The sequence below is a fragment of the Ambystoma mexicanum genome, chromosome 4p (assembly GCF_040938575.1).
Source record: "Ambystoma mexicanum isolate Mex_15411 chromosome 4p, UKY_AmexF1_1, whole genome shotgun sequence".
In the NCBI taxonomy this organism is placed as follows: domain Eukaryota; kingdom Metazoa; phylum Chordata; class Amphibia; order Caudata; family Ambystomatidae; genus Ambystoma; species Ambystoma mexicanum.
In genome coordinates, this window is record NC_090927.1 from 461,835,584 (window position 1) to 461,907,672 (window position 72,089).

A 72,089-nucleotide genomic window follows, 5' to 3' on the forward strand; every position below is an offset into this window, starting at 1 on the left:
AACTCTCCACATTTGTTTTTCCGGACCCCCCTCTCCCAACACCATCTCCCAACAGCCTTCCTCTCCATTTCTCCTTGGACCTCCTTCTGATGTCTCCTTTCAAACTCCTTCCTCTGCACAAAATCCCTTGAAAAGTCTTCTTGGTGTTAATTTCCAACCTACCTTCTCTCTCAATCAGATCTCCTCCAACCCAGTCCTATGTTTCATTTCAACCATCTTTCCTGCTTCAATAGCTCCTGCAACCCCTTTCTGGGCTTTCCATCCAAACTCCTCTAACTCTTCAATACCCTCTCCAACTCAACCGTCTCTTTGTGTTTCCTTCTAACCTCTTTTATCTCTTAAATATCTCCACAGACCTCATCCTGCTGTTCCTTTCAATGTCCTCTGCATCAATGTATTCTTCAATTTCTGTCCTGTTGTTCAATGTCTCCTCAAACCTTCTTCCGGTATTCCTTTCCAACTTTTTCTTACTACCCGCTCTCTCTGCCAACCTCCTCCTCGTGTTTCCGTACAATCCCATCTTTCTCACAAATGTCTCTTCCAGCCTCTTTCCTCTTTCTACATTCCGCCTCCTCCTGCTTTTCTTATTTCCAAATTTCCAATCTTCTCTACCTCCATCTTTCTTGGCTTGACCACTTTCCACAAGTCTAACTCTCTTCTACCCTTATGGGCTCCCTTTTTTCCTCTCCTACTACCCCTTGCCACTACCTCAGCTGCTTCTTTCATTCTTCTCTGTGCCACCACTTTCACCACTCGATATCCAACTCGGTTCACCCACCTCACTCCCAGAATGCTTGTGGCTTTTATTGGGTCCTAGCCCTTCCCCCAGGTCTTCCTATGTGGGAGGGATTGTATCTGTGCTTGATAACAAATGCAGCATGCACATTGGTACAGCAGAGATCATACATTTGTTGATCTGTTTGTAATCAGGAGACACCTTGCTATGCAGCCACATAGAGCCAACCTTATTTCGCCTTGTCTGCCAAATTGCTTTTTATACTTGTGCACCTGAGAATGCCGTAGTGGTAACCGCTCTACGCAGGATGCAGGATGCAGGTGGCCCAGCCCTGCTCACATTCTGAGGTGCAGGAAGACTGGCAGCTAGTTTTGCTGGCTCGGGCCACCTAATTTAAATAGGAACAGTTGGGTAAACAACAAACCTCTGCTTCACTGCATAGGCATGGGTACCCTTAAAGGGGAAGGCAGCGGTGGGCATATCTCCTTTGACAATCCCTTTCCACAGCCCTGAGTAGTGGTAGGGTGGTATTGAGGGTCCTTTGTCTAGCTTATCAGGGTCCAGCATCATGGCATGCGTGGCAGCACCCAGCCTCCGTGACCCTATTCACCACCCCAGGCACTGCCAGGGGACCTTGTTAGATATGTCCACTCTTTCATGGTGAATCGGGCCAGTGGGAATCCCAAACTCTCTGGCCCACTCTCATTCACCTAAGGATTCTGCTGTCCATCAATAAATCTGCTGGTCCTTGTCCTCGTCCATCTTGATAACCTGAAGATGTTTTGTTTATTCCCCTTCATTCATTTTACTTTTCACTCAAAGACAAGGAGAAAAGCGCTTTGCTTTTACTGTTGGATCTACCGGCTGCTTTTGACTTGATCGACCACAAATTGCTATGCAATAACCTCGCCAAAGCAGCCCATTTCTCCCAGGACGCAATAGCATAGATCCAATCATTTCTAAACAATTGGACCATGAGAGTCTTCTCCCCTTCGGCGGCAGCCGACCCGATACCAATAACATGTGGAGTACCCCAAGGTTCCTGCGTGTCACAGAGCATGTATAACATTTTCACGAAGCCCCTGTTTGACGATCTTGATGATCTGGGTGTCACCTAGACAAGTTATGCAGATGACATCCAGATCCTCCTACCCCTCACTGGAAACTATGACACCGATGTAGTGCTAGTGAATAAAATGTATCTAATCATTCAGGCATGGATTGCCACCCACGGCCTCTGCCTGAATGATGATAAAACAGAACTCCCGATTCTAGGTTCCACAGCCAACTTCAACAAACTTAGCAACGAATATGCCTCCTTTAATATCGACGGGAACAACATTAAAGTGGCTAAAGAGGTAAAAACGCTCAGTTTTTACCTAGACTCAGTGCTTAACTTACGCGAACAAGTCAATGCCACAGCCTCGGCAACGGCATATACTTGTAAGCTGATACGGGCCTGCAAACCCTTTCTCTCGAAAGGAGAGCTGTCTTATCCTAGCCAGAGTCCTTATCCTGTCAAAATTGGATTATTGTAACAGACTCAATTTAGGCACAAGCAAGTACATTCTCAATAAATAAATAACACATTGATGACTGCTCTGAACATATCAAGAAGAGAACATATCTCTGAGTCAAGGAGACAGAATAAATGGCTATCCATCAAGGACAAGATTCAACTTAAAACGATGTCTCTAACCCATAAATGTCTCAATCATGCTGCCCCACTATACCTAACTGAGAAATTTGTTTTACAATCTTCATCCCGCGTCACCCGGTCAGCAAGCTCTTCCTGCCTGGTGGTTCCTAGGTACAAATTTAAAAAAAAAACAGGGGTGGGGTAGTTTCCCAGTGATAGCAGCTCAGCTCTGGAACACACTCCCACTCTCCCTCAAAACAAACCAGTCCTTCCCCAACTTTAGTAGAAACTCTATAACTTGGTTGTCTGAGAAGGACCAATGTTCACTATAGGTCAGCACCTCGTCTAGAGACAAGTGCCGTACTATGCTCTTCCTGTTCCTCTCAGGTTGTACTCATTGCCTGTCCTATTGTTTGACTGTTTATGTCGGTCTTGTACTCATTTCCTGTTAATGCCTGTCTTTCTGTGCTGTACACTTTATATGTACTGCCGGTAACTTGTGTTCATGTTAAGCTGTAACTTTCTGCTGCAATACGCCCAGATACCCCCGGGTTCGGTGTGCTATATAAATCAATAAAACAAACAAACAAATAAACCGAAGCAACTCCTCGAATCGTGCTAGTTCTGTACACATGATAGCATATTCCATTAAGCTTGCCATGATAGCCACTTTGACTTGGAGTGGTTATCTGCTGCTGTGAAAAATCATTTGAGCTTCAGGATACATTTCTTGGCTCCAAGTAACCAAATAATCAAGAAGACATTGTCTTGCATAAACAAAGTCTGATCAGTTTGTCAGCTTCCAGAATCGAGTTGTTTTTTCACCTACTGCCATTCCATTCCATCACACCTTCCCAGAGCAAGCACATCTTGGCCCATTGTTTTTTTTCTGGGGCCTCCCAAACAAAGTTTCATACACCAAGTGTTACCTTCCAGCTCCGGGTCTACGAAACACTAAAGCTCATTTCCATTGGTTCATAAAATGGTGCTGGTTCGACAGGTTCTGACTGTTTACCAGTTCCCTACAAGCATAATATGGCATGGATGTCTGCTCTTTAATGGAAGGGGAGGTATTCTTAACCTCAGGTGTTTCAGGGGTTCAAATCATGGACCTACGGCCTGGTCTGGACCTTTGGGGTGGGACACAATTGACTACCTCTCACTTTGGAGCAGGAGGATTGCCATTTTGGGGCTGACAGGTCTCCACCGTTGGGTTTGTTGATAGCATCTGCCCATCTGGATTCTCATTTCTAAGGTCGGCTGATCAAGCTTTTCTAGTTAGAGGGTAGGTAGTCCATAAATGCTTCCCTAAGTAGCTTCTTCTGTTGAAATCCAACAAGCTACTTTCCCAGCAGTTGTAAATTCCATTTGCCTGGGGCTCTCCTAGGGAGAAAGGTACATGTCTTGACTTTTGTTGATGATATTCCTGGTCATAACCCCAATGATTCCAAAATTCCATTCTTTAGGCAGTAAGTTTGCTATCTGGATTCAAGAATTCAAAGGCCACATACGAATTTCTGTTCAAGGGGGATGCTATGAATTGTGTCCAACACTTTTGATTCCCATTTTCTGGTCTTAGCAATGCACTCAAAATTACAGAAGAAAGCCTCACAGTCATTACTGAGCCTGTTGCTCTGCGGCAGCGTACTCACGGAAGGAAGGTTGAGGAGGGTTGGCCAACTGGATTCTAAAGTCAAACCAATCAATACCACAAGGAGTGTGATGCAGAATTTAGCAAAGTGAGAGAGAGAAAGACCTGTAATGGACTAGTATACAAGTGGCATGAAATGCTGATTATGTAAGTGGCTAGGATGGAATTCTGATTACTGATTCCCTCAAAGTGATTTGTTTTCATTGTGATAACCCCCCACATTTCTACTGTTACCATCTCATACTGAATTCCATAAACCTTTCCGGCTCCCTCCACTTCCTATCAAATCATCACACACTAGTTTATGGCTTCTTCAAAGGTACCGCCTTACATGCAGGGAAGGGCAGCTGCACAAGGTTACTGTGGTGTCATAGAAGAGTTACACACAGCTGTGGAATTGTCACAACCTGGTGTGGAAGCCTCTGGGAAATCTAACATTATGCCTTTATCTAAGACACGCCAAGCATTGAGCTGATTTCTGACTATTCACCAGGCACCATACTGGGCGAGCTGGAAATAGTCCAGCAGAAGAGTAAAAGGAAGGAATTTTTAGAACATTCAAGAAGCTCTGAGACCATGCGGCCTGTGCAACAACACGATAAGCAAATGCAAAAAGGCCATCCTGACAAATAAAGAATGCTACCCTTTGGGAAGCACACACAGCACCATCAATTCCTCTCAGGGTCTCTTTCACATGATTGGAGACTGGATCCTCTCCCACCTATTCTCTTATATATACACTTGTCTTTGTAAGCTCTCATTATCGGGAGTATGAGCATGAACAACTACAGCTCAACCTAGGGCAGCACCCGTGGGTTGCCAGTTAGGTGTCCACCTCTTCCTTCAAAGCCACACCTGGATGAATGGCAAAAGAGTCTGCCTCAAAACCTCCCTCCATCCCAGCACCTCAACAATAGTTCCAAACTCACAGGGTTGACTTTAGAGCAGAACTGTTACCCATACCCACCACCTTAACACAATCAATACATAGGCTGTCTACCATCTCTGAATCCTAAGGCAAATACCCCATCTCTTGCCAGCGACACATAATGTTCCCCTTGTCCTTGTAGAAGTAATGTGGAGAGTTGGCTACTGCAATGACATCATTTGGGACAACTACTCAGGGGCGTTGCTAGGGGCGGGCTAAGGGGGCTATGGCCCCTGATCTTTTGGTTGTAGCCCCGGATAGAATCTCAGGAGCTACAGCCAAAAGACTAGCTAGCCCCCAGTCCCAACAGTTCCGACATCAACATAGCCCCGGGTCTTTTCCAGACCTAGCAACTCCCCTGCCACTACTCAAAACAACACACTGCCAACGGCATGCCCAACAGCAAATTCCCTGGCTCCAGTACGGACTCAAGCATTCCGATCACATCTTCCCATTGTTGACAATATTGGACCTGCTATTTCCCTGCTCTACAAAGCTCTCTACGGCTCGGGCACCCGCCCATTCACCCAGTGCCCCCTCACTACCAGCTGACTAATCGCTGAAAGGTCGATGTGCCAGAACCTTCTGATAGTTCTAAGGCTTCCCAGCCTGCAACTCTGCCCTACCCCCTCAAACTATAATGAGGCCTAATAAAGTATGAAACCCTCAACTACCTCTGAGCTCCTCCGTTCTCTGTACGCACTCTCGATGGGTCTCCTGGAAGCATGAGCACGATTTAAGTAGAAAGTAATTCAACAAATAAATAGTTGTGTCTACAATTAAAATCTTTCTTTGAGGAACTTTAAATGGTCATGCTTTTCTTTTTTACGAATTGCTACAGATGTTCAGCCTCGGGTGGATTTTTAAATTTTTTTGCAGGAATACCACCAGAGGTATTTACCATTACTGGAGGTGGTATTCCTGAAAATCCACTCAATTACAACTTTTTCCCTACCCAGTGGAAACGGCAGGGATATTGCTGGAATACTCTTTACACGTCCACTGTGACCATGTACTGGTCACTCTTGTATTCAGAACAATTTGTTTGAACTGGATAGGAGTCAATTATGTAATTGACAACAGTCAGAAATATACACCTTTTCTATCTGACCATATTAGGCTCCAGCTCTGTGGGTTGCTTCTCTAATTTTATTACAAGTTCAAGTAATTGGTTCTTGTTTACCATGTATATGCAACACATCAGTTGTTTTGAACTATATGTATTTGTGTGTTAATCATCTCAGAGTGCACTTAACGTAATTTGTGTATTTCTCTGTCTATATGCTTTATAAATGATTGTTAAAGATGTTGCTTGTCAGAAGTGATATACAAACACAGTTAATAAATAGCGGCCACTAAGTCAACCGCTTTTCTGTCTGAACACATTTGAAATGACCCCTACACGTGTCCCAGGCATGTGCGATTCACTACATATGGCACCACCATGTCAATTGAGTTGTATATTCAGGGCCGAGACAGGGCTCTTTCCTTCTCTTTCTTGAGGCTAATTTGGTAAAAGCCTCCCATCCCAACACACATAGGTTACGTAATCTGATTAGTAACGGCTTAAAATGTTCTCAACGTGTATTTGTGTATTCCTCTCCAAGCTTTGTCAATCTTGTTCTCCGACATAATTCTGCTGGTGTGAATGTTGAAGTGCAACATACATGTACACCGGTTATTACTGCACAGCACAGTCAACACATATGCAAAGCATCTTCATATACTTCAATACCCTGTCAGATGAGCACTTCCACTGCAGGGTGCCTCATAATAAAGCCTTTTGGTACATCCCATTCTGGCCCGTTGAGTGGTTGACCATCACCATAGTCATCACTGTCAGGTCGTGTGACGACATTGTGGGGCAGAGTTGCGACGCATGTAGCAGACAATGATGAAGCGAATCCACTAGTGCCCCAGCAGTCCTCTGTAGACATGGGAACCTGGCATGTCAGCATTCCTAGGGACCTCTCAATGACGGCCCATGTGCAGCACTGTAAAACCCTTCCATAGTCCTCTGGGGTTATAGTATGGAGTCATCAGACATGGCAGGAGTGGGTTATTTGCATATGCATGGGGCCATTTCTATGTCTTAGCATGTGGATAGTTAAAATCCTCTCAGAATGTTTAGTTTGAATATGCAATAGTTTGTAGCTCTTGTTATTTAGGGCGCATTATATAGCCGATGATTCTCACATCAGCCCTAGATAGGCTTGCTGTTAATCCCTCTGTTCACCTCTATCCTGTAGCAGGGGTGCCCAGTACGGGGGCTTCTGGGGCCGAAGCCCCCCCCACCCCCCAGGCCGGAGAGAAGTGATGCAGCATTGATGGCCCTTTCCATCGATACTGCATCACTTCTCTCCAGCCGGGTATAATCGCGAAAATGTCCGATTAAGCCCTCCCCTCTAGGAGTCATATTGGTGTTTGGTCCTGGAGGGGAGGGTTTAGGGCAGCGGTATTCAAACTGTGGGGCGCGCCCCTCTGGTGGGCCGCAGCCTCATGCTCGGGGGGGCGCGCATCCAAAGTTTGAAAATAAACAAATAAAAGAGTATAAATTACCAAAGGATCGGGCTGTTGCTTCATCAACAAGCAGCAGCCCGATCCACGGCCCCTGCCACACATGTTTAGTGCGACAGGGGCCGGGCCTTTGCGAGGCCTCAGGCTCCATTAACAGCCTATTTATGAAGAAAAAAGAAGGTGTGCGCTTTTTATTTTCTTCATGAATTGGCTCCTAATGGAGCCTGAGGCCCCACAAAGGTCCGGCCTCTGTCATACTATGCGTTGTGGCAGGGCCGGCCTCTGGGGTCCCAGCGCCCTGGGCGAATTGGTGCCCCCCCCCTTCCCCTGCGCCCCTGGTCAAAAGGGGGCGGGGCCAAGAAGTCCACTTTTATTTTAAAAACCTCGCTCTAGCGAGGAGGTAATTATTTGAATAGGGCGCATCAGCACCCTGTTGTTATTAGATGAGCTCTGCCACCGCAGGGTCATTTAATAATAATGAGGCACCTGACACGCCTTCTGACACTATGCAGCTCGGGGAAGCCCTTGAAGGACTGCCCGAGCTGGCGTAGTGGGGGGCTAATGGCGCCTTTTGTTGTTGAAGGCGCTGCAGCGGAGGGGCGCATTTGGTGACAATCGGATGCTGAGCACCCGATTGTCATTGAATACGCCCGCCTCCCGCGCCTTCTCCCTCTACGCCAGCTCGGGGGAGCCCTTGAAAGACTTCCCCAAGCTGGCGTGGTGGGTGCTAGTGGCACCCTGGGGGGTGTGGCGCTCCGGGCGGTCGCCCGGCTCGCCCCCCCCTAAGGCCGGGCCTGGTTGTGGCAGCAGTGCTGTGGAACTGCCCAAGTGTTAAGCACTTGGTATACACATGCAGTTGCACTTAAATGTTCATTAAAAAAGTATGCCCTCAAGAGTATGCTATCACAGAGAAACGGGGGCCCCCAAAGCCAGATCGACTACCCACTCCCATGTGTGCTACTGAACAGGTAGAGGTAAGTCGAGAGCCAACCAATCTCTTTCTCCTATCTGTCCTACTGTACCATACAAATAAGGGGGATCGCTCTCCTGCAGCCTTTCTCCCAGTCATCGATTCTTGATGATTTACTGGTGCAGCCACAAAAAAAAGATTTTTTGGGGGTTCATTTTGTTTACAAAAGTAGCGCATTGCTAAAACCCCCTGGCTGCCAGTTCGTTGTCCGTGGAGCGTCCCAGGCTCCCTACCCCCTGAGAGCCACTAACCTTGGGTGCTGTTTTATAACAAATGAAAGACACAGACAGAACAATAACTGTGAGTCAACTGAGAGATGAATGCACTCATGCTCCATTCAGAGAGAGGCTTTGAAAATATAGCTCTGACAAATCAGAGAATCAGGGGGGCAAAGAAGCACTGCACATCTCCGCTCCCTCTTCATGGGTTTACGGTTGCCACCTGAAAGGTGCCAGCAGCTAAGCTGCCAACCTGTCCCAACTCCATGCCTCGTGTCCTATTCCCTGGTCAACCAAACCCTGTGAACTCATAGGCTGCATACGACCCACAGAAGTCTTTTTACCGCCCGTCCTGAATGTCTGTTTCTTGCACTAGTGCTATTAACGCGTGCAGCTCCAAGGTATAATATTAACAACCAGTGTTTGTGGGTAAAGGGCCGGCATAAAGTCTCTATGTTTAAGACCCCTGGCTTTAAGGAACAGGAAGTAAAATAATCCATGAAAGTAACAGGAGTATGACGTTCCTGGATCTACATGAGTAGAATAAAAGTAAAGATCAACAGCCTGGGGGCATCAAGTTTATGTAGGATGGAATGGTGGTGGTCTGAGTCACCTGAGGAGACAGGGGTATTTTACAAGTCAATAAAAGACAACATGGAGAGGGGTGATGTCTCTGTGTGGCCTGTAAATCTGCCGAGATACCACCAAACTGTACTACCATTACTGCCACTTGGTCTGGCGGTATTACTGCTGTATTACAAGTGGTGGTAGGCAGTGTTAGTCCCCATTAATTGGAGTCCATAGGACTCCATGGTGGATTTCAGCAGTATTACTGCTGGTAGTAATACCCCCAAATTGTTCTATTTTGGGCGGTATGGTGGAGGAAATACCTGCAGCTTCTTGCTGGAGGATTTTCCTCCACCTTTGCCCTCAAACTCATAGTTGGGTGGTGCGATAATGTGGCTCTATACGGTATTACCAGTCAGAACTCATTTACCTCAGCAATGTATTCAGTTCTCTGTTTTTTGTCCTGACGCTTACAATGTGCGATTTGCATTACAAACTGTGTGCCCCAGACTGCTTCCACTCTAAGCGGGGGAGAAGTTAAGACTGTGGGGACTGAGACGGCAGGACTTTTCAACCTTTTGACACGAGGGGCCTTCACTGAGTCTTTGGGGGGCATCACCTCCCACGGGATATGGTACAGTATAATCACCTCATTGCTTTCTAACACGGGTTCCTCTACATCAGCCTCTAGACATAGAAGGGTTTATAGCTGTTAAGTGGGAATTCAGTGGTTAAGATCTGTGCTGGCCTGCCATCTTGTGATAAACAGCAGCTATTAATCTTAAATGTGTCGCCATCGCAAGTCTCACTTCTCCCACAGCATCAGCAGAGCCCGCTTGCCAGTGTCTGATAATCCCAAAATTCTCTTTAATTTCATGCGCAGCTGCATTTTATTTTTACAAGCTTATTTTACTCACTGAATGCTGATCAAGTGTTTTAAGTCTGGACTTTATAACTGGGTGCTTGTAATTGCAGCACAAGCACTCTTTGCAATCTAAACTAGAGGTGTGTTTACAATGTTTATTGTTCCAAAATACATGTCCTAGTGTGCTGTTTTGGGTCAGGTGGCCCCCTTTAAGCTGTACACAATGATACATTGTCTGGTTGACATACTATGTGATTTGTGTATTTTATAAAGGAAACTAAGACCACTAGAACCAGGGTAGGTGTCAGGCATGCACACATGCACTAATGGCTTTAACTGGACAGGTAGCTGGGCAGTTAAAGGCACATCTGCAACAAATCGGATACTTTCCTGGGTATTTGATGGCAATGCGTTATTACCTGGGCTTTTGATGGTAATCCATGGTAGTGGCACAAGTACCTGGGCAGTTTTTCAGTCCTTATTGATGGAGCATGTAGCTAGGTATTTGATGGCAGAGAGGTAAATACCTGGGCAGTTGATCACAATCCTTAGCAATGGAGTAAATACCTGGGCAGCTGATGGTAATCCTTGATTAGGGTGAAAGCCATGGCAGTTGATGGCAATGGGGCAAGTTCCTGGGTATTTTTTGGCAACCATTGTCCATGGCCCAGGTTCCTGGTCAGTTGCTGTTTCTTCTTTGGAATGTTGCAAACATCTAGGTAGTTTACTTGACAATTGTGCAAGCACCTGATTAGTAGCTGGGATTGGAGGATGGTCCTGGCAGTTGATGACCATTTCTGCGATGCAAAGCCGGAACATGGAGGGGGATATCGGAGTACATGGCTGATGCCCTCCTCTCCAGTGGCCGTCCTTCCGCCATGATGGCACTTTCCAGGACCCTCGGTTGGGCAGCCTGTGCTAGCAAAGGATCTAACCTGTTGGCTTTGCTAACGCTATTTTTAAAGCCGTCACTGTTAATTCCAGTAATCACAGTCCTGTGTTTTGATCACAATGGGCAACATCTGGGAAGGGCCACATGGCTATGGCCCACTTCGTTTTGTGTCGTTACAAAGAGTTGTGTTCTTGATAGGGCGGGCTGTCATTTGAGCAATTTGGAATATTTCGGTGAATGACGTTTTTTATTTTGCACTCTTTAATTCTCTCTGCATCCGTCTACAGTAACCTCAAACAAGCATTGCAATGCCAACCGTTTGGGCTTTTGTGGAGGCAGGGGAAAGGCCCTTGCCAGGCACAGCCATAGTGGTATTAACTGGCCATTGATTGTAGCAGGTGCAAAATGGTGCAAGTACCAGGTCCTCTAATAGCAGTCCCTGCTAAAAGCTGCGCGTTTCTTGGAAGGTAAGACGTTATTAAGCATAAGTGGGGTGTACTTTTTTTTTACTGACTCCTTCATTTTTTGAATAAGGGTATTTCAAATGAATTTCTGGTAAACTACAATGTTAAAAGCAGTTAACACTCTTCCCCCCCCCCCCCAAGTCTGAAACCACACTTGATTGCATTATACTTCAGCCAGGATTGCATTATACTTCAGCAACACATCTGATGTGTCCACTGAAAGGTTTAAGATTAAGATACATCCCTAACTCTAACTGGTTACTGAGACGTAACATCTTAGCAAATGTCACTTGTGGCTGGCCAATCTACGCAGCACTATTGTAAGTTTGAATTGTTAATGTTTTACTGAACTATGGCACCACACACATCTTGCTTGGTAGTTTTTAATCGGGAAACGTCTTTACTTCTCGTTTCCCTTGAATTGGGAACTTTTCTTTGGTGGTGACACTCCACCTTGCAGCTGTGTACCTTCTGTTTAGCAAGCATTTCATTCTCCCATCCTAGTTGTGTTGCTGGACGATTATAGAGCGGTGGAGTAGGGGCAGTGATGTCTTACTGGAATGCAACTCGAAGGCTTGAATCTCCTTCTTTCTTGACTTTAGTATATGCAGTGCATGCTAGCCAATGTTTCCACTGTTCTGTGCTGCGCGCGACAACACCCCCCCTCTCCCCGCGCACCAAGTTGGCGACTACATGAAAATTTGCGGTCATATAACTGCCAGTGATGTCACTTCCTGTATTTGCCCCCCCCCCCCCCGGAAATTCATAAGTCGGCTCCCCTGTCCTGTAGATAACTCCTTTTCCCCTTATTACTCCAAGGCGTTTGCTTACCTAATAGCCATGTTATTTGTCCCCTGTCCGTGGCCATGCAAGCTGGTAAGGTGCTATTGCGTAGGACCATTGCGTCATGTGTCGATCCTGGGAAGCATGCACAACAGTGTGTGAGGGCCTCGGCACAGGTTATGTGCAGTATCCGTTTTTGCTGCAGCTTCCTGTTACGGAAGGGAGTAGTTTCTTACCTGTAACTCCATTTCTCCAGCGTTGGTATCTTTCATGGATTCACATGCTTAGAATATTCCCCGTCGTCAGACTGGGAACCCTCGGTACACATATATATAGTCATTTCCAATAGGAAAACTTTTGCCCTATCCCCGTCTGCGTCCTCTATGGGGCCGCCCACGTACGCCCCGTTGGACGTGATGGTATATAAGCCCCGCCCCCGCGGGTCCCTTCAGATTTCGACCCCTCCAAGATAACGGGGGGAAAACTTGCTTACATACCAATCTTCCACATTGCAGTCCGGGGAGGCCGGAGGGCGCATGTGAATCCATGAAAGATACCAACGCTGGAGAAATGGAGTTACAGGTAAGAAACTACTCCCTTCTCCAGCATTGGATCTTTCATGGATTCACATGCTTAGAATAGATTGTAAAGCAGTAACATCAAGAAGGAGGTGAGAGTGCAATGTAACTTACATTCGTAGAGACACCCCCAAACACTACCGTTTACACCATGTATGTAAGCAACAACTTATTATACTGATACGAAACGGATTTCCGCCATACAATGCTATGTCATATGACTCAGTATGCACCCCTTGCGCACATATCTACCCAACCACTTATGTTTAGGTCAATAAACTATGCACATTCATGTATACACTCTGAAAAACCAGCTGAGGCCAAATAATAATAGGCAGCATTCTTCTTGAAACTTTGGCTTACCTCATTGAAAAAGGTGACGAAGCACTGCCCTTCCCATTTGTACCTCATCCGCGTGCTGCTTTTCCAGGCAGTAGTGGCGCGTAAACGTGTGCGGAACAGACCATGCCGCCGCCTGGCAGATGTCCGTCAGCGGAATTCCTGCCCATAGAGCCACGGAGGAAGATGTCGATCTCGTGGAATGGGCTCTGGGACGATGTAGTAGAGGTCTCCCGGCCTTGGAATGACACAGGGTAATCGCCGAGGAGACCCAGCGAGCCAGACCTTGTTTGGAGATAGCCTTACCCCTAGCCGAGGGGCCGTAGGCGACGAATAGCTGTCTGGTGGCTCTGATATCTTGCGTTTTTTGCAGGTAAAATTTTAGCGCCCTTTTGACGTCCAGAGTGTGAAGAGCCTTCTCCGCCGTCGACGAAGGAGATGCAAAGAAAGTAGGGAGTACCAGGGTCGAGTGCTTATGATAGACCGACGGTACTTTTGGGATGAATGAAGGGTTAGTTGATAAAATAACTTTGTCCTTAAAGAACCTCAGATATGGAGGGTCTATGACCAGTGCCTGTAGTTCCGACATTCTTCTAGCCGAAGTGATGGCAACTAGGAACGCGAGTTTCCAAGATAGAAATTGTAGAGATGAAGAGGACATTGGTTCAAAGGGAGGCTTCATTAAGGCAGCTAGAACCGTGTTCAGACTCCACGACGGTGGGAACCGTTTTTCCGGAGGGAAGGTTCTAAACAGACCCTTCATGAAATGCTTCACTAGCCTGTCACTGAATAGTGGAGGGGACTGTCTTCTTCTGGTAAATCTCGAAACAGCCGCCAGGTGTACTTTGATTGACGATGATGACAGTCCGCTCTCCGCAAGATGAAGAAGATACGGGAGGATTTGCTCCGGAGTTACTTCCAAAGGTTGTATATTTTGTTGTGTTTGACACCATATACAGAACCTTTTCCATTTGCTTACATATGATTTGTTAGTGGACGGGGCTCTGGCCGCCTGCAGAATCCTTCGGCAATCAGTCGAGACTTTTAGGTTCCCGAACTCCGAGAAGTCAGGAGCCATGCAGTTAAGTTCAGGCTGTCCGGATTGTGGTGCCACACGGTCCCCTCGTCCCTGGACAGGAGGTTCGGTACTTTCCTGAATGGTATCGGCTGATCCAGCGACAGATGAAGGAGGTCTGAGAACCATGGTTGCCTCGGCCAGCGCGGGGCCACTAGGATGACCCGGCAATTGTACCTGTGGATCCCCTGGATCGTCCTCCGTATGAGGGGAAATGGAGGGAAGGCGTAGAGGAACTTGCCTGTCCACGGAAACGAGAACGCTTCCCCCAGGGAGCCTGTTTGGGGCCATCTGCTCGCGAACTGAGCACATTTTCGGTTTCTTTCCGTGGCGAAGAGATCGATCGACGGGGTCCCCCATCTTTCGAAGATTTCCCCGAGTTGAGTGGAGTCCAGCTCCCACTCGTGTATTTGTGACATAGTCCTGCTCAGGGAATCCGCCTGTAAGTTCTTCGCTCCCGGTAGGTGGTATGCCACTAGGGAGATGTGGTGTTTTAAAGCCCAATGCCAGATCTTTTGAGCTTCCTTCGAGAGGGTCCTGGATCTGGTGCCACCCTGTTTTATCAGGTAGAACATAGCTGTCGTATTGTCCGTGAGCACTCTTACTTTTGACCCCTTGATGTGTGGGAGGAAAGATTTCAGGGCCCATCTCACCGCCCTTAGCTCCAGGACGTTGATATGTAGGCGAGATTCGGTCGACGACCACCTGCCTTGGGTTTGGTGACGTGACATGTGTGCTCCCCAGCCCGACAGAGGCGTCTGTAATGATGGTGTTCTGAAATTCCGGCTCCTGCAGGGGGACCCCCTCTGTCCAGGTTGCGCGCCACTTTCCACCATCGGATGGCTTTGATAACTCGTTCGTCGTCGACTATTATCTTGTCCGACCAGCGGCCTGTGGCCTGCTTCCATCTGTCTGATAGGAACTCCTGTAGAGGTCTCATGAACAACCGGCAGTTCGCGACTAGGTGGATGCACGATTCCATGGAGCCGAGGAGAGCCGCATATTTTCTTACTGACAACCTTCTCTGTAAACGAAGTTGGCTTGTCAGGTGTTTGATCTTCAACAACCTTTCCAGGGATGGTTTCACTAGTCCCGTGTGGGTGTCGAATTGAGCACCTAGGAACTTCAAGCTCTTCGAGGGCTTTAGTGAAGACTTTTCGTAGTTCACTGCAAATCCCAGACGCTGTAGCAGTCGCAAGGTGGTCAATAGGCTGTCGTTGGTCGACGCTGGGGAGGATCCCCTCACGAGCCAGTCGTCGAGGTACGGGTAAACGTGATGCCCTTCCTTCCGCAGCCAGGCTGCTACGGGTGCTAGGCACTTTGTAAAGGTTCTTGGGGAGGACTTCAGGCCGAAAGGGAGCACAGTAAATTGGTAGTGTGTTTGGCCGACTAGGAACCTCAGGAACCTCCTGTGGTGAGTGCGCACCGGAATGTGAAAATACGCATCTTGGAGGTCCAGAGACGCCAGGAAATCGTTCTTTTGGACCGATCTGATTACCTCCTGTAGAGTAAGCATCTTGAACTTTTGACTCAGCAGGGTTTTGTTGAGGTCCCGTAGGTCGAGGATGGGGCGCCACTTCCCGTTTGGTTTCTTTACTACGAAGCAGCGTGAGTAAACCCCTAAGCCTCTCTGTGAAGCAGGGACTAACTCGATGGCGCCTTTTTTTTTTTTTTAGCATGAGCGCAACCTCTCGACGCAAGACGCTTAGGTGTGGTTGAGACAGGCGTATCGGTGGACGTCTTGGAGGTCTGGATTTGAATCTTAGGGAATGTCCCAGTCTCACCGTGTCCAGAACCCACCGATCTGTCGTAATTGACTCCCATTCCTCGACGCAACTTGACACTCTCCCTCCTAGAACGTCATTGTTGATCTTTTTGTTTTCCCGTCGACGACGAGTAAGTGGGACGTCTCTTAGAGGCCTGGAAATTTCTGCGTCGGGTCGAGGACTGTGAGGCGCGTCTATAGCCTTGGGACGGATATGAAGACCTCCCGAATGCTCTATCCCTGGATCCCGCAAATCGTGCGTTTCCCGTAGCTCCTCTAAAGGGGCGAAAGGAACGAAAGGGCTTACCGCTTTGGAGAGAGCCCAGCGAGCGCGCCGTCTCAGAGTCCTCCTTCATTCCTTTCAAGGCCTCATCCACCTTTTCGCCAAACAGGTGGTCACCTTCGAAAGGCATGTCGACGACCTTATATTGCACCTCGGGTCTAAAGTTGGTGCACTTGAGCCAGGCCTGGCGTCGTAGAACCACTCCGTTGTTAATTTGTTTGAACCCCGAGTCTGCCAGGTCCACCGCTATATTGATAGCATGGTTCGAGGCTTCTTCTCCTTCACGAACCAGGGACATAGCTGATTTTCTGTGTTCTTCTGGGAGGTGGTCCAAAATGGGTGCCAGTCTGTGCCACATCTCCCTGTCATACCTGGCCATGATTGCCAGGGAGTTCGCTGCTTTCACTGTTGACGCTCCCACTGACAGGATCTTCTTACCGAAAGCGTCTTGGCGTCTAGCTTCGGAGTCCGGCGGGGTAGAGCACTTATGCTGGGCCTTTGCCTTTCTCGTCGCCGCCGCCGCCGATACCACCGAGTCAGGCGTGGGTTGCGCAGAGAGGCATTTTGGCGTCGAATCTGGAACTTTAAATTTTTTCTCTACGCGGCCTTTGACCGCAGGTTCCGAGAATGGATGCCGCATGGTTTGGACGCCCTCTTTCCATACGTGGTCCAGTATCGGTATCGAAAAAACGGAACGCCTATTCTTGCCCATGTGGTCAAAGAGGAAGCAGTCCTTCTTTTCTTCTTGTTGGGTCAAACCGAACTCCTTGCAGGCCTTTTCCATCATGGAATGGAAGGCCCCTATGTCATCCGGTGGAGATGGGTGAATGGGACTTTTCGGAGGATCCACCTCCACATCCGAAACCCATGACGGGTCTCTCGACGGCGAGAGGGAGATATCAGAAGCTGACCCCTGTTCAGAGAGGGAGTCCGAGAGCTCACCTTCTTCCTGGACTGTTGGAGCAGTTGGGCCCACGACCGATCTAGTCGGGCGGTGTGAAGGTCCGGGCTCGTCGACGAGGGGAGTCGTCGGAACAGGTGGGAGCCTTTCGTCCAGGGACTTCAAGAGCGAGTGTAAGGAGGAAAGTACCTCCATGGAGAGAGTAGCCTGGGCGTTTGGAGGCTGGGTGAAAACTTGAGAGCAGGTTGCACCAGAAGGAAATCTGGGCCGTAGCCCCAGGTCTTCGGGGCTCACTATTCTGAAGCCGTCTTCTTTGGAGGCGATCGAAACTGCCTGTTCTTGTAGCAGTGTGTCGGGTAGCCCCATGTCGAACGCTTCTGGCCTCCAGGCCTGGAACTCCGTCGACGAGGGAATCGTCGTCGACGATGAGCCCGTTTGAAAGGCGGGGGACTGTGACGGAGTGGGCACTTGGATCGTCGCCGTCGTCGACGGAGGGCCTGCAGGTGGCTTAGGCGGTCCCGCCTTCGCGGAGCTCTCCCTGCGTTTATCCGCCTCTCTACTCGTAGCTGATCTTTTCTGATCGCTCGAGGAGGATTTTGGCCTGTCCTTATCTTTCTTCGACGAAGAAGAAGAGGAAGATGATTTCTTCGTCGATTCTTTCGATGAGGCCTTAGAGGAATGACTTCGAGGCACGTCCTTCTCCGTAGGTCGTGATTTTTTGGCCGGAGGTTCCGACGGATGCGAGCGTCGGGAGGCTTCTGATGTTTTCGCTGAGGCGATACTGCGCACCGAACCTACCTCCGACTGAGGGTACGCTCCAGCGCCGTCGTTCAGCCACGAGACCAGTCGCCGATTCCGGTCCTTCAGGGTTTTTTGGGAAAACCCCTTGCAGATATCACATTGGTCCGCCGAGTGGTGGGGGTGAAGGCAGTAGATGCAGTCAAGATGGCCATCCCCTTCATAAACCTTCTTTAGACCGCACGTGGCACACGGGCGGAAAAGAGGCTTACCCGACATTATTGCCAGACCAACTAACAAAAACTCGTAGGAGTTAGAAGCGGACCAAACAGACAAACTCGCAGGAGTTAGAAACAATCGAAAAGTATTTGAAGAAAATACACGAGGAGATCCCACTATCTTTGGAGACGGTTGAAATCTGAAGGGACCCGCGGGGGCGGGGCTTATATACCATCACGTCCAACGGGGCGTACGTGGGCGGCCCCGTAGAGGACGCAGACGGGGATAGGGCAAAAGTTTTCCTATTGGAAATGACTATATATATGTGTACCGAGGGTTCCCAGTCTGACGACGGGGAATATTCTAAGCATGTGAATCCATGAAAGATCCAATGCTGGAGAACAATTGTTTCTGGCGTGGGAGGGGGTGGATGTGCATATATTGATGTGGCTCTGAATCTCAGCCCGAATGTGCATGATGGTGGCCCTGTCACCTCTATATGTTTGCATGATCTGCAAATCCAGTAGGTCCCATGGGGACAGCCTGGTTATCAGGGGTCCACAGATCCCCCTCCCAGCTTGTTGTTCGGCCCTCTGTCCCCCTGATGCCTGCATGCCACTGGACCTCAATCCGTATGTGCACCTCACACGGATGCAGTGGTAGTGCTCCTCCGGCGCGTGCGTGCGTGCTAGTTGGGAACTGGGCCTTATGTCCAGGGTTGGGATTGCAGGCACCCAGAGCTGATGTACTGTTACTTGGTGCTGGATTATAACTGCTTTTGGCAGGCGGTAATCACCAGGGATTTCACACGTGTTATTGTATGCGGTATCGTTAGACGTAATCATACAGTGTTTTCTGCATCCATTAGTGGGAAGTCCCCGCATCTGGAATTGATCCCAAATGGACGTGCGCTGATACCCTATGCGTTGACTTTGGACTCTGCCATCCGCGAGGTCCGCATGAGGTCTCTGGGTGGTAATGTGGCAGTTACCAAATGTTTACCACTACCGCCAAACTCGTAATTAGGCCCTAAGTGTTAATCATGTAAGAATGCGTTACAGAAAAAACAGTTATTCAAACTACATTTTGAACAACTTCACAATAATATATGTTCCACTAAAAGTCTGAATAAAAGCCTCGTTTCTTTGCAGAGATTTTGATAGGCAGTATTTTGTGCAAAGTATGTGACCAGTGCATTTAAGGAGCACATTTGGGATACAGCAAGCGGAATTACTGCACACAAACCCCCTAAAGGTCACTTCACATAAGATGAGTGACTGGACTTGACAACCTGTTAAGTAATTTAACCGTTAGGGATTTCCTTTATTGATTCAAAATAATGAAATTACTGGCGAGTAGTTTTCTTTTCAGCTCTCATTTACTTTTAACAGGCTTCAGGGTGATGCACCTGTCAATGTAGAGATGCTGCTCCCATCAAACAAACACCCTCCTAAAACATGGATGCAAAAACAGATTAGCAACAGTATTTAATGGGATGGGGGCTTTGCTTTAATTTACACATATGCTAAATGGGCACTGAGAAAAATAACCGGGATAACTAACGGCAAGCAAAAAGCATTTCTTGCAACTAATCGTACATCTGTCTGCAAGATCATTTTCAGCTTTGATATAGTGCATAATATTTATTTTTCATTTTATTTCGATAGGGAGACGAGGTTCAACATTAAGCTCATAGGCACGTGCGACTTCCTATGCATTCCCAAGATTGGCTGCTGTCGCAAATACTGTGAATATATTTACTCTCGCTAAGTGTCACCCTCTGATTTAACACCTCATGGTATACAGTCCCAACCCACAACCATTGGACAAGAAACAGCTTGTATTGAGAATCAATATTTCGTTTTATTAAGGAAAATAGACATTTCAAAGGAGGTCCCCTAACTTTATGCTGGGGAAGTCAAAACACTACATTTTATATGTATTTATTATAGGGCGGCGGTAGCCGCCCTATAGTTAAGTCGAAACATATCCATAGAAAAAGCAAATATTCTATGGTTAATAACTTTTGAGCCATAGGACGGATCAGCACGGCATTTGACATTCCTGTATGTGTGTCCGGGTCCCACAGGAGTAGAATGTTTCATGCTCGAAAGGTGCTATGGTCCAAAACATATAAAGGGTAATAATAATAATAATAATAAAAAAAAAGGGTGTGTGTTTTTCACTTTTTCATTTATTTTCCCAAGGCAAAAATGTTACATTTTTGCTCATGCACACAGTCCAAACTGCTAGACGGATTTGCACCAAATAAGAAACAAATCGGGCACAAAGCTCTCGCAGACAATCCTTTCTTGTTTTGGCGCCAATCCGTCTAGTGTTTTTTTTTATGTGGCGCAGAGCGGGGTCCCCTATATAGCCAAGATGTTAGTAATATCTCCCATGATGCATTGCTATTGCCAAGCGTTTTCAGTTCTGAAAGTCTGTCATTACGTAAAGGATGTAAATTAAGGCGTTTTGAGGGCAGGGTACATGTGCGTAGGGGGAGGAAGGATGATCGCTGAAGGGGGGGGGGGGGGGGGAGGGGGAGAGGGGGGAAGAGAGAGAGAGAGAGAGAGGCGTGTGTTGCTGAGATCGAGAAGCGGCGCAAATGGGGGAAAAAAGTAAATACTTCAAAAATATGATATACTGAAATTTGGTAATTAGTGTGATTGCTAGTTAGGGGAAAATGAGTAGTTCAAGTTCATTTAGTATGTTTATTGGTGTGAAAATATACATTTAAAAAATGCTTTCTAAATTAACTTAAAATATTTAGGGGGGTTGTATTAAAGTGATTTAATGTTTCACCTGTGTGTACTGAGATCAAGAACTCTTCATTTAACTTTGTTTGGTAAATAAAAAGTGTGTCACTGACACTCGTTCCTGGTGGAGCTTTGTTACATTGTGGTTCGTTTTGATTGGATGAGGTTTTCTTCAGCACGGTTCTCAAAGTCAGGCTTTGTATGGAAGTTGTAAAAGTAGATTTTAGGAATGTTTAATGTTTGAAGGGACCATGTCAAGAGTATAAAGGAGGTATTTGTATCTGCATTTTATTTAATTTTTATAGAGCTTTAAGCGCCAAACAGAGTACATTAAAACTGAACATGTCAAAGGAACCAAAACATCAGATCAGTGACAGAGAGGATGAGTTTTGAGGCCGGTCTTGAAAAGGAGAAAGGAGGCTATGGAACGTAGAGGGAGAGAGTTCCAGTTTTTAGGCACAATCAGAGCAAAGGAGCAGAAACGGGATGGCGCACCGGAGGAACGGGGGACAGGTAAGAGAAAATGGGATTGGGGAGGGAATAGTTTCTTACCTGTAACTCCATTTCTCCAGCATTGGTATCTTTCATGGATTCACATGCTTAGAATATTCCCCGTCGTCAGGCTGGGAATCCTCGGTAAGTTATATAGACCTTTTCCATAGGAAAACTTCCGACACTTTTGTGTCCTATCTACGTCGTTTTGGGCCGCGTACGGCAGCGCCACTAGGACGTAGAGGTATAAATAGCCCCGCCCCCGTGGCTCCCTCAGATTTCGACCCCCAAAGTAGTATGGGGGGGAATCTCTGGTTTGCATGCGTAGGGGAGGCTGGCGGGCGCATGTGAATCCATGAAAGATACCAATGCTGGAGAAATGGAGTTACAGGTAAGAAACTATTCCCTTCTCCAGCATTGGATCTTTCATGGATTCACATGCTTAGAATAGATTGTATAGCAGTATCCCCCAACATTGGAGGTGTGTATGCAAACCAATATCACAATAACCATAATGCATATTTATCATGGTAAAACATCACATTATAGTATGTTAACAGTGAAAACACCACACTAAAAGTACATTAGCCGAAGGATGTGACCCCGTAATTGGGGCTTACCTTATTGAAACAGGTGCCGTAGGACTGCACGACCCATCTGTGTATCCTCAGCATGATGCTGTTCGAGGCAATAATGCCGGGTAAACGTGTGTGGTACTGACCAGGAAACCGCCTGACAGATATCTCCCAGCAGAATTCCAGACCACAATGCCGTCGACGAAGAAGTGGATCTCGTCGAATGGGCCCTTGGACGCTTTTCCAGCCGTTTTCCGGCTTTTGAGTGACAAAAGGAAATAGCAGACGACACCCATCGGGCCAGTCCTTGTTTTGAGATCAGTTTACCTTTAGCCGAAGGGCCATAAGCCACAAATAGTTGTCTCGTGTCTCTGAAGCTTTGAGTGCGATGGAGGTAAAATTTTAAAGCTCTTTTCACGTCCAATGTATGGAGTCTTCTCCGCAACCGACGAAGGTGTAGGAAAAAACGTCGGCAGCACTATAGAAGAGTGCTTATGGAACATGGTAGGCACTTTAGGAATGAAATGAGGATTAGTAGCCAAGACGACTTTATTATTGAAAAACCTCAAGTACGGTGGATCGATCACTAAAGCTTGTATTTCTGGCAGTCGTCAAGCCGAAGTAATAGCCACCAGAAAAGCCAATTTCCACGACAAAAATTTCAATGGAGACGATGACATTGGCTCAAAAGGGGGCTTCATCAGCGCTGCCAGAACCAGGTTAAGAATCCAGCTTGGAGGAAACTTTTTCGTGGGAGGAAAGGTTAGGAACAATCCTTTAAGGAAATGTTTAATCAGCCGGTCACTAAATAACGGAGTTGAATGTCTCTTGCGGGTAAATCTCGAAATGGGAGCCAGACGCACTTTTATGGATGAAACAGGCAAGCCTTTTTGAGCTAGGAGTACCAAGTATGGTAGAAGCTGTTCCGGTGTGATGTTAAGCAGGACCAAACCTGGTTGACCTGCACACCATATGCAGAATCTCTTCCATTTGTATGAATATGAAGCGTTCGTGGAAGGCGCCCTCGCCGCTTGCAAAATGTGACGACAGTCCGCTGGAATCTCTAACATACCAAACTCGGAGAAATCAGGAGCCAGGCTGTCGGGGTCATGATGCCAAACAACCCCTTTCTCCTGAGACAGAAGGTTCAGGATTTTCTGGAACCTCATTGGTTCTGCCGCTGACAGATGAGTAGATCGGAGAACCACACTTGTATGGCTCAGTACAGGGCCATCAGGATCACCCGACATGGATATCTGTGGATCCATTGCAGTGTCCGACGTATGAGCGGAAACAGGGGAAAGGCATACAGAAACTCGTCTGTCCACGGGAAAGAGAACGCTTCCCCTAGTGAGTCTTGCTGTGGCCACCTGCTCGCGTATTGTGGGCATTTCTTGTTGTCTCTCGTCGCAAAGAGATCGAGGGCCGGACGACCCCATTTTTCGAAGACACGGTGCAGTTGTTGGTCGTTCAGTTCCCATTCGTGTAGTCGATTCATCTCCCTGCTGAGAGAGTCTGCTTGCACGTTTTTGACTCCTGGCAAGTGGAACGCCAATAGATATATCTTCTGCTGAAGAGCCCAATGCCAGATCTCCTGGGCTTCGGTTGACAGAGTTCTGGAGCGAGTTCCTCCCGGTTTCCTTAGATAAAACATTGTTGCTGTGTTGTCTGTCATAATCCGTACAACTGATCCCTTTATCCGTGGAAGAAAGGATTTCAGGGCCCAACGTACTGCCCTTAATTCCACCACATTGATATGAAGGCCGGACTCCTCCGATGACCAACGACCCTGAACCTGTAGGGAATCCAGATGAGCTCCCCATCCAGTTAGAGAAGCATCCGTCACCACTGTCATCTGGAACACCGGTTCCAGCAAGGGCAATCCCTTTGTCAGATTTATGGAAATTCTCCACCATTGAAGTGCCTGGACGAGTTTGCTGTTGATGGTCAATTTGTCCGACCAACGCCCTTGACTCTGTGCCCATCGATCCACCAAGAATTCCTGAATCGGTCTCATGAAGAGATGACAATTGTTGATTAAGGGTATGCAGGACGACATCGTCCCCAGTAGGGACATGTACCTTCGCACTGACACTCTGGTGTCAACTTTCCAATCTGATGCTTTTTGCTGCAGTTTCAGAACCCTTTCGACGGATGGCTTTACCAGTCCTGACTGCGCCTGGAACTCCGCCCCAGAAAGACCAAGGTCCTTGATGGCGATAAGGAGGACTTTTCGAAGTTTATCGCGAAGCCCAAACGTTGTAGGAGGCCCATGGTGGAATTCAGACTTTCCTATGCCCTTTCCGGAGACAATCCCCTCACCAGCCAATCGTCCAGATAAGGGTACACATGATGACCTTCTTTCCTTAACCAGGCTGCTACTGGAGCCAGACATTTTCGTGAACGTCCTGGGAGACGATTTCAGTCCGAACGGGAGGACCTTGATCTGATAGTGGGTTCGTCCGACGACGAACCGTAGAAATCGTTTGGGTCGTCGACGCACCGGGATATGGAAGTATGCATCCTGAAGGTCTAGCGATGACAAATAATCTCCTGGTTGTATCGAACGGATCACTTCTTGGAGTGTGAGCATCTTGAATTTTAGATTCTTGAGCAGTTTGTTGAGAACTCGTAGACCTAGAATGGGACGCCATTTTGCATTGGGTTTCTTGACGACAAAGTAACGGGAATACACTCCCTGTCCTCTTTCTGCCACCGGGACCAGGTCTATAGCCCCTTTCTGCAGCATAAGCGCCACCTCTTGCATTAGTATTTGAAGGTGGGGCTGCATCGAGACCACCAGTGGAATACGTGGTGGCTTGCCCTTGAACTGTAGAGAATGGCCCAGATGTATCGTGTCCAAAACCCATTGATCTGTTATGCGCGGCCACTCGTCGGCGTGACGAGACTCTGCCCCCAGGACGTTCTGTAAATTGTCATTGCTGGCTTTTGGCCTGTATATCCTTCGTCGACGAGCAGTAGGCGCCTCGTCGTCTGGAGGTTTGGTAATCTCTGCCTTTACGAGTAGCTTGGGCTGCACGTCTGTAGCCTTGGGAAGAGTAGGAGGGTCTGCTGAAACCTCGGTCTCTAGATGATCCAAACCGGGAGTTACCTGATGCTCCTCTGAAGGGACGAAAGGAACAAAAATTCCTACCACTCTGGAGGGCTCCAAGGGAACGTGCCATGTCAGAATCTTCTTTCATGCCCTTCACGGCTTCATTCACTTTCTCCCCGAAAAGATGTTCTCCTTCGCACAGCATATCCATTACCTTATATTGTACCTCTGGTCTGAACGTCCTGCACTTAAGCCTGGCTTGCCTTCGTAACACTACGCCATTGTTGACTTGCTTAAAGCCTGATTCCGGCAGGTCGACAGCAATGTTAATGGAATGATTGGAAGCCTCTTCTCCCTCACGTACGAGCAGCATGGCAGATTTCCTGTGTTCCTCCGGGAGATGGTCCAAGATAGGAGCCAGCCGATGCCACATCTCCCTATCATACCTGGCCATAATAGCCAGGGAGTTTGCTGCTTTAACTGTAGTAGCTCAAACCGATAGCACTTTCTTCCCAAAAGCATCTTGTCTCCTGGCTTCGTTGTCTGGCGGGGTCGTGCATTTGTGTTGCGACCTTGCCTTTCTGGCCGCCGCAGCGGATACCACTGATTCCGGCGAAGGTTGAGACGTCAGGCACTTGGGAGTCGATTCCGGAGCCTTGAATTTCTTTTCCAATCCACCTTTTACTGCCGGTTCTGAAAATGGGTGACGCATGGTTTTTAGTCCCTCCTGCCAGACATGGTCCAAAATGGGGATAGCAAATATCGCCTTTCTTCTCTTGCCCATATGATCGAACAGAAAACAATCTTTTTTCTCTTATTCTGGGACTAGGCTGAACTCTGCACATGCCTTACCCATCGTGGCAAGGAAAGCACCCACGTCATCAGGTGATGATGGCTGCGCCGGACTCTTTGGAGTTTCCATCTCTGCTTCAGAGTCCCATGTAGGGCCCCTTGAGGGGGATAACAAGATGTCTGAACCAGACCCTTCACGTCTCAGGCGGGATCGGATCAAAAACCTCCAGTTGCCAGGCCACCGTCGACATCTTTTCCATAGGCGCTGTTTGACCTGACGAAATAGCCGTAGGAAGAGCCGTCGCCGAAGACAAAGCAGGCGTCGACAACCGGATCGTCGTCGATTAAGTTTGTGGCGCAGGGCCTTGTGGCGTTCCCGCCGTTTTTGACCTCGACTTGTGGGACGAGGACTCTCGACTCGAGGTAGACTTATGACGGTCTCCTACTCTCTTCGATGAGTCTTCTCTCTCCTTTTTAGATGAGAAGGAAGAAGACGGCGCCTTATGCGAAGAGGAGGACCTCGCAGGATGTTTCTCCGAGGGGCGTTTTTTAGATGAGCACGATTTCTTCGCCAGAGGCTCCGCCGACACTGAGCGACGAGGGGGGACAGGAGACTTAGATCGCGAGGCTGTAGAGCCTACCACCGATGCCGGGTACGCACCCGCTCCGTCATTGAGCCAAGTAACCAGGGGTCTGTTGCAGTCTTTTAGGGTCTTTTGTGAGAAGCCTTGACAGATCTCACACGTGTCCGCCATTTGATGAGGGTGAAGACAGTCGATACAGTCCATATGCCCATCTCCTTCATACACCTTCTTAAGACCACATGTAGCACACGGACGAAATAACACCTTTCCAGACGTTCTTCAAAAAGAAACAGTTGAAGAAGCAGAAGAACGCACAACCTAATAAAATAGTAGATACTCAAGGTAATCCCACTACTTTGGAAGACGGTTGAAATCTGAGGGAGCCGCGGGGGCGGGGCTATTTATACCTCTACGTCCTAGTGGCGTTGCCGTACACGGCCCAAAACGACGTAGATAGGACACAAAAGTGTCGGAAGTTTTCATATGGAAAAGGTCTATATAACTTACCGAGGATTCCCAGCCTGATGACGGGGAATATTCTAAGCATGTGAATCCATGAAAGATCCAATGCTGGAGAATATAGTGAACGGGCTGGGGGAGTAGAAAGAGATTAAAGAAGAAAGAAATGGAAGGGCAAGGTCATTGAGACGCTTATAAACAATTAAAAGGAAGTTAAAGAATAAACGAGTTTCAAAGGAGTGCCAGTGTAGAGAATGCAGAGTGGAAGTGGTAGAGTCACAGAGGAAAAAAAGAGTGCAGAGCACACAGATTGATGAATGAGAAATTGAACGAAGAGGATCAAAGTTGCAATGCTGGGTGATCAACGAGGAGAGAGTAGCAGTAGAATAGCCTGCAGAAAACTAGAGAGGAGATGAGGAGTTTGGTGGAGGAGAAAGTAAGGAACCAATGAGCTTTTCGGAAATTAAACAGTTTACAAGCGATAGGAGAGTAAAAGGAAAGTGAAGAATTAAGAATGACACCAGGATCGTGGGCAGACAGAGATGGAAAGGCTAGAGGGCAAAAGTAGACTGAGGGAGGAGGGGGTAGAAGGGGGGATGGTGGGAGCAGGGAAGAAAATAATCTTCTGTTTGAGAGATTAAGGTGGAGATAGTGAGAAGACAATCAGTGAAAGAATAGCAAGAAGACAGGGAGTCAAAGAAGAGTGAATAGAGTCAGTAAAAGAGGTCAATGTGCAAAAAGCCAAAGGCAGAGATGAAAGATCAGAGAGGAGAGGTGTAGAGAGAAAAAAGAAAAGGGCCAAGGACTGAGCCTTGGGGGACACCATGTGAGAGGGGTGAAATGGAAGAAGAGTAACTAGACCCCAGGAAACAGAGAAGGTAGATTAGTGTTAGTTTTGGGAAATAGGCAGTGGGCACAAAGATAACTCTGCACTATTTTTCATGCTTTCTCAATTCATAAAACATGACTAACAAAGAGTAGACAATGTAAAAAGGTGAATTATCAAATGTAAAAAAATGAGATTGAGATCAGATTTTACAAAAGTTTATTTTCCGAAAATGTTTGATTGGCTGAAGTTTTCACATGATCAGAAGGAACGCTTTTCGATTCAGCATTTTGTTGGGTGCAATTCTCAAAGCCAGGCTTTGCACAGAAGTTTGAAAAGTTGACTTTAGGATTGTTTGATGTTTGATTTGTTTGAAGGGGGATGTGAGGGATATAAAGAAGGTAGACTGGTGCTGTAATTGTTGGGAAAGAAGCAATGGGCACAGAGATAAATCTGCACTATTTCAAAGGATTTCTCAATTCTTAAGATGTGACAATCAAAGAGTATACAATGTAAAAAAGGATCTTTTTTATAGAAGCTTATTTTCCAAAAGTAAAAGATGTGTCTCTATTGGTTCGACAACTGTGATTCTCGATTCAGATTGTATGTTTGTATATTAGAAGTTGATGGTGTTGTGTTAAAACTTTGTTATGTTTATATGAAAAAGAGTTCAGGAGGATTTGGCAGTGGTGTAGCAGAAGCTAAAAATAAGTTTTGCTTTTTGTCATTATGTGCCTGGAAGGGAATCTAGACAATCCAGATGCTCGGAACGCAGTTTGGATTCTCCGGTATAAGCCTGCATTACAAGCAGCCTGAATGTGCATCCTTGCCCTCTCTGCTACTCCCTCACCTCTTAGCACCCATGTAATTTCCTATGCGGGTGATAAGGGTGTCTAATGAAAAAAAAATATATATGTATATAATCTTGTGGTGTGGCACTGGGCCATGCCATACCTTGAGATGTCGGTTTCCTTGTTAATGACGTCATAGTCATCAAAAGAGAAAATGGATTTGAGGAACTAGGGCATGGCACAGAGGTGCAGCGCGAGGTGTGCTTTTTTAAATTTAACACCCTTAGCACCTGTATGGTGCTAAGGGTGTTTAATTGGAAAAAGTAATAGGACCTGTGGCGCTGTGCCATGGCGTTCATTCAGAAGTCTGTTTATCTGTTGATGATGTCAACAGAGAAAATGGATTTCAGGAACTAGTGGATTTCAGGAACTAGTGCATGGTGCCAAAGTGTCCGCAAGGTAAGTGACTTGTTCAATTAAAGACCCTTTGTGCATGCACAGGAAACAAAACTATGTTAATTGTGATATAATCTGTGGCGGCGGGCTAAGACTGGATGTAGGAAAGATAGGTACAAAGAAGACCATTTTATTTGGACAAGTGCTATCATTTTTTTTAATTATCAATCAAGTAAAAACAAGCCTGAAAAGGGAGTAAAGAAGCTCTACAAAAACAATACGCCAATTTCGACAATAGTCCCCCAGGCATTCTGAATTGCATCAAATGTTGTTGCTTTCTGTGCTATTGGCATAAAGCACATCCTGCCTTTAAGTTGTGTCTATTTTGTCAGCATTCTGTCTGCAAGAGATCAGACCAAATATTAGTTTAAGGGGCCCATGGGTTCTCCAAAATTTCTCATTTGAAACTTTTTACAATTGTTTTGGTTGCGCTTACCCTTATATAGATGTCAGTTCCTTAGTGTTCTTGTTTCTTTCAGGGTGACGGCGTTCCGAATGTGAATCGGGCACCGCTATCCTGAAAGTGAGCTTATAATGGTTGTAACGTGGCACCGTCATCCATCAGGGCGTGATAACATCACCCGCGCCTAATATTTGGTCCGATATCTTTCCAGACAGAATGCTGAAAAAATAGACACAACTTAAAGGCAGAATCATTACTGCCTAGTTACTGAAGGTAAGTTGTTTTGAGAAAATAGGATAAACAAGAGATTTTTGCCTTAAAAGCACGTTTGAAATTAGGAGTGCTTGACTAACACAGAGTTACTGGTTTGATCCATGCTTAAAGGTGGATGGATACTCAATCTTGGAACAAACTGCAAAAAGGAAGGGAGAGGGACAACCTGCAGGAGGTCTCCTAATTGCATGTCGAAACTCAACCTTCAAAAATGTTGAGGTGTTGAGTAAAGATACAGTATATTAGTTGCAAAAATGGAGATAAGATATAATAGACATACACAAACCATAACAGTTATGAACTTGTACTGGAACCATGTGGTGTCATCACTAAATGTGTTTCTAAAAAATGTGACCAGTGTTTTCACAAAAGTGGAAGCACAGTTTGAGCTACGAAACATCATAGTATTGGGCGATCTAAACTCGCGATGTACAACAATTGAGAAAGTAGAAGGTCGCATAAGAAAACGAACATCCAATGGGAAGATATGGTTGTCTTTCCTAACAGGTTGGAATCTTATTATAGGAAATGGTAATATTAACGGTGACATACATGCAGCCCCACATGGAGCCGTGGTGATCTCAATACAGCCATTGATTACCTGTTTCTATCAAAAGAATTATTTGATAAATGCCAGCACTTCAAAATCAAGGCGGATGGAAATAGTGATCACAGTATGCTAACTAGCTCCATAGATTGCGGCATAGAAGAGCCAATAAACAGCCAATATGAACAGACACAGGTAAACAATAGGAAAAACATATCAGCCATTTTCAGTAAAAGTGGGGCTACATTAAATAAGAAACTAGGAATCTGCATCGAACTGCTTTGTGACAAGGAGGTCACTCAACTATGCAATCCTCAGAACTTCGTAGACTTTTTGTGGAACTTAGATATGCTGCAGAATAAGAGAAAAGAGAATATTATAAGAATACACAAACACGTCTTTGACGAAGTGACATGGGTAAGGAAAAAGAAAATGAAAAGAGCAAGGCGTGAACTCACAAAAATGAATCTCATAGGACACTGACTGTGCTCTTCATAAATTGAAAAATGAATATAAAAACTGTCTGAACAAACAAATGAGTCTCTAGAATGATGGGGAACACATGTTGCAGGTAGTAAATCAAACTAACTCAAGAAACGTCTGGTCAATAATTAATTCAATGTCAATTGAGCAAAGCCATATTCAGAGTAATATGATCCGTGAAGAATGATGGCAGATTTACCTGAGCAATAATTTAAAAAAAACTAGAGATCTCACATAACGGAGACTGGGAGTTAGCTATTGACAGAAACACAATAGCTGATCTAATAAAAAATCAACATCAAGGGTTGTTGGCCCAAATGGCCTGACCAACTCAATATTAAAGTCCAACATGTTAGCATGGTCAGATGTTCTCACAATCTTATTTGGTGAAGTTATGAAATCAAAGCAAATTCCAGGTTCCTGGAGAAAATCCTGTATAATTCCTATCTATCGGGAAGATCTGAAGAATTATTGCCTGATCTCCCAATTAGATTAAGATAGCAACATCTTTACAGGGATGGTGCTGAAAGAACTGGAAATCTGGGCAGAAGACAAGGGCATTTTGTTAAAACAGCAAATTGGTTTTCGCAGTGGTTTGTCCACGACAATTAAGTGTTTTAATGAGTCTAATAATCAGTAAGTCCTTCCAAGAGGGAGGTAACAAGTTATATGCGGCATGGATTGATTGCTCCCAAACTTTCAACACTGTCAATAGATACCTACTATGGAACAAGGTAAAAAACTGGGGAATACCAAGTGCTCTGTTAGCAATAGTGGTTGAACTCCATAGGCATACTAAATTACAAATCAGACAGGACAAGTCTGGACGATTAAGTGAAAACATTGAGACTGCAAGGGGAGTCAAGCAGGGTGGCAGGTTAGCTTCCTATCTCTTCAACCTTTCTTTAGCGGATTTGTCAAGAAGCCTGGATGGTATTGGATTGGCAAGTCCAAAAGTGGCAAAGGAGAGACTTTCATGGATCGCCTATGCAGACGACATCGTCTTGCTAGACCATACGCCTATAGGGCTACAACGCCTATTGGGGCTTTAGGGAAATATGCTAAATAAAATGATTTGCAGATCAACCCCACTAAATCTAACACCGTAAACATTTTAAAATCCAAGGGTAAATTGTAGAAAGGGGTCCTCAATTTGCCTGAATCGCTACCAACTACAGTACTGCGCTACGAGCTGGGTTCAGAGTCACTGAACTCAAGGATTGAGTGGAAAGTGCTGTCCCTTTGCAGACAGATAGCAGATCCACAGAAAAACTCTTATTTGAGAACACAATGGGCCTCATTACGACTTGTGCGGAATGGGTATAACAGCGCTGGTAATGGTGCCGGTGTCGTTAAACCCACTCCGCACTATTACGAGGTACCCTCGCGGGACCCGCTGTGGACATCTGGTTTATCCAGACGTCCATAGCGGGAACCAGGGAGCTAACAACGTGCCTATTATGAGTGGGCCCGTTGTTAGCTCCCTCCCCATTCCCATTGAGCCCTATGGGGGCTCGAATGGGGAAGGACCGGGCCCGGGTTCCCTGAAGGAGGAATTACCGGGCCCTCACACTCAGAATTCCCCATTCAGGGAACCCGGACACAGTTTTGGAGGCAGCCATGGCGCCAATAGCGCCATGGCTACCTCCAAAGTCGGAATGAGGCCCAATGAAATGTTAACGGATTGCGACAACCCGTTCCTAAAAAAGCTCAAGCTTCAAGTTTCCCTCATCCTTCTAAAATGTGAACGAGATGTCATGGATTTGATACAGAACTCTCTGAATGAGAAGGAAGCTCTAACAAGGTCAGACTATATCAAAACAATTGATATGGTGAGTGTTTTGAATCTATACCAGCCTCTATCCTCTGAAGATAAGCCCAGAGGTTGGTGTGCTATGTATTTGAGACAGTTTCCCGATCAACAATGTAGAATTGATTTTTTTAAGATTCCATGTTAACCTCCTACCGAAACGAGAGATACTACACATAGGCGATAAGGTGGATTATCCAGATAGCATCTGCCCCTGGTGCACGACACAAGGAGTTCAAACTTTGAAACACATATTGATGGAATGTTCAGAACAGCGACACTCAGAACTTTGAGGTTGACTAGATTTGTGCACAGTAGCTAGTCGCTGACAACTCGCTTCTTTTGGGAAAGACTAGCGTTGGGACCGAAACCAAGACTTACGACAGAAATTGTGAAGATTCTCAGTGAATTTAATCAACTTCCTGAAAGAAATAAACATGAACAGAGTCAAAAAAGAACTTTCTCTGAGGTTAAATCGGATGATACACTGCATGATAGTATTTTATGTAGATTGAAAACTGATATGCCTAACAGTGGACTATTGGGCAAAAAGGATTCAATTAATTACAAATAAAGTAATGTATCTTACCAATGAAATATTTATTCTTTTAATGTTGTAATAGATATGTACGAAATAATGTGTCATTTGATTGTAAAAAGCTGCTTGCAGCTAGAGTACAATAAATAAAAAACATTAAATAAACAAGAGATTTTCGCTTTAAAAGCATGTTTGAAACTAGGAGTGCTTGACTAACAGAGTTACTGGTTTTATCCACAGTCCAAGAATACAAGTACAATAAAATGTGGAACCAACTTTGGCAATCCACCCGTCATCTTTAAAAGGCACCAACAGAGAATTAAACAAGGTAATTTAACATACATAGTAAGTTTTCTACAATCTTCGCTTAAAACTTGAGAAAACTTCGATAATATTTTAATTATGTAATCCATAGGTTGTTACTCAGATACAACAACCTACAAAATCACAACACAGCTACTACTAACCTGCACAGGCAAATGAGACACCCAGAAGAGAGAATATAGATTGATCTTATACGTATAGGTAAGACCTTCTCTAGACTAGCATATGTAACTGCAACCCAGTGACTTGACATACAAGAGAGATAACCTTTCCAACGACTCACCACCTTACCTTACCTTTCCCTTCCCCCTTAAACTACAGCGTCCTTAAACTTATTTACCTGGCTACAAGCTGCTATGTGAATACACCTGTATATATGAATAGTGCATGCTTGAAAACATATAAACCAATGTATCTGTGTATGTGAACCATGCATGTCTGACAAATGTGAAGTAACATTGAATAATACTTGATATGATAAATATATGTGTGAATTCAGTATAGAATTGTAAGAAGTATGTGTATGAATTGCACACAAACCATTGTATATAAAATCAATAATGTGCCTTGAGAAAGCCCGGCTAAGGGTGAAACTATTGCATATGCCTCCAAAGTATGCTGGCACTCTTTTTTCTGTTATATCATAACTATTGGTAGACAACCAATACAAAGCAAACTAGTGAACAACAGACTTGGATTTCACTGAAGAAGCTAACCTTATGTAGGCTAGGCGCAATCAACCTAACAAAACCAATCCTTAATATATGTATATTACGGAGCCTGCGGTAGCGGCCCTACAGTTATGGTTACGTTGCTGAACCCATAGGAAGAGCACCTTTTAGGTGGCTTATATCTCCCCACCCCGCCCCCCCCCCCCCCCCCCGAACCAATCCTCACAAAACTTTGCAAAAGTATATGGGCTCATCAGATCGATCCTGTGAAGTTTGGTGAGGTTTTGTCAAGGGGGAGTAAAGTTATAGTGGGGGGGTCCCAAAATGTGTGGTTTTTCCCATAGATGCAATGGAAAAACTAATTTGATCAAGCCTACAGCCCAAACCGCTGTTCGGATCTTTACCAAATTTGTGGCAGGAGCAACGGCTTGGTCCCAAAAGCATGCTTTTGTGAATTTGGTGTAAATCCGTCCAGCAATAATTTTTTTTTTTAACAACCAAAAAGTAGGTAAAAAAAAATTGTGTGATTTCTGGGTTCAGCCCGCGAATGGGCTTCTGATTGCTCCGGGGCCGGCGTGTTGTCTGAGGACATCGGACACACAGACTGATTGGATGGTGAAAAGCGTGAAGTGCGACAGATTTTTGGAAAAGCCCGCCATTTTGGATTCACGGAAATGTCCACAAACATTGCGGTAAAAGCATATTGAAAAACACAAGACTGCACTTGTCAAACAATCTTTTGGGGAGGTGAGAGGTGATGAGGATGGGATAGGGCTGTAAAAAGCCAAAAAACATGCGTTTTTCTTCTCTGATGTCCGCAAACAGTCTGGCCATTCCTGTAATGTCTGCGCACGTCTTAATGTGCGCATGGTAATATGGTCATAGGGTTCTTTCTTCACCTTCTGCAGGCCTCCATGGAAATGGAAGAGGGGCTCTTTATGGAGCCCCACCTTCCGTTTCCATGGTGGCCATCTTGGAAAAGCATTTTCCTTCTGACAGTGGGACACTGTGCGCATTCCGATGTAGGGAAAAAAACATTTGTTTTAGCACCCCGGGTTACCGCTTTGGGTGCTAATGGCCTTCATCGCCCATTACAGGGGCTGGAATAGGGAACAACAAGTCTGGAGCCCTCGTTGTCTGCCCTCACTTCGCTTGGGCCTATAACTTGGGCTGGCAGGCCGTTATCCCCAGTGCAGTGCCTGGAACGGGAGATGAATGCCACATTATTCCCAATAGCATAACACAAAATGCTAATGGAAATGTTGAAGAATCTTATTGAGTCTACGTACTTTACTGAGAAATGTAAAGTTGATGGAGTCTATACAAATATTTTTTAGTTCCCCTTTAACTGTGAAAGGTGGTTCCTAAAGGATTCTTTCTTTTGTTGTTTTTTGATTCTTTTCTTTCTTTTGCAGGAGAGGTTAGAACATAAGGTGTGGAGGGAAATGAGGGAAGAGATACCAAGCACTAATATGGAGGGACAGGGGAAGATGTTGCGTGTGTGTGTTACATCTAAGGCAGTGTTTCTCATGCTCCTTGATTCCAGCTTCAAAAGTACTTTCGGAATTGCTCCCCCCGGTAGAGTAGTGCGTTTCAGTATATACAAAGGACTGTTTTCTTCGAAAGATAAGGATCAACAGCCTATTTTATTACGTGCAAGATAGCTGGTGGGATTTTGTGTCCCACAGAAGTAGGCTGTGTGGTTACAGTATTGGATGAAGAAGATGAGATGGAGGAAGACAGTCTACTAATTGCTAAGAAAGGAACAGCCTTTCTGAGAGTACTGCAGTGTTTGGATTGGGTGTGGCAGCGCATCCAAGTGGTCTTGTAGGGGTACTTTCCAGGTAGTCTGTGACTGAGTACAAGGGATTTCACTTTGGTACATTCCCAACAGTTGTAAAGAACTGCCATACCCATGATTCTCTTGGTGCTAGAGGTAGGCATTTCCTCTGCCTCATCTTCATTGTCTTTGGAAGTACTGCGCTTTATTTGTTGTGTAGGTCCTCCAGCTGGTGGTGGCTCTTGGGGAGGAGGGATGAGAATAGCTGATGCCATTTTTAAGATAAATAGCAGTGTTAGTTTTAGCAGTGCACAGTGGTGGCTTGAGTTATGATTGCTTACCTTCCCATAACTGCACATTTCTGAGGTTTTTTGGTTTTACTTGTAACCATAACGTCCCTTTAACAACATGGGGCTGGATCCTTCCTCCCTTTGAAACTAAGCAGGGGCAGCCCCAGTTACTGCATGGATGTAAGTGGACAGCGTAACTTTTCTTTAGAGTGTGGACGCAACCCCTTAGGTTTTTTGAGGTTGGCAAGCTTTCTCAAGTATTTAGCGACCAGGATTTTACTCAGGTTTTCATGTTCCCAGTGTAGAAGCTTACTCAAAATACCACAAGCACTTGCTTCGTATTGAGATTTTGTTTTTCAGGGAATATTTCGTGACAGATTGCTGGGTTTAAAAGGTGAGCCTCTTTTATACTTTGCCAGCATATTTATTGGAACATTTCCTCTCGGGTAATCTTTCTGGTGTTGATTACTTTTTTTAATGTCCAATGCTATTTTGTCTTGAGCACTTTCATCTAAGGAGTAGGTCTATTGAACTACATTTGTAGATTTCACTTTACGATATATGTTCACTTACTCTGCATATATTCATGGGTACCAGCTTTTGATTTCCGCTATGGGGGCAAAAGTACCTGGGCATATGTTATTTTTGCACCTGGTCATTTTTTCCCCTTTTACGTGCTGCTTAAATGCGGTTAGTTGGGGTTGTGTGATGTATGACAATAGTCACCAAGAGACTGGCCCTAAACCAAGGGGCTTGTAACATGCTGCTTAACCAAAGTGTGTTATCCTCTGGGAATAGTTTAATCACACAGGGCATTAACTAAAAACATTGGGAGTTCTCAAAGCCTGCAATCTTTTATACATAATAAAGAATATAGATATTTTTACAGCTACAGTGATATCTGGGGTGAACAATCACTGGTGACCCGGGTCTCCCATTCATGCAGTAACCAGGACCGACCCAGCTTAGCTTTAAAATGGGGAACAGCCAGTCCCACAGGCCATGGTGCATAACAAGTGAAGCTAAGTTACAAGACCACTTAGAGCAACATGGCCTGAGGGGGTCGACCCCTTCCTCACTTTGAAGCAAAGCAGTAATGAGTATATTTATGGGTGCCAGCTTTTGATTTTCCCCCATCGGTGCAGAAAGTACCTGGGCATATGTTATTCTTGCAGCCGGTCATTTATATCCCATTTACATGCTTCTTAAATATGGTTAGTTGGGGTTGTGTGATGTATCACAACAGTCACCAAGAGACCGGCCATAAAACAAGGGGCTTGGAGCACGCTGCTTAACTAAAGTGGGTGGTCCATGTCAAATAATTTAATCTCACTGCACATTGCCTAAAGACATTGTGAGTTCTCAAAGCCTGCAATCTGAAGGTCATGGTTAGAGGTCTGGTAGTGTTTTAAAATGGACAATGGGCACAGCCAGAGAACGTGTCCACTGACCATGGCCAAAGACCATGCTAATGGTCTGAAAGTGTTCTAAACATCTATGGAATAACAAAACCCTTGAAATTCAAGGGAAAAACCTTTAGTTGCAGGGACGTTAAGGTGAGAACTTAACAAAGCAAAACCCCTGAAATTCAGCTAAAGCCACTATAGCTTTGCGCCCCCTGTTGCACAGCCTATGACCACAATGATAACATCACTGGTGAGATCACTAATTACATGTTGTATGAGAACAATGACATTACAAATCACATCACTGGTGACAACACGAACTGCATGGTCTATAACTGATTACAACAATGAAGGAATTAGACATAACAAGTTAGCCCATGAAAACATTGATTGCCTTAATAACAATTTAGGCCGTGGACATGCTGGCCATGACAAAGATGGGGTCACTGGCCAGCACCAAAGGCCATAGCTATTGGTCGGTTAGTGTTCAAAAATACCAATGTGCATGGTTAAAAGACATGCCTAGTGGCCCATCACTGTTTTAAAATATACAGTGGACAACGTTGAAAGCTGTAGTCAGTGGCCATGGATAATCCACGACCTACAGTGGAGCAGGAGCTGATAGCCGCCGAGGGGTAGGCAGGAGGGTTCGCATGTGAATCCATGCCAGACCCATGCTGGAGAACAACAGTTACAGGTAAGTAACTTGTTCCTTCTTCAGCATGGGGTCTGGCATGGATTCACATGCTCATGAATAAAGAATACATAGCAGTACACATGCACAACCACGGGAGGTGGCAAAGGCTCAACATTAAGCATCGCATCAAACTCAACATTAAGCATCTTACCTCCTCACCAGGCTCACCTCAGGCGAACAGGTTGCGCAGCACTGCTTGGCCGACCCTGGACTCCTCCCTGGAATCCCGATCGACGCAGTAAAATTTTGTGAAGGTGTGCGTCAACCTCCACGTAGCAGCCCTACATATGTCCAGCAGGGGCACACCAGAAAGGAACGCCGTGGTAGCTTCGATCGCTCTGGTGGAATGGGCTCTCAGACGGCCAGGCAGCGGTCGGTTTGCCAACCGATGACAGTACATGATACAGCCGGAGAGCCATCTGGAAATGGAAGCCTTCGAGAGAGCCTTCCCCCGATTGACAGGTCCAAAGTTCACAAAGAGTTGTGACGTCTTCCGAAAACACTTTCGAGGACGCCCTGGCCTTTGCAAGAACCTCTCTGCAGTCGGCCGGTATGTCGTATCCTCCAAACTCTAGCGCTGCAGGAGCCAGGCCTGCAAGTTCAGCGATTTCGGGTCGTGGTGGAGGATGGCGCCTCCTTCCCTGGAGAGTAGATCCGCGTCCACCGGCAGCTTGATTGGCGGGGACGTTGACAAGTCCAGAAGGTCCGGGAACCATATCTGCCTCGGCCACGCAGGTGCAACGAGGATCATCCTGCACCGTGACCTCTTGAGCTGGTTGACGAGCCGGATTAGCAGTGGCAAAGGAGGGAACGCGTAGAGGAACAGGCCCTCCCAGGGGAACGAGAAAGCATCGCCCATGCTCCTCGCCTGGGGAAACCTGCTGGCAAACCTCTGGCACTTGGAGTTCGTCGCCAACAGGTCGATCTGGGGTGTGCCCCACCGCCGGAAGAGGCGATCCACTAGATCCTGCCGTAGTTCCCACTCGTGGCACGAGCGCAGCACCCTGCTGAGTGAGTCGGCGATGGTGTTTTTTATCCCTGCCAGATGAAACGGCACCAGAAACATCCTTTGGGTGACGGCCCAATGCCACAGGTCCTGCGCCTCCTTGGACAGTGCTGGGGACCTGGTTCCGCCCTGTTTCCTGATGTAAAACATGGTGGTGGTGTTGTCGGTGAAGATCCTCACCACCTTGCACTTGAGGGAAGGAAGGACCTGAGGGCCCAGAACACTGCACGGAGCTCCAGGACGTTGATATGGAGGGACTTCTCCGTCGGGAGCCAAAGGCCTCTCGCGTGCAGATTTTCAGTGTGCGCTCCCCACCCTTCCAGGGAGGCATCCGTGGTCACTGTCTCCTGGTGGTCTGGGGTCTGGAAGTCCATGCCCGCTGTTAGATGCACGCAGGTGCCCCACCACCGGACCGCTCGGCGGAAACTCTCGTTGAGTGTGATCCTCTCCTCGAAGCCGCCCGTCGTTTGGATCCAGCGTGCGTCCAGGAACTGGCACAGGCTGAGCCAGGGTCACCGCGACAGTATCGATAGAGGGCTTGGCCGGATGGATTAAGGCCTTCACCACCTTAGGTGCGCTCACCGCCGTATCCTTGAGGGAAGGGGGGGGGCAACACTGCCTCGCCCCCACTCCGATGGGGCCTTAGAGCTCGACCGGGGCCTCTTCAGGAGCTTTGCCGGGTGCTCGCCCTTCCTCTTACCCGACCCAGAGCATGATTGATGGTGCCGGGGAGGGTGCGCCCTGCCTGGCGCCCGTAGAGCCCGACCGTTCAGCGCTCCCGGTGCCAGCGGACTCGCGGTGCTTGGCCTTGTGTTGGACCCCCGTCGCATCCTCAAAGGTCTTAGAAGACCGCTCGGATTTCTTCCTCTTCTTCTCGCCTGACGGGCTCTTCCCTTCCAGCCAGTTGGCGAGACGTTGATGGCGGTCCTTCATGGTCCGCTCCGACATATTGCCACAAAACGCAGTCCTTCTCCACGTGCGTCTTGTCCTCATGTAAGCAGTAGAGACAAAAGGAGTGTTCGTCCTCCTTAAAGACGTTCTGCAGCTGGCATCCAGGGCAGACCCTGAACAGCTTTCCAGGCGTCGAGCTTCCCTTCTCCTGGGCCATGTCCGGGCCTGAGAAGCTTCTGGAGTCCTCCAAAGCGTAGCTCGACGAAATCTTCACCCTTGAGGGGCGCAGACGAATCCGACACGGGTCCCCGTTGATCGGATGGAGAGTCGGTGGAGCTTGAGGCTCTTTTGACCGAAAAAACGAAGTTTTGAGCAAAAACGTGAAAAAAAATAGCACTAACGCTCGAGAACAATAGCACGAGGATCCCAACACATGAACGTGCGGTAAAAATCTGAAGATGGCTGCCAGAGGCGGTGCTTAGGTAGAGGGCAGTCATTGGCTGTGGTCAGTATGACGCAGAGACCAGTGATTGGTTACTACTACGAAAGATAGATCAGAAACGAAACTGATACTGGTTTTTTCTTTACCAAGGATTCCCAGCCTGACGACGGGGAATATTCATGAGCATGTGAATCCATGCCAGACCCCAGGCTGGAGAAATAGCCTTTTTCAAAGGAAAAACTTTCGACACTTGTGTCCTATCTACGTCCTTCTAGGACCCGCCTACGCATGCTCCACAGGCCGTGCTAGTATAAGAGGCCCGCCCCCGCGGCTCCCCTTCAGATTTCGGCCCCTCCAAAGTAGGAAGGGTTAAATTTATCACATACATTACATACGGGGAGGTTGGCGGGCGCATGTGAATCCATGAAAGATACCAATGCTGGAGAAATGGAGTTACAGGTAAGAAACTATTCCCTTCTCCAGCATTGGATCTTTCATGGATTCACATGCTTAGAATAGATTGTATAGCAGTAACGCTTGAGACGGCGGTGAGAATGTAATATATATCCTCACCCTACTACACAATGCATATCTCCCGTAGGGATAAGTTAAGTCATAACATTGCCCACATAAAGTATATCGCCCTTAAGAGGGTAGATAACCGAATCTCCACAGGGAAGAGCTTACCTTACTGAAACAAATGGCGCAGGACAGCTCTTCCCATCTGCACCTCGTCTGCATGCTGCCTGGCAAGGCAGTAGTGGCGGGTAAACTTGTGGGGCACTGACCATGCTGCCGCTTGGCATATGTCCATCAGCGGAATCCCAGCCCATAACGCTGTTGAGGAGGACATCGACCTTGTAGAATGAGCTCTAGGATGTCCTTGCAGTGGCCTTCCGGCCTTAGAGTGACAAAAAGCAATCGTCGACAAGACCCATCTAGCCAGTCCCTGTTTAGAGATTGCTTTTCCTCTCGTCGACGGACCATATGCGACGAACAGTTGCTGAGTAGCCCTGATGTCTTGTATACGATGTAGGTAGAATTTCAGGGCCCTCTTAACGTCCAGGGTATGAAGAGTTTTTTCTGCTGTCGATGGAGTGGCGAAGAAAGTAGGCAGAACCACAGATGAGTGTTTGTGGTATACCGTTGGAACCTTCGGGACGAACATAGGGTTAGTTGCCAGGATTACCTTGTCCTTAAAGAATCTTAGGTAGGGCGGGTCCACTACCAGCGCTTGTAGTTCCGAGATACGTCTGGCTGATGTGATAGCTATCAGGAATGCCAACTTCCACGAAATGAATTTTATGTCGGACGTGGCCATAGGCTCAAAAGGCGGTTTCATCAAGCCTGCCAACACTGTTGAGGCTCCACGTCGGGGGGAAAACGTTGTCACCGGGGGAAAGGCTCGAAATAAACCCCGCATGAAATGTTTTACCAGTCTGTCACTGAATAGAGGAGACGACTGCCTCTTCCTTGTGAGCCTCGAGATGGCTGCCAGGTGTACCTTTAGCGACGAGGGGGACAATCCCTTTTCTGCCAAGAGGAGAAGGTAAGGTAGAACTTCCGGCGTCACCAACAATGGTTGTAGGCCCTGTTGTCCTCTACACCATTCACAGAATCTCCGCCACTTATAGGAGTAAGATTTAGTAGAAGGGGGCTCTAGCCGCCTGTAGAATTTTTTGGCAATCCTCTGAAATGTCTAACGGCGCCGAACTCCGAGAAGTCTGGAGCCAGGACGTAAGGTTGAGACTGTCCGGGTCGTGATGCCACACCATGCCTCTGTCCCGGGATAGAAGGTACGGGACTTTCGGAAACGCTATGGGATGTTCCAGCAATATTTGGAGGTCTGAGAACCACGGTTGCCTCGGCCAGTATGGTGTCACTAGAATCACCCGGCAATTGTATCTGCGTATCCACTGTATTGTTTTCCGTATGAGGAAAACGGGGGGAAAGCATAGAGGAACATGTCCGTCCATGGGAAGGAGAACGCCTCCCCCACCGATCCGTCTTGGGGCCATCTGCTTGCAAATTGCTCGCATTTCTTGTTGTCTTTGGTCGCGAAGGCGTCCAGAGGGGGGTGACTCCATTTCTCGAACACTTTCCTCAAGTGACCCGTGTCCACTTCCCACTCGTGTATCTGGGCCATGCTTCTGCTGAGGGAGTCGGCTTGGCCGTTCCTCACTCCTGGAAGGTGATGAGCCACGAGGAAAATTTCGTGTTTCGATGCCCAATGCCATGTTTTCTGGGCTTCTATGGAAAGAGTCCTCGATTGTGTCCCTCCTTGTTTCCTCAGATAAAACATGGCTGTTGTATTGTCGGTCAGTATTCACACTCGCAAACTCTTGATGTGTGGTAGGAACGCCTTCAAAGCCCATCGTACCGCTCTGAGTTCCAGTACATTTATGTGTAGGAGTGACTCCCGTTGGAGACCAGCGACCTTGCGTTTGGAGAGCACCCATGTGCGCTCCCCATCCGGTTAGGGACGCATCCGTAACTATGGTGCTCTGAAACTCCGGCTCCTGTAGGGGCACACCGTTGCTCAGATTGTGGGAACTCTGCCACCACTGGAGGGTCCGACGTATCTTGTCGTCAACGGTTATCCTGGCCGACCACGATCCCTGAGCCCGTGTCCATCGGTCCGCGAGGAATTCTTGGACTGGCCTCATGAATAGTCGACAATTTCTCACCAGATGGATGCAGGATGCCATGGCCCCCAGGACCGAAACATACTTTCTCACTGAGATCCTCGCCGTAGCCGGGCCTCTTGTTGAATGAGTCTTGAGGTCCTGTCGAGGGAAGGTTTCGCCAGCCCTAACTGTTTGCGCTGGGCAAGGTCTAGAATGGTGTGTCATGCTGATTGACAGCACGACGTTACAAGAATGCATGCACCCATGACTTGGGGAGATTCATCCGTGGACTTGCTTTGAGCAAGTGAGCATGATGATGTCCTATGCGGCTCCTTGTGGCGCTGTCATCTATAGAGCTGGCTGAGGAATGACACCTGGTGATGAGCAGCAGTTAGTTTTAGATGACCGTGGTCCCCAGCGCTAATAATAACACTGTTATATGATGCTTTATGTCTAATAAATGCTCCATTTAAGCTGAAGGTGTGTTTTTCCAACATTGTGATCATGGACGGCGTGTGAAAAACCAGTATGTGGGTGCCATAGGGTAATTTATTATAAGGGCTGGTACAGGGGGAAACAATACCCTTTCCAATACAGACGTGGAGCAAGGACTAGTTAATGGAGCACTTGGTACAGTTAATGGCTTTCAAACATACTCACGTGACAACATTCAGTTTGTCAATATTCACTTGGACAAACTGTCAGAAGTTAAGGATAGGCCGCACAGCCTGATTTCAAAGACATGCATGTACGCAGAGAACACTTTTCTCTCTCTAGCATACGCAGTCACTTCATAAATCACAAGGTCTTACCCCAAAATTAAGTATTGATAGATATTGGCAGCAGTGTTTAAAGAAGGCATGAGCTATGTAGCACTGCCATGCCTACATACACTTGGAAGGACTATTTCTAGTCAACTTTGATGCAAGTAAAGTAATCACTGATATTCCTTGCATTGTAGAATACAATAGACTACATGCACTAGCAAAGGTTTGTAAAAGAGAACTAGTTCAGACTCAAATTATACAGGATTTCACAACAATACCTCCAAAGAAATGTAAAGAAGCTAATACTTCATCAGTGACCACGACCAAAGAAGGATCTACTGCACAAACAAAAGCAACTACCTCTTCAAAGAAACAACGAACACTTCCATCAAATGACATAGACACAACTGTCTGGTCCATTCAAATTTTCCAGTACAACTGGTGTAAATTGCTATGTAAATCTAGCAATCAATATTCCAATTGCCACCAATTGTTGAAAACATTTACTTAAATGGGACAGACCAATAATGTTTGCAAACAGTCCTTCACAGATATACAACCATCAATCCTGGCAACGCAGTGTTCCTGGAATAAAGGCAGGAATGGTCAGTTTCACTATAAACACCCAAGAAGATCCACAAGAATTTCTAATGTACTTACTACAAGTACTGGAAAACAAAAACATACCTATAAATGAAAACTTCCAGTTTTCATAGATGTGGAAACATATATGCCCTCTCTGCAGCCATGTGGCCCAGGAACAAGTCCCTAATGAACGCTTCGTGTATGTATCCATACCTAACTGTGAATCCATTCTATTTCAGCAGCTTGTACAAAATGCAAACCATAGCAGATTATGTACTACTTGCAATTCCGATAAACGTTCCACCTTACAAATACAGTCACATAGTGAATACGTAATAGTAATTCTTTTGCATTACAATGCAGATGGTACCAAAAACTGCTAGCTGACTGGATTCACACATGGACAAGTATCACTTGGCAAGAACACCTTCACAACAGTAGGCATAATCTACCACACAGGGGCCACAATCAGTGCAGGTCACTACACTGCATACATACAAAAGAAATTTGGATGGTTCGAATGTAATGATACTTCCATTACTCTAAAACAGAGATTACCAGCAACAAAATGTTTTCAATTGCCTTTCAACGCATAAACTAATATAATAAATAACAGCTATCTAATAGTAAAAAACTATAAACAGTTACAATACGCCAACTGGTATCTAACTACAACCAGAAAACTGCAATATATGTTTTTCCAAGGAAACCCTGCAACACATTACGTATTAGAACACAACTTCAAAACTATCAACCATTAGAATACGCCAACAGGTATCTAACTGCCCACAAATTCTGAAACAACCAAACAGATAATACTACTAAAATGCAACAAAAAACAAACAATTAGAATACGCCAACTGGAATCTAACTAACAATAGTACCACTACTTCCAACTAAAAACCATAGACCTATTCAATTCCTCCTACCGAAATCAACCACCAAAAAAGATTGTAACGTAGAAAGTTTTTTTAAATCCTGCATGGATTTAGTTTCCCCACAGACCCAATGATTGTACAAACACACAGGAACTGAGCAAATTGCACAGTACACTGGTTTGAAGCATAGTACTTGTAAAGTACTAACTACGAGGGTCAGCAAAGTACAGAAATGTCTATGCAATAACTAATTATAAACTATCTACACTAACGTGATCTTTTCTTTTATCACAGAGAATGAAAAATAAATGTCTGCTCCATTTTCCCATACCATGCAAAAAACTGCATACAGCCTCAGCAAAGCAAATAGTAAGTATACAATGATTGCAGTCACAACCACTGTAATATAACAGACCCATGCAAGCAAACACCTGACCACAACCCAAAATGTTTGCTTGCATGGGTGTTATGCTGCAGTGGTTGTGGCCTACAGCCTCCGGCCATGCTCCCAAGACTCTAGGCCATGGCCACTGCAGCATAACGCACCCATGCAAGCAAACACCTGCCTACTAACCACAACCCAAAAACATAACTACCTATCCACTTCAATTAACACCCTAAAACAATAAGTACAGCCAATGCACAAACTCTTCAATAATACCCTCTTCACCCAATACTCTAACTACCCAAAACCAATACATCAACCATAGTAAAATACCCAGTAGTGTGGCCATTGTCAAGTATGTCCGCGGACACCGCGAATACATCACAGCCTTCTTCCACCTAAACAAACACAGCAATTGACCCATCTCTCACTTCCCCACCCTCTCCAGCTGCTCTTCGAGACCAACACACTCCTTCAAATTAGATTTCTGCTCTGTTCCACACCACGCTGTCCGCAGATATTCACAGATCCAACATAGCGGGCACATCGGGAAAATGTGACGCACCTCCCGCTCCACTCCAAGCAATCAGGGAACATGCTGCTTGTCCACAGACATGGCGCTGAATGACTAGCCAATCGGTGTTCTGTCCCCGGAGCGAACAGGGAAGCATCAGCGGAGCCAGATATCACATACTTTTTGGTCGTAACAACGGATTTCCACCAAATTTACAAAAAAACTACACCAAGCCACCGCTCCTGCTGCCAATTTGTTGAAGATCTGTCCAGCGGTTTCGGCTGTAGGTATGAAGATTTTCTCCATTCAATCTATGGGGAAAAACAAATGCGGGACCCTCCTATAACTTTGCTCCCCTTGAAGAAACCGCCCAAAACTTTGCAAAAAAAATGAAAGTGGGCCATAGTTTTGGTGAGGATTTGTCCAGGGGGGAGTGAAGTTATGTTGCTAAACCCATAGGAAGAGCACTGTTTAGGCAGCTTATAACTTGGCTCCCCCTGGACAAATCCTCACCAAACTTTGCAAAGAAAGCATATGGCCCGCTCTGAATTCTTTTGGCAAGCTTGGGCAAGGGGAGTAAAACTTACAGGGGGTCCAGGAGCAGTGGCTTGGTCCCAAAAGTGTGCTTTTGTAAATTTGGTGTAAATCCGTGCCATAATTCTTTAAAACGGGCTAAACGTAAGTAAACAAAATGTGATATCTGGGTTCGGTCCGCGGACCCATTTCCCTGTTTGGTCTGCGGACAGTCATCTGCACAACAGTTGGCAAAACATTTTGGATCTAGATATAAATGGTTTTGCAAAGTTTAGTGGGATTCTGTCAAGAGGGGGCAAAATTAGAAGAAGGTCCCAAAATAATGTAAAGGCTTATAAATGCGGTGCTATTTGATGACTCAAGTTTGCTAAAAGATTTTAGATCTTTTAAATGGTTTTCTAAAATTTAGTAGGATTTTCTCAAGATGGGGCGAAATTAGAGGGGGGTCTCAACATTTTTAGATGGCTTATAACTTGTTTCTGTTGAATGTGCACCAAGTTTTGAGAACGATTATAGACCGAACCTTCAATGTTTGTGTAAAGATTGAATGGATTTTATCAAGTGTGGGCTAAGTTATGACTATCGTATGTACATACATTTTGACATTTTTTAAAAAATAAAACATGGGCGGATTTCAAGCAAACTAGTGTAAGGAGCATTGGCAAGGACCATGAAGCATGATTTTGCAACTGTGCCCGTTTTATTTTTTGACAAGTAAATAATGCAGGTACAAAAATAGTGATATACCTTTGGTGACTGAGGGCCATGGGCAGTGGCCAGATTGTCTGGGTCATGGTATAAGGTCATGACAGATAATCTGGCTACTGGTCATGACTGCGAGGAACGAAAAATGGTGTTAAAGTGGCCATGTCCACCTGGGACCGGCTGTGTGGTAAAGTTATTCAAAAGAAGGATCGGTTTGAAAGGGAAAACAAATTTGCTCATGGCTATGTGGTCATAGGGTTCTGCAGGCTGCCAAGGAAAGGGAAGAGGGGCTCTTTATAGAGCCCTGCCTTTTCTTTCCTTGGTGGCCATCTTGGAAAAGGATTTTCATTCCTGCACAAATGACATTTGTGATGTCCTCTTTGATGTCCTGGGTGTTAGCCTTATAGCTTACCATACCTGGCAAATTTCTGAGGTTTTACTTGTAACCATAATGTCCCTTTAACAACGTTTTTTCATTGAATATATAATTTGGGCTAATTTACATACCCACAATGCTTTGCTGATGTGGCTCGGAATTAGATGTAAACTTCCAGTGATGGCACCTAGTAGGTGGCGTGTGGAATGTGTGACCTGCCTCTAAAGGACCATCTTACATAAGCTTAAGTTGCAAGGATGCTAAGGTGAGAACTTAATGCAACAAAACTTGGAAATTCTGCAAAAGTCCACTTAACTTCACGCCCCAGCCCCCCTGTTGCAGACTATGACCACAATGATGAAATCACAGATCACATCACTTATTACATTACAACAGTAACTGGCATTAAGCATGGGATTCAGCCATGGTCAGTGTGCATGTCCAAATATATTTTAACACATGAATGGGTACTAGTCATGGCCTTCAGCTTTGGACAGTGGTCGCAACCTTCATCCGTGTGCACCAACAGGCTACCAACCATAGTTTGGCTTTAACCAGTGGATACAGCTTTCAACTGGAATAGGCACTCGCCATGTACTTTAGCATAATACTGCCCAATGGCCACAATCTTTGGCTGTGCCCACTATATATTCTAACATATAAATGGTCCACTAGCCATGGCCTTGAGCAGTTTGTACAACGTTTGGCCATGTACACTGTATATTTTAAAATAATAAAATGCAATAAGCAATGACCTTCGGCCGTGCCCACTGTGTATTAGACAACACAAACCAGCCACTAGCTATGGCTTTCGACCATGCCCACTGTATATTATATACACACTAACTAGCCATGGTCTTCAACACAATACTAGCAAGTGGCCACAGCCTTTGGCTGTGCCGGCTGTATATTCTGACATTAATGGGCACTAGTTTGCTTGTTATGCGCACCAGACCCGTAGGTAATAGGGCGCAGCAGTATGAAAATGCAAAGCTTACATAATATACATTATACAGATATAATATAGAGACTTAAGCACATCAATTAAGTGGAAGAATTGGTCTACGGCAGAACTCACAATGGGCAACAAACGCTACGCTCGACTGGGAGTGAATCGACACCACCTAAGCAACCCAAGCCCGGTGGCGTACCCCGTTGCATGCGACTCCCTGGGGTGGGGACACGTCGTGGACTCCGGCGCCGGAGAACATCCCCGGGAGGCAGAGGCCCCGTCGCTCCCCAGCTGGGCAACGCTAAGACTCCGCGACAGGGCTCCCAAGACGGCGGTTGTGTGGATCGTGTCCGCGAGGAGAAAAAGGGGAGCTCTGACGCCAAGAGTTATGACAACAAAAAGGGAAACTCCAGAAGCCCCCATCGGAGTAAATACGGCCTGCCCACGCAGACATACACGAAGAACACAAGATGGCAGAAGGCGATTTTTTCCAAAAGATAAGGTGCGGGGGGGGGGGGGGGCTATTGACACCTATTGGAATCCAGAGTGTCTTGGGAGCACCAGTACAGAACTATCCACAAAAACACCCACCTGCCGCAGACCACTGAAAATCTAGACACGTGGCATTACTTTAGATGTACATCTCTGGGATGTCAATGGGAGTCTATACACCAGGGCTATGACAACTCCTAGAGATAGCCCGATGGGCTACGCAGCGATTGCCCTTTGCAACCAAGTGCTGACAATAGCAGTTTCCACGTTTGTCCCCAGCCAGCTTAAATCAACTGGCACAATCGAGTATGGCATTGTGGCAGCATGTCATTTGGTTCTAGTATAAAGCTAGATCACCCAGCAGTTGAAAAGTTCGGATTTTTTTATTAAATAAAGTGCCATGTTTATATACAACCTATTAAAAAAGTAAAAATGTACAAACTATTAAAAAGTAAAAGCTAAAATCTGCAAAGAAGCAGGTCGGTATAAAACAGTTCCCTACATTGTAAACAAATTGCATTTTAAAATACACCATTACCGACACTTGTAGCTTTGTACCAGTAGTCTCGGAATGGCAGCTAGACATGCGGTTGCTCTCGTTACAGAATTCGTGCAGAAGCGTCTTCGTAGAACGCACCACGCGCCATAACAGGCCAAGTTCCAAAAGTTGGGGGTGCATCAATTCATGAACGGTCTGTATGCCACCCCGAGGCATGGTTCCAAGTAAAAGTCTCGTCCCTCAGAAATCTGCATCCAGAGTGAATGAATTGTCCGCTGCATTTGACATAACACCCATTTTCTGGTACTCGCCGACACGTTTCTCAAAAAAGTTCGTCTTTCCTTCAAGGGAAATGTTCTCCATGAAGTCAAAAGGATTTTCTACTTTGAATACCTGAAAAAAAAGTAAAGTCAAGTAAACATATGCACTAGACTACGGCGCACGCCAAATGGTGAAGTGTGCGTTGTCAGCAATACTGCACATGGGTTATAAATTAGACAATGGACTCGTTTCTTTAACCGGGAAGAAAGGCACATTTACCTTGTTAAATCCCAACTCCAACAAAAGACGATCCGCCACGAATTCAATGTACTGTTTCATTAACGTGCAATTCATGCCGATAAGATTCACAGGTAGAGCTTCCGTCAAGAATTCCTAGAGGAAGTAACGACGAAAGTTAGGGTAGGCCAGGCCACTACCACAATGGTGCCACAAGATGGCAGCATTGCCTCAAATAGCTAGCAGGTCATGCGCCCGTCCCATAGAAGACAGGTGCGGATCTTCGAAACAGCATCAATAAATCACCGGTTTGGGGGAGGGGAGGAATTGAGAGTCAATTTACCTGTTCAATCCTGACTGCGTCAGTAATTAGTGAAACCACCCTTCTCTCCGATGGTTTGTTCACCAGGTGTTTGAACATTAGGCATGCGAAGTCGCAGTGCAAACCCTGCAATAGACAACGAGATTGAGTGGATGTGGATATCAGTTTAAACGTGATCACTGGGTATTCTCTCGGGGGGGCGGGGGGGGGGTGCTGGGCACAGCTGGTCATGGGAAGGTACCTCATCTCGACTGATAAGTTCGTTGGAAAATGTGAGCCCAGGCATCAGTCCCCGCTTCTTCAGCCAAAATATGGACGCGAAAGATCCAGAGAAGAAGATTCCTTCCACCGCGGCAAAAGCAACTATACGTTCACCTGCGGACACAAAAAGTGGACACAGGCATTTGTATTAATTTACCCTGGGAGGGTGCCTGTACAATAGCACAAATATGTAGCGAGTCAGTCCATGCGGGTGAGAGACCGATTCACTAGAGTGCTGGGGCGTTCATGAGCTCTCTTTAGCAACCAAGTGATGTTTTAAGATGAGCTTTGAAGCGGTGGTAGAACGAGAAGCGAGGCACAAGGAAGGTATGGGACACCGAACCTAAGTGCAGAAGGGGATTAGATGGGAGTAACCTGGGACACAGGTACTGAGTGACTAAAACAATCAAAAGAACTTCGAGATGTTGCGTTTAGAGCCAACCAGCATGGAAACAAAGTGTGGGGGCTCAGAGTAAGTTGCAGAAAGTGCAGGACTACATAAGCATCCAAGGGGTTGGGGGGGGGGAGTACATTGGAGGCTTGAACAGTAGTCGAGGGGGTAGATACGAGTTGGCATTAAACGCATGCAAGCCCCCACCCCACATATTGCTGCCAATCCGAAATGTGCTAAAACACTTGCATAAACTTCAAAAGTAAAAATTCGGGGCTACCGTGTTGCCTTATTGCTGCACTTACCATATGTAGCTTCCCGATCACCAATCCAACGCATAGCCCAGTCAGCCTTCCTTTTAACACATGGTAGTGTTTCAATGGCATTGAAGAGGAACTCACTACAAATTGAAAACAATGTTATAGTGAAGCATTTACTCATAAGCAGTTTAGCTAGCATTTGAGGATGCAGTCCAGCCATTTGATAAGGGGAATACTGCACAACCATGGCAGCACTAGACCCACGATTACAGTGGACTTCCACAGGAACATAGGCACAAGAACCAGATGCCAAGCAGCCTTGCGAATAAGGCATGCAACAACACTGGTGCCACTATATGCTCAGGCCACCCTTGTGGTCCCCAACATGGACCTTTATGCAAAGTAGTATGCAGGTGGAGCACGTTATGCCATGTACGCTAGTGTATGAGAAAGCCAGGTTATGTGCACAAAGCCGTGCCATGCTAGGCTGCACCCTGACTGTTTCTGCAGCTCAGTCAGACTGCATATTTAGTTCACCAAGAAAAAATATATATCGTGTCAAGTTAACTTTTGGGACACATCTATTGAAGCACAAGCGGGTCATAAATAATTGATACAATTATAGGTTTGCATTTGCATTACATATGCTATGTACTAGTTGCAGGTGACTGCTGCTTGTAGCCTCCTGCTTGCCAACCAAAGCTACACAATATGCCAATATCCAAACCTTCAGAAGCAGCTTGGGTATTGTACAAATAAAAGACCGGATTTCAGCTGTACCAAACGTGCTAAAAATGCAGTTTTCATTATAGCGAACAAGCGAAGCAGGGTGTCCCCAACACCCTTGTTCGCCATCAGGGATGCCCACTGCATCCAGAACGTCCCTCACCCAAAAGAGGCCCTGAAGCACCCGTTCTCATCCTTTGAAGTGAAGGGAATTGCCGCTGCAGAGACTCAGCGGCACAGAGCAAAGTGTGCTGCCAAAAGGTAAGCAAGTGGTTTGGAAGCAGGAAAATCAATCGCTGTGGATTGTCATTTCGTACACGAACATTAAGACTACATTAGTCTTCAAATGTATTCGAAATAACAATCGCTTGCAGTAGAACAATGTTAGTTTGGAACGAGGGGGCAGGTGGGACAATCTGGATGATCCCACCAACAGGGAAAGGTTGCACAAAAGTTAGTTTAAAACAGTGTGGGCTGTTTCAAACTACATATAGTTGTAGCAGCTGGTTAAGAAAGCACATTTCCGAACAGGTACACTTGCCTCACCCGGGCAGAGCTGCAAGCACTCAAACCGATCCCAATGGGAACTTCGGTATTACTCAATACCAGCCAATATTGAGTGCCACCTCCACCTAGAGGGGTGAGGGCAGGAGCCCTCCCAGCCCCCCAGAGGATCCGAGGAGGAAAGAGGATCCAGGAAGCGAGCGTGCCATCGGAACAGGGCCTGCCTGACCCTGTCCCCACAAGTGCCTGACTTGCCCATGCCAGGCGCATCGCGGCACGAAAGCGAGGCTAAACCTCAATTTCACTCGAAGGAACCGCGGCAGGCGGATCGCCGGCCAATCCAAAGGCCATTCTAAGGCCTGTTGTGTGCCTGTTTGGAGCCACAGGAGCCACAAACTCTGCCCGTGCTGCTCCAGGTAAGCCACCTGCTGCCTAGAAGCGTCTAACTTACAACGCATTACTTACGCTCTTGTCTAACTAATTGCTGCCACCCCACACGGCCACACATGTCTTTGCTGTCCTTGCCTATAATGTGCCACTTGGATACGTCCCATCTCATCTCCTGTCACAGACTGCAATGCCTGCCCAATTGCTATTTTGTACCTAGAAGACTTTATACTGTGCCCAGTAAATTGTGATGCACTGCTGTTGGCTGCCTAATTGTGCCATTTCGCATCTAGATGCCCCTGTACTGCACCTACCCTCTTGATAAACTTGATCTAGGTACCCATGAACCTATGCATTTAAATTTGCCCCCCATTGCGCTGCTAATGAATGGTCTCATGCTTGCATAATCTGATCCACACCCGTACCCACTATAACTACCATTGCTGTGTCCACGTACTTAGACCCTAGTTTTCTTGGTACTACTTATACCTAGGTGCTCATGGTTTCTCTCAGTGCGTCGTGCCTCATGGTCGCCAACGGACCACTTGAACTGTTGTGCCCTATGGTCGCCAACGGACCACCTTGATTGTGTTGTGCCCCATCATCATTAACAGACCATGCACTCTAGCCCACACTGTGCTTCGTGAATAGCACGCCCTCCATCACTAGGCGCAGCCCCAGCTTCAACTAGCCACCTGCACTACACTTTTGTGCCACCCTAGCCAGACATCTCAACCAAACAAGGAAAGTAAAGTGCATCTGCGGACCACACCAACTACCATGTGCAGAAACTTGACCTCCTCGACCCTCCTAGCTACAATCATGACCTTTGCTACCCTCAGCTCTCGCCCCCCCCCCCCATTGATAGAAACCTGAGACTCAGGGCAAGGCTACCTTGCATTTACGAACCTAAAAGAAACAGTACGAACAATACTTCTAGACTCCCATCTTTACAGACACACATGGATAAGCAAACTCTAGCTACGACACCTTTAACGCCAACCCTAACTCCTACTCACCCCTACCAAAAGATACGCCAGAGTCAAAATAAGCACACAAAAAGACTCTTAAGTCATCCCATTCCCAACAACACCCTAACTCTCACTGGATCCCTTATCAATGCCAGATCCATGGTAGCACATGCAATTGAAATTGCTGACATACTGAACAACAGTAGCATTGACTTCCTTGCCGTAACAGAAACCTGGCAACTACCAGATCCACAGAGTAGACAGACCTAACGCTAAAGGCGGTGGCCTAGCAATCATCGCGAAAACCACCTTGCCTATCCGACTCACCACCTCACACCCCTGCACTTCCTGCGAAGTACTTTCAGCAAAAATGCAACTCTCCAAGAACCGCACGCTAGCCATTCACCTGATCTACAGGCCCCCGGGTCCCCTGGGAACCTTTGAAGATGACCTTACTACCCTCATAGCGAATACCCAAAAACACTCGCAAACGTTGCTGATGGGCGAATTCAACATCAGCTTCAATGAACCAGGCAATAAAAATGCCCTTTCTATAACAGCTATCCTAAACGACCAAGGCCTTACCCAAAAAAAATTCTCCCCCCCACACATACTAAAGGCAGAACCCTTGACTGGGTCTCAGAACTCGACTGTAACATAGTCATCACCTCCATCACCCCTCAACTATGGACCAACCACTTTCTAATAAATTTCACTGCCACACTAGACCTCCCCAGCCCCAAGACTATCAAAATGATACCACCACTCCCCACCAGAAATAAAAAAGATATTACTACAGAAAAACTTATCCCCCTCCTACTCCCCACTATTAACGGTCTGAAGGACAACACTGACCCAGATACACTAGTAGACACCTTTAACAAAGCTATGTCTCACGCACTAGACACCATTGCACCTGCAAAATTACGCAAAGCTAAGCAAGAAGCCCACCTCAACGCCTGGTTCACCCCCCACCTTAAGGACCTTAGAAAGCAGAAACGAAAACTCCAAACCATCTGGCGTAATTCGCCCACTAACGACAACAAAGCCAAGTTAACCCAAGTTACAAAACACTACAAGTCTGAAATCAACACCAAAAGAAATCTATTCAATGACAGAATTACCAATGCCAAATCGAATATCAATGAACTATTTGCCATCCTCCGGGAAATGGAATCCCCTATCCAACCATCTGACACGGTCCCAAAGGACAAGATATGGTGCACTAATATACAGAATGCTCTAACAAAATCTCCACCCTCCAACTTAAAATAACGAACAAAAAAGACGCCCTCTCTTACTGATCAACAACTGCCTCCAGTAACTGAACCTACCACTATCCCCCCTTTTAGCTTTAAACCGATCTCCATCATCGACACTGAAAAGGCCATCCTCTCACTGAAGCCCTCTCACTGTAAGGGCGACAGCTGCCCAGCTCAAATAATAAAGGACGCTGCCAGAGACTTAGCACCTTTCATCTCAAAGCTTATTAACTCATCCTTCAAATCTAACACAGTGCCAGCCAACTTAAGAATCCTGGGTCCTCCCCCTTCTCAAAAAAACAAACCCTTCTATCCCGACTAACTATAGGCCCATTACCACAGTGCCCTTCCTACTAAAAATTGTCGACAGAGTAGCCTATCTCCAAATTCAAGAGTACCTAGAAGCTAATCATCTACAAGGCTCGCGCCAATCGGGCTTCCGCCCGCTCCATGGCACGGAAACTGCCCTGATAGACCTTAAAACCAAAATTGAGGAATTTAAGGATAATGGGAAAACAGCGTTGCTACTCTTACTGGACTTGTCAGCAGCTTTTGATCTGGTGGACCATGCAGTCTTATGCAACCACCTCAAGCTGGCTGCCAACTTCACAGGAGACGCTATAGCTTGGGTCCAATCTTTTCTAGCCAACCGGACTATGAGAGTGTTCTCCTCCACTACCTGTGCTGACCCCATCCAAATCACATGTGGAGTCCCACAGGGTTCCTGTGTCTCACCCACTATGTACAATATCTTCACCAAGCCATTGTTCGACAAGTTGGACAGTCTGGGCGTCACCTACACTAATTACGCAGATGACACCCAGATCCTCATACCCCTTTCGGGCAACTACGAAGTGGACCTGGTGAACAAAATATACATCCTCATTCAAGCATGGATGGCCACACATGGCCTCTGCCTGAACGACGATAAAACTGAAATCCTGCTCCTCGGTTCAGACCACAAACTATCCAAACTCACCCCGGACTACACCTCATTTAACATTGATAACATTACTATTAAGGTTATGCGCAAGGTCAAAACGTTGGGTTTTTACCTTGACTCAGCTCTCACCCTCAAAATGCAAGTGAATTCCCTCGCCTCCTCAACCACCTACACGTGTAAACTCATCCGTGCCGCCAGACCCTTCCTGTCCAGTGCCAGCTGCCTCACCTTGGCCAATGCCCTTGTCATGTCTAGACTCGACTATTGCAACGCCTTATACTCAGGTGCCAACAAGTCGGTCACTGACAAACTCCAGAGATTGCAAAATAACGCTCTTAGAGCAGCTCTGAACATCCCACGCAGAGAACATATCTCCAAACATCGGATTGAAGCCCATTGGCTAAAGATAAAGGACAGAATCCTTCTTAAAACTATTTCCCTCACTTCTAAATGCCTCAACAATCAAGCACCCCCCTACCTAGCGGAAAGAATCAACTCGAGACCCTCTAACCGACTGACGAGATCTGCCAATACCTTCCTACTGGAAGTCCCCAGATTCAAACTTACCACAGAGGGCGGTGCAAGTTTCCCAGTTAGAGCTGCACAATCATGGAACACTCGCCTTAGATGCCCTTTACCCTACACAAGATTCAGATCCTACGCTCTCAAATGGCTGCACAACAACGACATGCAACGTCCCTCACCCTAGTGGTAACGGCACAACCCGTTATAATGCTTCTCTTTTTGCGTTTAAACTTGATATTTTATATGCATTGTATCACCTACTGTAACCAACCACTGTTTCTCTGTAACAGCCTGTGTCAGGCTTTGTAACTAAGTTTCGAGTCCTCTTGTACTGCTGCGCCCAGATGCCCACGGGCTCGGAGCGCATTACCAAATAAATAAACAAACATGTAGTTACATCAAGCAAATCTGTAGATTGTACGTGTGCCATGGTCAATACTGTACTTGCTATCAGCAGGTGTAATCGACAGACCATGTAGTTGGTTGGGTCTAGTAATGTCGACATGGACATGCACATTACTTACCGCTCTTTGGTATCCTTGATGTAAGTATCTATTAAAAGACTGTACATTTCAGAGTGTATGTTCTCCATGGCAATTTGGAATCCATAAAAACAGCGCGCTTCTGTGACCTGCACTTCTTGACTGAAGCGTTCCACCTATAAAAAGAATTCAAATAGTTAATGCTTCACCTACAGCAGCTAGACAGGACCAGAAATCTATAATTGGTTAGTTTGATAACTGCTGTTGAAATATAAACTGCTTACCAGGTTCTCGTTTACAATGCCATCACTTGCAGCAAAGAACGCCAAGACATGGGAGATGAAGTACCGCTCGTCTGACTTCAGAGAATCCCAGTGTTGCATGTCTTTTGAAAGATCGACCTAAACAAATATTTAGAAGGTTACATATCAAATCATGTCTGCATAGCTTACCGGGGCGGAGAGCCAAATAGACAATTAGGTCATAGATGTTACGAGTTGGCCCTTATTCAGGGAAACATTTTAGTTAGGACTGGTTCTACGATTGGCTTCTACAGCATTAACACGATTGGCTTCTACAGCATTAACAGCAGGAGGCCCTGGACCCCCGCCGACACGATGGAAAGCAAGTGCTTTACAGCCGGGTTATGAAATCCTTCCCGGCTAGTGGTAATACCGACGGCCCCACCCCAGTGGCGAAATACACAGCTGTACGGAATTTTACAATGGCATGTGGTAACCAGGACGTCATGCAAAAAGCCAAATCGCATGTTTCCAAGTACTGTGCGCACCATGTACCCCTACGGTGCGGGAAAAGTGGGCCTGCACCTATGACGACCTGCAAGATGTTATGCTTGCCCCCGTGGCACTAGGACTACTATCAAAACTTTATCTCCGCTTTCTGATTAGCTGTAGTCAGATATGCAATTATCCCGTTAGTGGTGCAGAATACTACATGGGACTGATACATTCCGTTTGACCGGGTTCAGGCCACTTCTCAGGAGTGATTCATGTTTACAAGTGTCGCTACCATTATAAATATCACGTGTCAACAGCCCAGCATTACAGCACGTTCTGGCGGACTCACCTCTTCTGCCGTCCAAAAAGAGGCCTCCGCCTTCTTGTACATCTGCCAGATGTCATGGTACTTGATGGGGAAGATGACGAAGCGCTGCGGGTTCTCCCTGAGCAGGGGCTCCTCCTGCACCTCGGCCCGCCGGCTCACTTTACTCTTCACCTGTGCAGGTAGAAGGAAGAATAAGCAAAGCTTGCAAAAGGAGCGGAACTCTGCACCTAGTGGCAGTATTTGAGAGTCGAACAAAAACCAACCCCTACCCCCCGACCCCCCAAAAACAGTTCCAACATCAAAATTAGCCTCACAGCCCAGGCGCCCCCACAACTACCACAGGAACCATACACCCAAAAAGCTAGTTTTAATCAAAACGAAAGGATTTTTGGGGACACATTGCGTGTAATGGACCATGGGAGTGGGGCTTTCTGGGAGGAGCACAAGCGGGTGAGTACCCAACACCCGGCCTAGGCGGGAGAAACCCAGGACACCTAACCCGAGGCCCTCGCCCAACCCCCACTACTTAGTGATCCCCGCCCCGCGCGAGCTGGCGGCCGCCCTCACGCACCCAGAAATCATTCCGGCAAAGCGGGGGCGCCCCCCCCCCCCTCCTGCTGTGACAGCGGACAAAGTAAACAACCCAAAATCTGTGCCTGGCACCAAAAGAGCGGACGAAGGCTCTAGCCCACAACACCTCGCAGCCCCAACACAGTGAACCCGTGCCCCCCCCTGCCCTTAACACTGCTGGGGGGGGGCTTGTATTTACGCACCACTTCCTTCTCGGCCTCGTTGAAGATGTTGCGGGCAGTCTTGGTGGCCAGGACCCGGGTGCTGCTGAGCGTGGGCGGCTGTGGGAGAGGAACGAGGGACAGAGTTACATAAGACACGCAGCCAGAGGGCGATGGGGGTGGGAAGCGCCTGAGGGCGGCGCTGCCTTACCGTGTTCTCTTTGTCGGTGAGCGCCAGGCCCTTCAGCGGGGACAGACCCAGGTTCTCGTTCTTGGCGGAGAGGGGGTTGCGAGCGGACAGCATGTTGACAGGAAAGGACACGGGGGCGCAGAACCGAAAGAAAACAAGAGAGCGGCGGGAGCGACAGGCAGTCTGCACGAGAGGAGACTCAGGAGACAACGGAGACTGCTTCGGGTCTGGGCGGACTTTATATTCTTTTCAGACTTGGCGCCAGAAGGGACGCAGCCAACCAAGCAAGAGCATCTAGGGGGCGCCAGCAAATGAGATTTCAGTTCAAGTAACAATGGACTGCAGAGTCGCTATGATTGGCTGAAGCCTTCTAACCAGCTGTCCGCTTGGAAAGACAGCTGCAAAGGGAGCGCTTCCTGACCAATCATACGCTTCGCGGCAAATATGCGGGACTGTCATAACGAGAGCCCGCGCGAATTCTGCTTACACAACCTGCGTTAAACAAAAAAACAAGGGCAACCGCCACCAGTTCCTATGGATTTAGCAGCCGCTGTGTGAACAGGACGTACACGCTAAATGGGCTAAACAATAATATGCGAGTTAAAATACAAGCAAGTTAAAGCATACAACAAAAGAAAACGGGAGTACTCGTTTGTATAGAAATCATTTCGAACTTGTCTACTTTTGACATGATTTCCATAGAAAACTCTCCTCTTTTTCTCTTGTCATAAGAACGAGTGGGCATAATTCCCCTCTATCGTGCATGAAATTGGTCACGTAATACATTACAGTCTGACTATGTGCTTGTTGCAAGCATACGTTATGCTATGTTATGTTACCTGGACTTGTAGAGCGCACTGTCGCCCAAGGGCATCATGGCGCTGGTGAGGAAGCTACCGAGCAGGAAGAACAGTGGTAGCCAGAGAGCTAAAATAGAGTTGTTTTCAGGGCTTTCCTGAAAGCCAAATGGTTAGAGGTAGACTTGAGTAGCCGTGGGAGGGTGTTCCACAGCCTGGCCGCAGCAATGCAAAAAGCTCTGCCACCGAGTCTTTCCCGGTTGTACCTAGGGACCACCAAGAGGTTGGTGGTCGAGGAGCGAAGATTGCGTTCCAGAATATATCGGACAAATTTGGTTTGAAGAAACTCAGCTCCTAAGCCCTGGATTGCCCGGTGGACAATACACAGTGACTTGAATTTAACTCGCTGAAGCCACTGGAAGCCAGGGAAGTTGGCGAAGCACTGGCGAGATATGTGCTCCATAGGGAGAGCCTGTGGCCAGTCTAGATGCCAGGTTCTGCATGCGTTGGAGACGCTGGAGAAGGCCCACCGGCTGAGAGAGGTACAGGGAGTTGCAATAATCCAATCGTGAGAGGACTAGTGCAGCCACCACAGGAGGGCGCATAGCTTCTGGGATCATAGGGAGGACCCTCTTAAGTACCCTAATCTGGTAGTGGGCGGATTGGCAGACCGCTGAAACCTGATTTGACATGGACAGAGAGGTGGAAAGAATGACCCCTAAGTTCTTTACTTTGTCCACTGGACAGGGCAGGGGGCCCAATGAAGTAGGCCAAAAAGCGGGGGTCCATAGTGATGGGCTGGGAGGACAACCCACCAACATCACCTCTGTTTTATCGCCATTGAGCTTGAGCCAATTTTGGTCCATCCAGACACCAACTGCTTTTAGACAGTCATGAAGACAAGCTGAGACCTTGGTATGATCCTGATCCAAACGGATCAGGATTTGAGTATCATCCGCATAGGAATAACAATTGAGTCCATACGAGCGGATAAGGCAGACGAGCGCCCAGATATAAATATTGAATAGGATAGGGGAAAGAGGCGATCCCTGGGGGACACCACAAGCGAGGACACAAGGGGAAGAGAGGAAAGGGGGCATAGTAAGAGTCTGAGTGCGGTCTGTAAGAAAAGAGGTGAACCAAGCCAGGACTGAGCCAGAGATCCCGATTTGTGCTAAACGTGAGAGGAGGATAGGATGGTCCACCGTATCAAATGCGGCGGACAGATCCAGCAGAATCAGAGCTCCAACTCCACCTGCGTCAGCAAGTCTGGACATATCGTCTTGCACTGAGACAAGCACGCTCTCCGTCCCTCTTCCTGGCCTAAAGCCTGCCTGGGCAGGATTAAAGATCTTAGAGGATTCCAGAAAGGAGGACAGGAGGGGCGTGACCAGAGATTCCAAGAGTTTAGACAGGAACGGGAGCAGAGATATGGGGCGAAAATTAGAAGGGATAGTAGGATCAAGTGGCGGCTTCTTAAGCAGGGGAATGACCCTAGCAGATTTGAGCTCCGGCGGAACCAATCCAGACTGGCAAGAGTTATTTATAGCCGCTGTGATGTCGGACAGAATGTCTGGGGCAATTGTCTTCATAATACTTGCCGGAATAGCAGGAGGATTTAATTTTGAGGATCGCTGCTAGAACCTCTGCCTCAGTGAACAGAGGAAAGGTAGATCAGCTAGCAGGGGGGTCAGTGAGGGTGGGTGGCAGAAAGCTGGTAGTGCAGGAGGATTGCATAGCGGGAGATTTAGCGATGTTAGATCGAATCACATCGATTTTCGTGATAAATAAAGATGCCAGGTCATTACATAGCTTTTGCGATGGTTTAACCGTAGAAGTAAGGGGCTCAGAGGAAGCGAGTGACTGGACAATAGAGAATAGTGTTTTAGGCTTACATAGAGCACTTGCAATTTTTTGAGCAAAAAAAGTGGCTTTGGTCAGTTTGACGTTGGCTAAGTAGGTAGAAAGACTAAGCTTGTACAAGTCTTTAAGTAAAGGGTCATAACTAATCCGCCATTTGCGTTCAGCTTGTCTAAGTAGCAGGCGGGCGCTTTTAAGCTGATCAGTAAACCAGGGCTGAGAGAGTAATCTCCGACTTTGGGTAAGTTTAGGTGGAGCAAAAACATTGGCGGCGGATAGCAGCGACATTGAGAGCGTAGATAGAGATACAGGTCCCAAAGAGGTGCACTTAGAGATGATACAGGCACCAAGTGCCTTGGGATCAACTGATCGGCAGGAGCGAAGAAGCGTCTTAGGGGGGAGAACTTTACAAACGGGAGTGGGTGGTATGAAGAGGCATGAAATCAGATGATGATCAGACCAGGTCACTGGCTCAATAAGGCCCGGGCCAAGTAAAGCATCATTGGCAAATACCATGTCCAGAGTATTACCATGCAGGTGAGTGGGTGCTTGGATCAATTGACAGAAATGAAGATCAGAGAGGCTATCAAAAAGCGAGTTGAGTTCATCCGATCTAGGAAGGTTAAAATGCAAATTTAAATCACCTAATACCACGAGATTGGTATACTGCAGGTTTAGGGCAGCAATGAGGTCGGCTAAGCCCTTCCCAAAAGTTCCTATAGGGCCCGGAGGGCGATAGATAAGCAGGAGGTCGGTGACACAAGATGGCGACAACACGCATCGACAAAGGAGGGCTTCCATATTAAGTGTATGTGAGCAAGGTATCTGGCTAACCGTTTACGTGTCTCTAAGAATAACTGCAATGCCTCCACCACGCTTGGGGGGCGGGCGATCATAGTGGGTGATGCGGTAATTGGGGGGGAGGGCTTGCACTACCGCAGGCGCCGAGCTCGGTGTCAGCCAAGTTCCGGTTAAGCATAGAAGGGCTGGTTGCCTATCTGTTAGAAGGTCCCAAATCTCACCCGTGTGAGCTGGAAGGGACCCTGTATTTAGCAGGCACAGAGTGGGGGCATCCAGCGTGGGCTCAGTGCTGTGAGTACTTCTGGTGGGGGAGGGGGTTGGTAAGGCTGTGTTGTGATTCCAGCCAGTTGGCCACCTAGTGTTGGGGTGCGCCAAAGAAATCAAGAAATTTCTGTCTAAGTATCCCTTCCAGCACGTCCCGGCACGGACGGGCACAGACGGGCTTGCCATAAGCACGCTGGCGGCGCACCCGCTGCGCCCGCCCGCTGCGCGGGCAGCCGATCCAGCACATAAGTGCCTGAAGCGGGATGAAAGCGAGGCGGGAGGCGGAGGCTGAGCCCAATGGCAAAGAAAGAGGACTAGCAAGTCGTCTGAGCCCAAGGGATTCCCCTCAACAATGCCGGAAGGATTTAGCAGTCAATCAGTACCTTCAGTCATTCATTAACTTCATTCATTCACGCAAGTAAATACACACCATCACACAGTTGTAATAACAGTAAACAGTAATAAAATTAGTATAGCAATACTTTTAAACAAAATGGTTTAAAAACCGATTTAGCAGCTGTCCTCGAGTGGAGCAGCATACCTGCCTACATTCCCAAAAGCAAAACCCACTGATGCCCCGCCCACTCGCCAAGACCCCGCCCATCCGACTCGACCACTTAAAAAAATGTATAACAAAAAAACGGCTCTGGGACAAGCAAACAAAAGCAAAAGAGCAATCTTAGTTTTGTTTGCATGTGTGTGCGTGGGTGTCATTCACATCAGTGCAGGAGATGCTGCTAACTGGGGGGCGACATTCAGATCTTTCACAGATCGTTAGTTTCTGCCCACACCTCGATGTGATTGGCCACAAACGGTGTGTTTGTAGTCAATCACATCGGGCCGTGGGTGGATTTCCTTGGATTGCTGGAAACCACGAAGACTCCACGCTCTTACCCGGAGACCCAGAGTAGAGTGTAAAAATCTGGAGTCTACGGGGTAAACCCTAGGACTAGGCTTACACACATTTTCATGAGAGCCACAATATGGCTGCTGTTGCCAGACGAGATAATGAGGGTGGTGGAAGGGAAGGTGGATGTGGAGGAAAAGTTAAGTTCCACCCAGGGGTGGCCATACATTCTGAATGCAGCTGATGACACATGGCTGAGAGGGCAAAAAATAGTGCCAGTGAAGAAGTGTAAGGAGTGGGAGCAGGGAGATCACAGAGAGGGGCAGGAATGTGAGGTGCTAGCACCAGTGCCTGTGGTGGTTGGGGAGGATGATGCAGAACATTGTGGGGGTGGCTCTATGTATTTCAGAGAAAGGGGAGGAAGAGGAAGCGGGGGGAGAAACAGGCTGGCTGGGCACAGCGGGAGGAAACTGTGCGCAACAGATGGGAGGGAAGACATTTTGTAAAAAAAGAGATGCAATGACGGATTTGCCAAATAGGGGCCTGCAGGGAGAGGGAGTAAAGTTACCGGTAATGCCAATGGTTGGAGTGACGGCAGCTACTAAGTGTACCACCCACATTCTGACACACACAAATAGGGTCCTGACAGCATGGGGGAAGACATGCCCGGACAAAGGGGCAAGAAATAAACTGGATTGCAGAAGGACCAGTGACTGTGCAGTCTGCACCCTAGACGCGGCAGTGAACAGAATGCCAGTGGAAGGTGTAGTGTCAGGCAAATGCATGTCAGAGATTGTCAAAACACAACAGAACACTTTAAGGGCATGTGCACCACAGAAAGACATTGACAAGCTGTAGTTTAAAGCGTAGATACATTGGCGTAGGTGCATTGACCCACTGAGCTTACCATATTGCATCTTAGGCCTATAGCTTGCTGTGTTAGCAACTAAGACTGATAGCTTATTCGAAGAGTGTACTAAATGCTGATAATCAGAGTTTTATAGATGGCTTAGTAAAGCAAGCAGAGTGAAGGGCATGTAGAGCTTGCTCAGTAGGGGTTAATTGCAATGCATATGCGCAACAGTGGCTCTGCCATCCTTCATAAACAGGCTCTCATTCGCATGAGAGAGAAAAACAGCTTGAACAAGGCAATTCTGATAAGAGACATACCAGAGATTTTGCAGCTGGGTTCCGAGTTGTTTGAGGTAGTTGTGCCTTGGAGCGTTACTGAGTGGGTTTTTTTCCACCAGCACAAACATGTTTGTCTGCATTCTTCTTTGATACTGTGTCCCTCCCATTGTCTCATCTCTTTTCATTCTTTGTCAAGTTCCCCCCTCACCTCTTGCTTCCATGAGGTTCTGGGTCACTGCTTCACTAATGCTTCCCCGGGAAAATGGGGATTAAAAAAATTGTGTGTGGGAAGCGCACAAGCTCTCTAACAGGAGCCGCAACCTCCCTCACAACATTGCACAAAATGGTGGCTGATCGCATCGAAAATGCTGACCCTGCGGCGTGAGAAGAGCATTATCACTACCGCCTCACTCTAAACTCACCCCTGCTTTGATCCTGTGGGTCTGTGAAACAGGATGCAACCTCCTCATCGCCAATGTTGTATAGTGGCCTGAGGTTCCCTCAGGCCCTGTGCCGGCCACTATAGCCGGCCCCCAGCCAAGAGAGCACGCAAGACACACGCTGCTGCTTGTCTGGGCTCCACGGGCGCTATGGCGCACACGTCACGTGCCACTTTTATTATCCACATGAGGCAGAGTTACGTCACTCTGCATGTACCTGTCTTGTACGGAGGACCTGTCAAAGACCTGCATGATTAGCGCACTCCATTTCTCTGGTTTTCATTCAGAATCCAGTTGTAATCAATGCAGGTGTTATCACCCTCCACTGCCTCCATATATTGCCCGCAGATCGCAGAGATCTCTCTCCTTCCCACCCTTATTTCTTGCCCATGATATTTCTACCGGTTGCATTAGATCCCTGGAATCTATTTCCCCCTAGTCTCCAGTGCCAAGGTTACCAAATTGTGATCACTCATGACTTGTTCCCTTATTTCGAATCTAAAGATTTTATCCTTCAAGTGACCGGAAACAAAACAGTAATCCAGGTAAAACCTTCTCTTGCCCCTTCCCCATGTACATCTTCCAGGGATGTCTTCCACTGTCTGCCCATTAAGCATCTGTAGGTCCTGGTGCCTGCTTCCAGGAACCACTTCAGAGCCCTTCCTTCTAGCTCACTCTCTTTTCTGGGTAGACCCTTCTCATCCAGCAGATGAATCTTTAGATCCCCACATATAATCACCTGTGCATTTTCCGAATTCGCCAAAACCTGGTCCACCACATTAAATACTGATTGAACAAAGTTAATGTCCTTACCCAAATTTACCCATGTTAAGGATTTCAATCAGGCACACACCCACCCGGGTCTCGCCTGCACAAATTAAACAGTTATTTATTGTGTCTATAGGTTCAATATTCTGAGTGATATACCACTCATAGTGGACCAGGAATCAGGCTAGTTGGTAAAGGTAAATATTCATTTATTATTTAAAAGTCAAATCACACATAAGTTTTTATATATATATATATATATATATATATATATATATATATATATATGGGGCAGCAATCCCCAATGTGGTGACAAAACAATTTAGAAAATAAGTAAGGCAATTGAATTCACTTTTGAGCAGCACAGAAGATAAAACACAGGGAAAATACTAGTTTTTGTTTGCGAAAAGATAGCGCTTAGGTTAATATTTCCCCCTGCAAAGTTCTTAATTCACACATGAGCAATTCTACACAGATGTCAGTGTTAGACGGAAACCTGTGCAGTTCCCTCTGGGACCACTGCAAAAGATTTAGGACTACAGGTGTTTGGCAGTAAACCCACTTGGTAGCAGTCTGTACCACACAGATTCACTTGGTAGCTGTAGCTGAGCAGTCAGACTTCCCTCAAGAAGAGTTAGGCAGTATGTGGAGTATACAAAATAGGGCAATCTACACAATAGAACAAGCAAACACGGAACAAGGCTTCGGTGTAAAGATATATAGTTATTTATTTATAAAAACACATCTATGAAAAACACTCGGGCACTAATACGTCGAACAACTTCAACCACAATTACTATAAGAAAATGATCAATCCCCCTAACAATAGTTCGACAAGTCTAGGTTCAACGGCATCACTTATTTGCAGACAGAGGTGTATGCTTTAACCTAGATGGCACTCTAGTATTCGTTAGGACGGGAGAGAAAAAGGCAGGTTATGAAATCACTCGGCACCAACACTTTTACGAAGAAATACAAGGCAAGTAAGGCAGGGTCTACTGCAGATCACAAAGTTCAGAGGCCAGGCCCACTCGGAGAGAGGCAAGGTGATATGTCCCAAAAAAGTGTCTCAGTGGAAATGCGTTTCGAGTCTTTATCGCAAATTGTTATGGAAAGATTGGACCAGTTCAGAACGTTAAGAAAGCTTGGAGGCGACACAATGGAGAGGCGAGGATTAAGACACCTCACTCTATCCGGCATAAAGGGAAAGTAGGCGGACACGGTACCTTGTTTGTGGAGAGACAGCTCCGGCGGGGGCAGTTGTTCCTGGTGGTGGATATTAGTCGGGTCTTTGCCAAGAGAAGAGATGATCTCGTCGTTGAAGGAAAGTTGAAGATCGTTGCACCACCAGGGAAGAGACCAGCCGCGGAGTGCTCCGTCACAAGGCACCACCTTTTGGTCGCGGTACAGGGGTAGTGGCTATCCGGTTGCCGAGGTGCTCTGCACGGGCAATTCGACTACTGTGTTCTGGAGCGGAGAAAAAGCAAAGGGGACTGGTTGTTGCCACCAGTCAGGGGAAGAGACTCTCCGGCAGGGAGATCTCCTCTGTCGTCGGGAAGTGGTGAGTCGGTTCAGCAGGGCTCCACCAGAGGTGTCGTCGTTGCAGGTCGGCTCAGCTTTACCCTCGTCGGATTCTTAGGTCCTGTGGCGACTTCTCAAGATCCAGTCCCAAAAGCCCTGCTTTTATGCAGAAAACCCCCATTCATTCAGCCTAGCTGTCAATCAAAACACGCTAAGTGGTGAGCGGGGTGGCTCACCACTTTGGCCAATCACACCAGAGTGCGACTTGAGTTGGCAAGGCAACTCAGTCCAGGGTGCCTAAACCCCCTCCCACACCTCCTGTGGTACCCAGACAGAATGGCACCACTTTGGAGGGCCTCTGTGTAGAGGCCCGCCAAAAGTGGAACAAAGTGCTCAACCTTTGGTTTAGGAGTCACAGAGACGAACACAGACGCCATTTTAAAAACCGAGTTCTGGCAGAAAATACCAACCGATAGATTTATTGAAGATAAATAAACCGGTGGTATGTTAGAGATTAACGAGAAAAAGTATTAACCTCCAACAATGGGAAGAATCCCATAGGGTTATATTCGGGGTCGAATATAACAAGTAGTTCCCACTGCCACCAGCCAAAACTCGACAAGGGGGGACAGGACAGTGCCCCATCGAATAACAGACCCAGGAGTAATCGAATTACCCCTACTAGTACGTCCACAATGGGATGGTTTGTACTAGTTCTGTTAGTAAATTTAGGTCTAGTAAAGCCAATGGTGACTTTACATGCCCGGGGAGACAGTAGTCAGTCCCCGGGTATGGAGTCTATGGTGGAGGTCCGCTAGGACGCCCCAGTGTTACGGCACGGAGGGTGCATTGTAACACACATAGCAAAACATATGAGACCCTATGGAGTAAAAGACCCCATAGCCCATAGAACACATTGACATTCAAAGGAATTAACCACATTCATGTCCAAGAGTGGGAGAAAAAGAGTCTCACTCTTGGCAGGATGGAAAAAACAAACTCCAGAAATCCAGCAAAGCTGCTGAGGGACTCACTAGGTTAGGAAATTCAGCCTAAACAGAGAATTCTCCCTAACACTCGCCCCCCCAGACTAAGGGACAGGAGGATTTAATCCACTCCTGGATGAATCTCATACCTCTAGTCGATGACATACATCCTAGAGAGACCATCAGCATTTTGGGGGTGACGCCCTGACCTGTGCTCAATGGCGAAATCAAACCCTTGCAGGCAGATCGACCATCTCAATAGTTTCGGGTTTTCCCCTTTCATTTGCATTAACCATCTCAAGGGTTGGTGGTCAGTCTGAATGACAAAAGTAGAACCATACAAGTATGGCCTAAACTTCTTCAGAGCCCACACGATAGCAAAGCACTCTCTTTCGATTGTTGCCCACCTTGTTTCAGGATCCTTCAGCTTGCGGCTGATGAAGCAAACGGGGTGCTCCCTACCTTTCCCATCCAGTTGACTGAGTACGGCACCTATTCCTACATTTGAAGCATCTGTCTGCACAATGAAAGTTTGGCGGTAATCAGGAGCTCTGAGTACTGGGGCTTGGCAAAGAGCCTTTTTCAGGTTTTCAAAAGCCTGATTGCACTCCTCATTCCATCTAACCTTTTTGGGAAATTTGGGCGAGGAGATGACATTCAGTGGAGAAGCTATGGTCCCATAGTTCTCGATGAAATTCCTGTAATACCCAGTGAGGCCTAGGAAGGCTCTCACTTGGGTCTGAGTAGTAGGTGTTGTCCAATTTTGCACAGCTTCAATCTTACTGAGCAAAGGCCTTATTTCTCCACCTCCTACCTCATGTCCAAGATAGACTACCTTACTCTGTCCAATTTGGCATTTACTCGCCTTTATGGTCAGATTGGCTCGTCCAAGAGCCTGGAAAACATCTCTCAGGTGGGTTACATGCTCTTCCCAGGAATTGCTGAACACTACTATGTCATCCAAGTATGCCATGCAGAAGTCCTCCATCCCATTCAGAACCTGGTTTACCATCCGTTGAAATGTAGCAGGTGCATTCTTCAATCCGAAAGGCATTACCTTAAACTGGTATAAGCCAACGGGGGTAGAAAATGCAGTTTTCTCCTTGGCATATTTGCCAATAGCCTGACGTCAAGTCAAATGTGCTGAGGAACTTGGCTGCGCCAAGTTTGTCCACCAACTCATCTGTTCTTGGCAAAGGGTGGGCATCAGTCTTGGTGACTGCATTAAGAGCTTTATAATCCACACAGAATCTAAGTTCTTTAGATCCGGCCTTTGGTACTAACACAACTGGGCTAGACCATGGACTAGTAGAGGGCTCTATTACCCCGAGATCAAGCATCTTACTGACCTCACCTTTGATGTGGGTTTGTACGTTTTCTGACATTAGGTATCCTCTGCTTTTAACTGGCAGACAGTCACCAGTGAGTATGTCATGCTGGCCCCAAGGGGTCAAGCCTGGTGAAAGCGAGAACAGAGAGGCAAATTGATTCAACATAGATTTGCACTCTTCTCGTTGCTCGGGTGTCAGATTTGAAGAGAGATTTACTCCTTCCATTTTTTCATCTAAAGGTAAGCCTCTGAGGAGATCCGGAAGGGCTTCACTCTCTTCGTCTTCCTCGGATGATGCTAGAAGCAACGCTCCTACATCAGGTCTTGAGACATACGCTTTGAGTCGGTTGGTGTGGAAGACTGTCGGAGCCTCCTTGGGATTGCCCAAGTCCACCAGATAGTTGACCTCTCCGAGTTTACCCACAACTCTGAAGGATCCCATCCGTTTGTCTTGCAAGGCCCTCTGCCTTGTTGGGATCATAACGAGAACGAGCTGGTCTTGAGCGAACTCAACCATGTTAGCCTTTTGATCGTGCCAGTGCTTGACCAATGCTTGTCCAGCTTTCAAGTTATCGCTTGCTTCTGTCATCATGTGCGACATTCTCCTCCAGAGACCTATCACGTAGTCAGTCACTCTGACTGGCTTGGGGGAAGGTAAGTGCACATTAAAACATTTGAACACATGTCTAGCTTTATGAGCCTGGCGCCTAAGGCGCCAGGACAGGGGTCCAACATGAGCCTGGCGCCTAAGGCGCCAGGACTGCGTCCAAAGGGCCCCAGTTTGGGCCCGCTGGCACTCCCCTGGGGGAAATGATGCCTGCCTCTGGGGTTGCTGGGTCGGAATACCGATCAAAACCCACGCTAACTCCAAGAGTACCGACGTATCCGAACCTATGCAAATCGGTGGTGTTAAAGGACCATTAACGCAAAAAGAACGAGAGAGAAGGCGGCAAATGCAACTTTGTCTGTATTGCTGGACTTCCGGTCACTTTCTTCGAAATTGTCCAGTTAAACCACCTAAGAAGGTGGTTGGAGCTACTGATAACGAATTATTGACACCTGATTCGGGAAACAACCTAGCCCGACAAGCGTAGGGGTCTGCTTGCCGAGCTTGAAAACTAACTCTTTGACCTCACATTTTGTCATTGTCTTGATATGGGCAAAATCTTCCTCGGGGCCAGCCCTTTGAGAGCAAAAATACCCTATTCAGCCCAAAATACAGGTTCTATTGTGCTGAGCAGTGATCTCATGCTAGTGACAAATAACACTTTCAAAGTTTTTAGCATATTTATTCTAAGCAGTGAATTTCATATACATTTGGGATTCAAGTTAAAGAATATTACAAAGCATAAAACATAGAGCAATGCAAAATATAGTGAAACATGGAACTTAGATAAACATAGAGAAATATAGAGAAATATAGAGAAACATAGAGAAACACAGTCTTACGTCCCTTTAATCAGCACTGGGAGACCTTGGCTTTTCATAAGCTAGCTGTAAAAACAAGCCCCGCTCAGAAAAACAATGCTGGAGGACACCGTCAGAGCCAATTCCGGGCACTTGTTTCTGCACGAATCAAGTCCACAGGACGATCTCCCACCGAGTCATGTGTGCATGGATATTTTATAATCTCGTGCTGTTAGTCACCATGACGCACAGTTCCAGAACTTTCCCTGTGCAACTGGCTCATGGAAAAAACCCAACTCTCTCTGAGAGGCTCCCTGCTCGCTCCTACCCCTCCCTGGTTCCCATCTGCGAAGGCTGAGGAATGTCTTATCAGTACCTTCCCAGAGAAAAGGAAGATTAGCTTGGAGCCAGGGCTACCGTTAGTGAGGCTGAATATTCTAAGGGAAGCAGGGATGTATTAACCCCATCTGCAAGCTCTAAAAGGCATGCACTCATAGCTTAGTGTTTATAGCGCTTAAGACTGGCTATCTAAGCGCTATATAGGTGCCATGATGTTCCAAACACTCCAAAAATACCTATTAGCTACAGAGCTAGGGGCCCTCTCCCTGCCTGTCTATCAACAATGCA

At 46.9% G+C, this 72,089-nt stretch overlaps 1 protein-coding gene across 1 annotated transcript; it reads right to left on the reverse strand.

Moving 5' to 3' along the window:
• Positions 1-49,657: 49,657 nt before the first annotated feature.
• LOC138453290 (ribonucleoside-diphosphate reductase subunit M2) lies at positions 49,658-59,539 on the reverse strand. The gene is made up of 10 exons (XM_069605983.1): positions 59,332-59,539; positions 59,163-59,240; positions 58,411-58,560; positions 57,609-57,725; positions 57,367-57,500; positions 51,570-51,664; positions 50,854-50,987; positions 50,634-50,738; positions 50,333-50,446; positions 49,658-50,185 (listed from the first exon to the last, which is right to left on the reverse strand). The coding sequence occupies exons 1-10, from the start codon at positions 59,422-59,424 to the stop codon at positions 50,033-50,035; spliced, it is 1,173 nt and encodes a 390-aa protein (XP_069462084.1). The 5' UTR covers positions 59,425-59,539; the 3' UTR covers positions 49,658-50,032.
• Between the last annotated feature and the right edge of the window lie 12,550 nt (positions 59,540-72,089).

Coding starts and splice junctions, on each gene's coding strand:
- LOC138453290 (XM_069605983.1), bottom strand. CDS start 59,424: ATGCTGTCCGCTCGCAACCCCCTCTCCGCCAAGAACGAGAACCTGGGT. Junction 59,241..59,331: donor TCACCGACAAAGAGAACACG/GTAAGGCAGCGC, acceptor CCTCTCCCACAG/CCGCCCACGCTCAGCAGCAC. Junction 50,186..50,332: donor TGGAGTTGGGATTTAACAAG/GTAAATGTGCCT, acceptor CTTTTTTTTCAG/GTATTCAAAGTAGAAAATCC.